This window comes from Photinus pyralis, unplaced genomic scaffold, assembly GCF_008802855.1.
Source record: "Photinus pyralis isolate 1611_PpyrPB1 unplaced genomic scaffold, Ppyr1.3 Ppyr1.4_LG1, whole genome shotgun sequence".
NCBI classification, from domain to species: Eukaryota; Metazoa; Arthropoda; class Insecta; order Coleoptera; family Lampyridae; genus Photinus; species Photinus pyralis.
The window spans coordinates 18,156,103-18,228,191 of record NW_022170249.1 but is presented as its reverse complement, the minus strand read 5'-3'; the positions used below and the strand labels follow the sequence as shown (position 1 = coordinate 18,228,191).

The 72,089-nt window shown below is 34.7% G+C and overlaps 5 protein-coding genes across 9 annotated transcripts in view; 1 reads left to right on the top strand and 4 right to left on the bottom strand.

Moving 5' to 3' along the window:
• Nucleotides 1-10,223, bottom strand: part of LOC116175772 (ankyrin repeat and BTB/POZ domain-containing protein 2) — a 14,568-nt gene extending 4,345 nt beyond the window's left edge. For 2 of the 3 annotated variants that reach the window (XM_031494072.1, XM_031494065.1), the window contains exons 1-5: nucleotides 9,629-10,223; nucleotides 4,550-5,063; nucleotides 4,300-4,503; nucleotides 4,026-4,252; nucleotides 3,573-3,977 (exon numbers count right to left, since the gene is read on the bottom strand). In XM_031494072.1, coding sequence (XP_031349932.1) covers nucleotides 3,573-3,977; nucleotides 4,026-4,252; nucleotides 4,300-4,503; nucleotides 4,550-5,063; nucleotides 9,629-9,795 — 1,517 coding nt within the window. In that variant the 5' untranslated portion in view covers nucleotides 9,796-10,223. The remainder of the gene's footprint in view (nucleotides 1-3,572; nucleotides 3,978-4,025; nucleotides 4,253-4,299; nucleotides 4,504-4,549; nucleotides 5,064-9,628) is intronic. The other variant, XM_031494080.1, reaches the window with a different exon arrangement.
• Nucleotides 10,224-14,094: 3,871 nt separating this feature from the next.
• On the bottom strand, nucleotides 14,095-25,747 carry LOC116175873 (neuropeptides capa receptor). The gene is made up of 5 exons (XM_031494225.1): nucleotides 25,076-25,747; nucleotides 15,221-15,311; nucleotides 14,953-15,172; nucleotides 14,681-14,909; nucleotides 14,095-14,630 (listed from the first exon to the last, which is right to left on the bottom strand). Exons 1-5 carry the CDS (start codon nucleotides 25,353-25,355, stop codon nucleotides 14,179-14,181), a joined length of 1,272 nt encoding a protein of 423 aa, XP_031350085.1. The 5' UTR covers nucleotides 25,356-25,747; the 3' UTR covers nucleotides 14,095-14,178.
• Nucleotides 25,748-28,172: 2,425 nt separating this feature from the next.
• LOC116175790 (gamma-aminobutyric acid type B receptor subunit 2-like) lies at nucleotides 28,173-40,596 on the bottom strand. 2 transcript variants are annotated; one of them, XM_031494091.1, is made up of 10 exons: nucleotides 40,192-40,596; nucleotides 37,085-37,222; nucleotides 36,563-36,838; nucleotides 36,259-36,324; nucleotides 36,034-36,213; nucleotides 35,661-35,879; nucleotides 35,481-35,541; nucleotides 35,050-35,426; nucleotides 34,720-34,998; nucleotides 28,173-29,760 (listed from the first exon to the last, which is right to left on the bottom strand). In XM_031494091.1, exons 1-10 carry the CDS (start codon nucleotides 40,576-40,578, stop codon nucleotides 28,885-28,887), a joined length of 2,859 nt encoding a protein of 952 aa, XP_031349951.1. In that variant the 5' UTR covers nucleotides 40,579-40,596; the 3' UTR covers nucleotides 28,173-28,884. The 2 variants fall into 2 exon arrangements, with proteins under 2 accessions (XP_031349951.1, XP_031349958.1); XM_031494098.1 differs by lacking the exons at nucleotides 36,034-36,213; nucleotides 36,259-36,324.
• A 5,924-nt stretch (nucleotides 40,597-46,520) lies between these two features.
• LOC116175906 (intraflagellar transport protein 43 homolog A-like) lies at nucleotides 46,521-47,784 on the bottom strand. The gene is made up of 5 exons (XM_031494279.1): nucleotides 47,624-47,784; nucleotides 47,414-47,574; nucleotides 47,344-47,364; nucleotides 47,174-47,296; nucleotides 46,521-47,121 (listed from the first exon to the last, which is right to left on the bottom strand). Exons 1-5 carry the CDS (start codon nucleotides 47,663-47,665, stop codon nucleotides 46,902-46,904), a joined length of 567 nt encoding a protein of 188 aa, XP_031350139.1. The 5' UTR covers nucleotides 47,666-47,784; the 3' UTR covers nucleotides 46,521-46,901.
• Nucleotides 47,785-50,467: 2,683 nt separating this feature from the next.
• Nucleotides 50,468-51,880, top strand: LOC116175912. 2 transcript variants are annotated; one of them, XM_031494291.1, is made up of 4 exons: nucleotides 50,468-50,722; nucleotides 51,278-51,399; nucleotides 51,455-51,566; nucleotides 51,619-51,842. In XM_031494291.1, exons 1-4 carry the CDS (start codon nucleotides 50,644-50,646, stop codon nucleotides 51,759-51,761), a joined length of 456 nt encoding a protein of 151 aa, XP_031350151.1. In that variant the 5' UTR covers nucleotides 50,468-50,643; the 3' UTR covers nucleotides 51,762-51,842. The 2 variants fall into 2 exon arrangements, with proteins under 2 accessions (XP_031350151.1, XP_031350158.1); XM_031494298.1 differs by lacking the exon at nucleotides 50,468-50,722 and adding an exon at nucleotides 50,769-51,193 and having other exon boundaries at nucleotides 51,619-51,880.
• The last annotated feature ends 20,209 nt before the right edge of the window (nucleotides 51,881-72,089 follow it).

The window sequence follows — 72,089 nt, the reverse complement described above, 5'->3', positions numbered from 1 at the left end:
TTTTCGGATAATCTGAATTTGTTATTAGAATTTCCATAGCACGCTAGATGTAGAAGCTACACGCTATTACTTTGTTTTTGCTTAAGCGTACTATGTTAGATTTTTACGGAATCAAAAATGTTTTGCATTCATTTCTCATCAAAACATCCACGGGTAACTAGGTCGTGCTGAAACAACATGGCTATGATGACGATGCATTTAAATGAATTTCTTTTTTGTCGTCTAACTCATTCCGTAAAAATGTGGCGCCCATAAAGAAAGTAGTAGCCTGCAGTTTCTATATATAGCGTGATATGGACATTCCGAAAACAGATTCAGATTCTCAGAAAAAAGTGCCCATAGAAGGTGCTAAAGGGAATCGTCCATTTGCGATCCAGGAAAATGAAAATGGGAATTTGAGATTTTCATTTTTTCTTTGCCCTCACTTAACCTACACGAATATGCACCACCATGTAAAGCTCTATTATTGAGTTTTCCGCATTAGTGTTGTTGTATGATGAGTCGTGTCCAGCATATTTTTTGTATTTTTGCGTGTAAAATTGCATGTAAAATTATAGGTTGCATATCTTTAAGAAAAATCATCGTAAATTATATTTGGTGGAATTATCAGGGAAAATTGGATCTGTATCTTCTTACAGATATCAACATCTGGGCAAATTTGAAGCCGTTGTATTACATGTATTTTTACACGAACCCATTAGATTTGGAGTTAATAGAAAAAATCAGTTTTTCCAAATTCAAGCAAGAAAATTTCCAAAACTCATAAGTCCATTGTGATTATTTATGAAAATAATTGAAAAATTTTGATTATTTGAGGGATTTTGGTTATGGTGCACTAAAAACTTTTGTAGAGACTTTAAAAAGCTGTCATATGATGTAATAATATACAGGGGGTTCCACATGAAACACACACGTTTTTGTTATTATCTGAACAATGCGATGTTGTTTTCGTTTTTTTTTAATTCAGTAGAAAAAAATACACAATTTTGGTAATTTAACCGATCTAATTTACGATGAAGAAGAGTACATCTAAGCATGTGAAAATGTCTATTGAATGCTCGTTGTAATACAATTGCTTTTTTACAAAAAATAAAAATCTAAAAATCCAATAGGGCCGCTTATCGGTGTATTTGTAATTTAGATGTTTAAATGACTAATTTGTTGGTATTTATTTCAAAATTTTATGCTGAATTGAAATTATCATTTCAAACCGAGTTAAACTTGACGCTTGAATTTGTGTACTTCTAGTTCAAAACTTGTGTTGAATCTTGAATATTGAAATTTCAAATGACGCTTAATTTGTATACATCAAAATTTGCGCTGAATTTCAAACTGCCTGAAAATTGACGCATTCATTTGTCTACTTTTACCTCAACATTTGTGCTTAAATGCTGAAACTTCAAGTGAAAATTGACGCTTTAGTTTTTCTACTTTACGCTCGTGTCCAACGTTGAAATTTCAAGCTGAGTGAAAAATGACGCTTTATTTGCATACTCTTAGTTCAAAATTGGCGCTAAATAAACTGAGTGAGAATTGACGCATTAGATTGTCTTCTTTTACCTCACAATTCGTGGTGACTTCTGAAATTCCAAATTGAGTGAAACTTGACCCTTTATTTTCTCCACCTTTCAGTGAAAATTTTGATACTTTAAATTGAGTAAAAGTGACGCTTTGATATTTCTACTTTTAACGCAAGGTTGTGCTCAAAATTTTGAAATTTCAAACTGAGTAAAACTTGACGTTATAAATTGTCTACTTTTATTTCATCTTTTATTTCAAAATTTGTGCTAGAGGTTGAAATTTTAAACTAAGTGAACATTGACGCATTAATTTGTCTAGTTTTAGTTCAAAATTTGTGCTGAATGGTGAAATTTCAAATTGAGCTGAACTTGAACCGTTATTTTCTCCATTTTCCGCTCCAAATTTGTGCCAAATACTGAAATTTTAAATGGATTCACAATTAACGCATTGCTTTGTTCACTTTTAGTTCAGAATTTGTACTGATTGTTGAAATTTCAAATTGATCAATGTTGAATTGATCAAATTGTCAAAATTGGCGCATTATTTCGTCTACTTTTAGTTCAAAATTTGTTCTGAATTCTGAAATCTTAAACGTAGTGAAAATTGAGGCATTATTTGGTCTATTTTAGCTCAAAATTTGTGCTAAATGTAGAATTTTGTCTACCTTTACTTCAAAAATTGTACTGAATAACACTTGACACATCAATTTCTTCACATTTCGCTGAAAATGTCTGCTGGATATCGAAATTTTAAACCGAGTAAAAATTGACGCTTTAATTTATCTACCTTTAATTTAACATTTGTGCTGAATATTGAATTTTAAAATTGGGCGAAACTTGTCGCATTATTTTCTACACTTTCCGCTCGAAATGCGTTCTAAATGTCGCAATTTCAAACTCAGTGAAACATTTGTGCTTAAAATTTGAAATTGCTACCCGAGTTAAACTTGACGCATTAAATTGGGTCCAAATTTGTGTTGAATGTTGAAATTTCAAATGGTGTTAAACTTGACGCACTGTCCCCTCAAAATTTATGATAAATTTTTAAATTGATTGACAATTGACGTATTAATTTGTTTACTTTTAATTCAGAATTTGTACTTTGTGCTAAATAATGAAATTTCAAACTAAGTGAACATTTGTAATTTGTGCCTAATGTTGAAATTTAAACTGAGGGAAAATTGGCGCATTATTTGGTCTACTTTTAGGTCAAAATTTGTTCAAATTTCAAATTGATTGCAATTTTACTTGTTGATTTGTCCACTTTTAGTTGAAAACGTGTGGTAAATGTTCAGAATTTAAGCTGAGAATGGGTTCATTGTTTGTTCTATTCTTTTAGTTCAAAATTGGCGCTAAATGTTGTAATGTGAAAACTTAGTGAAAATTGACGTATTCATTTGGCTACTTTGAGTTCAAAATTTATGTTGAATGTGAGTGAAACGCATAAGTAATTTCTCCACTTTTCCCCCAAAATTTGTGATAAATTTTGGAATTTCAAACTGAGTCAAAATTGACGGATAATTTTGTACTTTTGAACCAAAATTTGTGGCTAAATGTAGAAATTTCAAACTGACTGAAAATTGGCGCAATAATTTATCTACTTTTGACTGAAAATTTGTGCTAAATGTTGAAATTGGAGAGTGAGTGAGTTTACTTTTGGTTCAAAATTTGTGCTGAAAGATGAGATCTCAAACTGAGGGAAAATTGACGCTTTAATTTGCCCCCTTTTTGATCAAAATTTGTACTGAATGTTGAAATTTGCGTTACGTCGTTTGAAATTTCAAAATTTAAGCACAAACTGTACTTCAAATTAAAGCGTCAATTTTCACTCAGTTTAAAATAAACATTTAGCACAAATTTTGAGCGAAAAGTGGAGAAACGAAAGCGCCAAGTTGCACTCAATTGGAAATTTGAAATTGGCGCATTAATTTGTCTACTTTTGGATCAAAGTGTGTGCGAAATGTTGATATTTTAAATTGAGTAAAAATTGCCTCCACTTTTGGCGTGCAGTTTGTGCTTCAATTTCAAATTAATTGATCGAATTCAACTTACTCATGAATGAATCGTGCGAATTTCACGTCCACCATCCATCGATGGAATCTACCAACATGCAGCTGCAATCCAGCCCGAGACGATTTGCTTTGACGAAACGCTCCATCCCCAGACATGGCCAGCATAGCGGCGGCCCGTTGGCACGCTTTAATGCACGAATCGGCCAACGGCGGACACAGTATAATCCGAAAAGAAATCATAATATCGTGCTTTGTACATATACCAAGATTGGAAGATAAGCGTTGAGTTTCCCTGCTCAGCCGCACGAGGGCGCGTTGCAAAAGGTATGACAGTCGCGGTATGGTTTCGACACTTACTCTCGACATGTGATCACGACACCTTCCCGTTTGTAAAACGCGAAGAATGCAATGATTGGTCCAGGGCAAGTGCTGCAATTCGACAAGTCTAAAAATGACCCGACATTCATTTAATCGACGTAGGCGTAATACTGACCGATTGTGCGAATCGACCCATACGAATTCATCGGCGCTTGTAATATTGGTATTTATGGTCTCTAGGGATGAGTGGCGAATTAAACGACGAACTGCCGGTTCCGAGCTCTCCGATCCCGCGCTTACACTCGAATAGGTACTCGTTGACGTATGGGATCGCATAGTCAACTGTTGCAGTGCCATTTTAATATCCTCCAATCCCCCCTCTCCGCTCCAGGGCACCTGAAGCTAAATTTGCCAGTGGAAACAATAGGAAAGGGTTTAGAAGAGGGTACCTTTGCCGGGGTGGCGCGATGGCGCGATCTTGTGTGCTGCGAATTTCCTCGAGATCTTGTAGACCGTTGAATAACACCGGCGGTTAGGCGGTCATGGGTTGCCGAGTTGATCCCGCGAGGGGAACTGTTGCCTGTGTCCGACATGCTCGCATGGCCGGATGACCGATTTTCATCTGATGAGCTGTTGCAATGTTGTGCACGTTGCTATTTACAAATAAGTAGGTAGCTAGCGAAAGAGGATGTTACTCACCTGCAAACGCAGCTCGTCTATACTAACATGGTGGTGCGGCCTTAAGGTCACCATGCGGTGTTGGTCATCTGGTTCGTTGTATTTGGAAACACATTGAGAAGAATTTGGGAGTTTCAAGCTCCCGATGGCACTCGAAACTTTATTGGGGGCCGTATCCCTTTCTGGTACCATGCTCATCGACACATGATTGCAACTATACTTACTACCATATTCTCGATTGGCCATCAGATTATTTTTAGCGTTCGATATGTTGCTCTTATCAGGTTGTTCGTTAAATGTCGCTGTTTTAACATTATTGGCAATATAAAGTTGAGGAAAATGATCGACTTTACATTTTGGTGATACCATCCTCTCCGTAAATTGTGTGGATTCTGATGACGTACAGTTGTACGAAACTTTCCCCTGTAGGGCATTTGATGCTGGATTTCCATGTAACGACTTATTTTCTTTGTTATTTTCCACGCTGCCCTCTAAAGATGGATACACCTGCTCAGCTCTGGAGTTACTCGACAGTCTAAAACAAATGAAAGGTGTTGGTGGTTGTGGATTAACATTTTTGGCAGGCACCTTTGTCGTTTACGATAATTCTTGTTAAATACGTCAGCTTCGACTCCTAGAGGAAGATCGTCACAGCTATCATCGATGTTAGTCGAATTGAGCTCATTTATTAGTTGGTTTGCAAAAGGAAATGTGTCTTTGAAAACAATATTAATCAAATTACTACTGGGATAACCATTTAAGCTCATAAACTCGTCTAGCACTTCACTGACTACGTTACTCTCATTTTCTTTAATAGAATCGTTGATGTATACAACAGATTTATGTTTGTTGACGCACAAATCGTCACAAGGACCGTTCCCTTTATGCAAAGTTGCTCCGAAATATGTAAAATTTTTGTTTTCGAAAATGTCCTGGCCATAATTTGTTTTTGAAGTTAAAATAAAGTTGTCGGAAACAGTCTTTTCTACAGACATAGTCCTATCAATTAAATTTAGTTCCAAGCACAATACACAATCACAGTTTTCGGAGCACTTCATCTTAATTTCTTCATTGCAACATCCGTATCAATGCAATGAACGTTAAGAACTAATTATCGCGGTGCAAATAAAAGAAAGCCTAGCTGATACCGTAAATATAAGTGCACGAGCTACTTCTCATTATTGTTTAAAAATTTCCTTTTCAACCAACATGTCGCATTTGCAAAATTGTTGAATCCAGGACTAAGCAGTTTACTTATTTGAATCGAAAGGAGGGGCGGTAATGTTATACATTTGATTGATTAGATAATTACATTTCCAAGTGGATAACCCAAACATTAGTGTACCTACACACTAAACTTATAATATTCGCACACACTTTCTTCGGTAGGAAAAGAAAAGTAAGGTACTTTCTACCACTGTCACAATATTCTCACGCAAAGTGTATAAGTACAATAGGTACACGTTTCTATATTAGTAGATATTATACTTAATTAATGTTTAAAATTGGTTTAAAACTACGATGCGATTTAGATTATTCATCACTCAATAACGTTACCACGGATTGTAGAAATTGTAGGTATCATTATTATTATTAATAGCAACAAATACCTACTCCATTTAATTAAAAATGAAATTATTTCCCAAAAACGGTAATGGATATGCAAATTAATTCCACGCTACAGGAAGAACGGGCGAACGCCGTAGCTACTTGCGTGAAAAATGTGCTATTGAGTAGGTAATTTTTTTATGCTAATCTGGCAATACCTACAGTATGATTTTATAGGTAGACAACGAGCGACAAGGTCACTTCCGGTATTGACCAACATTTAATCAGTTAGTCCCTTGGCCGTTGTCTATCTATTACTGAAAGCAGAATTGGAAAATTCGAAACCTTTCGCGAGTTATCATGTGCATAGATGGACGGACGGACAGACGGAAAGGTCAAAATCATGCACGAGCGTTATTGTCTTTAATAAGGCATTCAGTACATAAAGGATTTTCCAAATCCATGCTTGTTCTGTCAGCAAATGACTGTAAATGCTCCTAAACACAGACAAAAAATGCGTCTTGAAATATCAATAAACAAACCAATAGTTTTCCAGCAAACTTCAGTGGTTTACCAGCAATAGTTTGGCATTTTACCCATACGTAGTTATAATAATGATTTTTATATACTTACGTAGCTGCTGATGACTGTTCATTAAGTGATTCATCACATGGTAAATGTGGTAAATGCCAAGTAAAGATCCTAATTAAATGTCGTTAATCTTATAGAAACAAAATGGCCGTCCAGTTAACGACCTATTGGCACTCGCACAAAACATCGATCACAAATACCCTGTATATAACTATCATTACAACCTGTATATTTAAATTTCACCATGTATATATCTTTCGCAGCTCCCTATGCATTAATTTTCGAATTTACTAACACGACACTATTTCACGAATCAGTCACTAGACGCTAATTACAGAAAACTATATTTCCGATTCTTGTAAAGCCCATCAATCCCCACTAGGTGCCGGCACAATTGCAAATTTACCGCTACCTAAATGGCAGACATCGGGAAAAAAAACACTCATCACATATACCCTGTATATAACTATCATTAGGTATACCCTGTATGTTTAAAATGACACAGTAGAAAATTCAAATTTACTGCAATAAGATGATTGACATAAATTCAAAAATTCAATTCCCCCGCGCATATTCAAATTTACCGCCACAAAATGGCGCAGCCAATCCCAGCGCAGCGCGTGTGGCGTCATAAAAAAAGGGGAGGAGATGGCTGTCCTCTCGCTACTGGTGTACATACTTTTGAAATACGTAGGTAAAATCTTGTTGAAAATAATCTAATTTTGAAGAAATTCATGAAGCTTTGTGAAAATATTACATTTTGCTTTGGTTACACTAAAATAGTAAGGGGACGACGGGTAAAGTTTTGCGTTTCAGAGATGGGAAAATTTAGAGCATACGGAAAAAATATACCCATCTTTTTGGAAGCTGAAAAAATTTCCCTTTCTTTGTACCTACGTGATTTCAGTCACGCAATGCACTTTTTTCTAAACCTCAGGGAGGAAGCACAAATTTACTGTGATGAAGTAATTTGTAGCTTGAAGTCTCGGTTGCGTTTTTGTTCAAAACACGGAGCTAGTATTTTCTATTTGGCCATTATGAGCTACAAAAAATTGCGCTTTCTATCAAAAATCAAATGGCAACGCAGTAGTTTCCTTCGCCCCAAAAAATCCACATAAAATTTTTTGAAATTTAAGTGTAATATACAGGACCCTAGCCAGAGGGGGCTGGCGGGTGGAAACTGTGGTTAATATTTTCCATACTTCCTTTACAAAATCCTAAATATCAATATATGCAATTCAACATGCTCATACAGTGCGTACATTTTAACTCTAAACATAAATCTCTTATGTTCCATTCTTAAATATACAAGTCAATGCCTGACAGTTATGCAACCCACCTTACACAGAAATTTGGCAGCAGTGTAAACAAAATAAGTAATGATAATAATAAGAAGAATAATGATTTTGTTTATTAAAGGGTAGGAAAAGCTTATCATCAGCTATCAATCCCCCCTCTTCAAGCTTATATTACAATAAGTGCGAGGATAAGTGGCATTCTAGATCAACAACTACAATAATGGAACGACAAAATTCGACTTATTAACTGTGAAACTGTATTTTAAGTGGTTTTATAGTATTCTTTCAGTTATTAGAATTATGCTCATATGCTGTGAACTGTCAAATTCAATACGGGCAATTACTCTAGCTAAATTACGAACAGTGATATAGTTCGATTTTCTTCTATGTACGCTAAGATATTTAACTTCATTTCTATAATTCATCAACATAAAATGTTGTAATGCTACTATAAACTGTGGCAAGTGACGGAATTTGATTCATGATAAATCCTGTGAATGTCATTATTGAAATACGTTTTCATTTTTTCGTCATTTGTATAGATTTTATTAAGAATATAATTAATAATCGTAATTTAATAAATAATTCAGATATTGAAGTTTATTGGAAAACATTAAAAAAAGATGAAAGTAGGTAAGATTGGTTGCATATCTTAAGGGATATTTGACTTGTATATTTCAGAATTGAACATAGGAGATTTGCATGTTCAGAGTTTTATACACTGTATTCCTGCTACTTCATTCTGGTTATGGGCCAGGCATGAAATGTTTTTTATTCATACATACCGTTATTGAACCTCATTCCTTACCAAATCCTTTAGAGGAGACGAAGCTTTTGGGATAAATCTTAATCCAAATTGTGAAAAAACAACTGTCTCAAATGTTAACCCCCTCCCTTTCATCAAATCTTCGCCAGTCCACCTACCTTAAAAGTCTTAATGAAGTAAACGATGGTAAATTTTCAGTGAGTGGATTAAATGTACGAATTATGGGTAATTATATTTTTAATTACTCTGGTTCCAAAAATCTCAAATGTAAGGTGGTGGTGAGGGTTGGGTATTAAAAATGAAATTCCCGGAAAAGTATTAAACGTACAAATTTACCCTGAAAAATTACAATTGGAACCTTGCACACAAGTAGGTAACCCTTTTCTTTAACGGGGGAGGGAAAAACCGTAAAAAATAAAATTTTACAATTGCAATTATTATCAGATATTAAAATTAAACACTAAAAAAATCTTGCTTAGTGAGCCTCGTTTGAAAAATGTTTGTACTTGTCTCCTCTACAATTACAATAAATTATGTACGAGATATTAAAAATAAGGTTCCTTGATTTGTTTGAAGAAGTCTTTCAGATTCATATTAAGCGCAGCTGTATTTAAAAGAATCCACAGGCCACGGTTGTAAACGTAAGAACGGAGTTTGAATATCGTTTGTATTGTTGTTTTAAATAAGGGCGTTATTTAAAGTAATAACCGGAAAATTACATACTGTTTCGCATCTTCCTATGAATTTTTTTTTAATCCGCAGCAGCCCTAAGTTCTTTCTCTCGAGGCTGACAATGTAATTTTTGTATAAATATTTCAATCACTGTTAGATGCAGAGGAATGTAAAAATGATTAATACGCCCATAAGATAGACATGAATAAAAACTAGTTTAATTACCTTCTCGGTTTTGGCCTTAATATTTCGTGATCAGCATCTGTGATACATAAGGGATTAAGTGGGCCGGAGAGGTGATCCACACCCGTCCAGGGTTGTTCGGGAGGTTCTGACGGTGGTCCCCCGAGCGGTTCCCAGCCAGAGGGTATTGAGCCATTTTGGTGGGCCATGTCACTCAGTAGGTTGTGCGTGCGACATTCCAATGATCGTTAATCCCTTGAGGCTCATTCTTCTCTTTTGGTTACCACATTCCATAATAATTTTCTTTAAAACTTCGTATAGTTAATCAATGAAATGTTGTAATCACCGCATTTTGGTGTTTTCAAATTCGATTTGGATTAATTTTACTTGCTCACTTAAACCAGAACAATACACATAATATACTGGCGCACGTGTCAACCATCAATAACACACCCCCACGCGCGCGGATTTCAACGGACCGTATGCCGATTAATGACAAAATCTCAATTAGAGAGTTTTCTTTTGCAAAAAAGCCATTTTGAAGAATATATCACCGTAAATGCAGAAGACAGTTGCGATTTGAAGTTCTCTTCGTACAGTGTAGAAAATCGGACATCGTGCGCCCATGACTTGCGACCTGAAACAGGTTTAGGAACTCGTAAGCTAGCTAGAATGTTTTCGTCTTGCACCTTTAAAAAAAACTTCTATTGTTAAGTACACCGACCGTCCAATGCTACCCTCTCAAATTAAAATCGATCCATAACTAATAGATCAATGGGTTCACTATTACGCTGGATGTTGCCAGAGGGGCGGTTAAGAGATAATTATTCAAATTTGCACTAATGATCATGTCAATTTTTACAGGGTAATATTTATTATATTCGTTTACAGAGAATCCTAACGGTATACTTCACATAAATATGGAGCAAGAGAAATGTCCTATGACACTTTAAATTCGTGCGTGCTATAGGATAAAGATAGGTAATTTTGCGATATCTATAGGCAGAGCTGGGCAGTATTCGATTTTGTAAATACGTTTTAGTATTCAAATCCTTTAAAGTATTCAAATACATTGTAATTAAATACTTTTATGGAAGCAGTGTTTGTATTTGTAACTCAAATACTTTCACAAATATTTAGTATTCGAATACTTCGCATAGTATCTTCCTTTTTTTTTTAACAAAAATCGACTACTCCAAAATTTCTCGGGAAAACATTTCTTATTAATTTTGGTGCGTAGAATCCAAAACAATTCGTACTTTTTCGATCAGACTTCTCAATTTATAGACTTCTTCAAAGGGCTGTAACTTTTGAACTAGTAGCCCAATCTTGTGTTTGAAATTATGGAATTCCCGGGTCGAAGACACAATTCGTACTTTTTCGATCAGACTTCTCAATCCAAAGTTATAGACTAGAAACCAATTTCGAAAAAAGATTCAAAGGGCTGTAACTTTTGAACTAGTAGCCCAATCTTGGAACTGTTTGAAATTATGGATTCTGCAGGCCACATTCTATAAGAAAATTTTTTTCCGGGTCGATCGGAGACAATTTTTTCTTCGGGCCTCAAATAAAGGCAGTGTACAACCTTCCTTTTTTACCAAAAATCGACTGCACCAAAATTTCTCGGGAAAACACTTTTTCTTATTAATTTTGGTGCGTAGAATCGAAAACAATTCGTACTTTTTCGATCAGACTTCTCAATCCAAATCTAATATTTTCCCTTGTATAATAAATAACTATTTTTATGAACATGCCTTTTTGAAATCGGAATTTCTTCTCTTTTAGCTGACTTCATTTCCATCATCTAAATGAACAGAAAAAGTTCCCTAAAGGAAGTCTCTTTAGTTTTTAAATATCTCCCCAAATAACTATTTTAAACCCTACAATTACAAACGTCAATGAATTATGTTATTTTTCACCATTATATAGGAACCTTTAGAGAGGGTGTACCTACATGTTGTTTTTTGATTTTATTTACTCGTAGACATAACTCCAGGACCGTTTAACCAACTCTATATACTCTATAACTGTTTCGTATTTATGCTAATGCGCGAGATCTCTGTGCTTAACATAAAATTTGATACAATCTGATGTATATTTTCCTTTGGGACTTGTATTTTTTTTTAAATATTATCGTCATGTGTTCTATTTGTTGTATCTTCATTTATTGGCACTTACCCGCGTAGGGGCGGGAAAGAATAACCCTACTGCAGAGGCACACTGCATGTCGTAAGAGGCGACTAATCAAAGGTGGTTTGCCCAACAACATACGCCTAAGAAGCAGACTAGTCTTAATGTTGACTATATTTACGAAGTCTAGATGTTGTGTTCGTTTTTAGGGCCCAAAATATCTATTATGCACTTTAAGCATTACCGATATTTAACCCTCGGGCCAGAGGCCCTCGCCGGGATCTGTCGCCCTTCGCTTAAATATCATAAATAACTAATTGTCTATGAGCTGCTTAAGCAGTTTTAATTCAGTCCCGCTTCTCGAGAATGTTAAAAACTGTTTTCAAGTTTGCCACTTTATTTGACGAATGGCCGTTTCCATTGTTCTCTTTATATTTTATTAAGCAAATGGTGGTTGACTTCAGTGTTTTTTTATAGGGGCGGTTGATATTAAAAAAGAGCCCATGGAACGCTAATGGGTGGATGTTCGTCATTGCGGTGCCGGTTAGGCTCAAGGATGCACATTAGAAAACGCTTGGGTTATACGCATTTGTGAAAAATTCAGTGTTCAGATTTGGATCTCTCAGCATATGCACGTAAAACTTTGTACGTGCGTAGTTACATTTAGAGGGGTTGGAAACCCCACTTGTAGAAACGGAATTTTAATCTCTACGGCACTGGTAAAAATTTTACTTTAATAATTCATTTTTTGTAATGAAATAATTCATACGTTTCGCGGCTTGCTCAGTAATGAAGAAACTTTTAATGACTCTTACCTTGCGGAAAGTTGGTTCTTTGTTTGATCGCTCTCAAATAAATATGTAAATTGCCTTGTTTGAATATGTTGATGAAAATATTATCATTCCAATTGCACTTTTCTTCACATTTTTGTGATGTAAAATATTGACGTAATTCATATAACAACTGCATACTACACACCTTTAATCTCGTGATCACGTTTCCAATCTTATTAATTATCTTTACTATTTGTAATTACTCCAACACCTGGTACATATTTCTATTTAAAATATCTACACACCTCTGAATCCTAAATAAAATTTAACCCGCTCAGAAGACAGGTATCAATGAACTTAAAATCACAATTAATGTGGAAAAAAATCACCAAAATCTGTGGTTTGGGCTCGCCTATCATTCAGCTGCACCACACGGAATAAACTCCCGTGGGTCGACCTCTTTAGGAATGTTAAATTGACTTGGAGCATAAAATTGTACACCAAGGAACATTAGTTCTTTTTGTTGAGGAATAGATTTGTTTCCTGACCGAACGTACAATGACTTATCGAGTTTATTATCAAATATAATGAGACCTGTTTTTTCCTGATTTAATCGTTTCTATCGTAACTAGCTACTCCAAACATAGCGCTTTCATGGTAACAATTTATTTAAACGCGATTAAGCTGCTGGAATAATGCAAAGAAAAAAAAATTTCGCGTAGACGCGTACGTATAAAGAAAGTAACGTATTCGCATTATATTTACGATGGAAAATAAATCGGCCGATACGACGAAGTTCCCTTTTTGTATAAATACGCCACTTATTGGTTTTGCTCCTAATGGCAACTCACAAGGAACTTAAAAAGCACACACGATAATAATTTCGGGGAAATTGGGCCACAGTTTTCCTTTGAAATTCGGTAATTTACTTCAACTTTCGCAATAAAATATCCCGTACGATTATGCGGCTCACAATTCTTTCGTATACTTCGATTATACGGCTTCGCCTCGAACCTTTAACTGAAAATAAAATTTTTCGCGATCAAAAAATACCGTGTTCGATTTACATACATTCCCCTTAAATGTTCAGCGAAGACTGCCCTTCTCCTACTCAATTTTCGCCGAAATCAAAATCTGAATCCGATCCGATCGAAAACTGTAATTTACCCATCCCTGCAAATTCGTTCCCAATTATACAAGAACAATAATAGATATTGATCACCATTATTTATTGAAAAAGATCACTGTACACTAATTACACAAGTGTGAAAAGGGGTTCCATTCCAAGGGGATAATACGGAAACTTTTTCCATATATCCCGATATGCTAAATTAACAATTTTGAATAATTAAGTACAACTAAACATCAAAATAACTAAGGCACTAATTAACAGGCATAAATATAACATATAAAATCACACCAAAATAAATAAAAAGATCAAAATTATTAATTTTTTTTTAGTTTCTTTCATTTGGATTACCATACACAATATACAGGGTAACCATTGATGAAGACAGAAAAATCATAAAGAAAACAAAGTGAGGGAAAAGGAAATATTCTTCATCAGATATGGTCAAACGCTTAATTTATTAAAAAAATTGAGACTTTATCTTTAAATTTTTTTATTACTTATATACAAATCATCTGACGGTACCTAATATTAGAACATTAACGTATGAGTGTTACTTGCTATACCACATCACCTTCTACTGGCATGGGCTTGCAAAAAGTTGTGTTCGAGATCATTTTGTTTATCGGACCAAAGTGTGCGATTTGAAAATTACATTCTTCGGTAACTTCATCAATTACCGTGTTGAGCGCTTTGCATTGTTGCTCGAAGTTGTCGGAGCGATTTCTATTTTTCGACGGACGTCTCGTTTCGCGTAACGTCGAGCTCCTGAGCAATACGTGGTTTCTTTTTAATCCGCACAAGATTTCCTTAAAAGCGGATCTGTATCGATTCGACATAAGGTTGTATAAAATGGGGTTTAATGTGCACGAAAAGTAGTAGAAAATACCCGTTATATAAAACATCCACGCGTTTAATTCGTAATAAAAGGATAAATTTCGACCGTAGAGAAACAGTAATCGCTGCGCGTGGAATGGGGCCCAGCATAAAAAGAAACCGATCACGACTGCAACTGTGGAATAAACAGTAGGTAGTTTATGATCAAGCCACAACTATACATACATAACATCCGTATTATAGATGCGTTAGATTGGTGCCTTCTGCAACTGCCACGATGAACGGATCCGTGTAGAGATTTTCCGATGATTCGTGTCTGATTTGAAATTTTTAAAGCCATCCGCGTGTATTGTACACCAATTATTCCCATTGGCACAAGAAAGAATAAAATAAAACTTATTTCTCCCAGGGGTAGATTTGTCGGTTGGGCCATTATGGCACAAAACGCCGATTCCTGAAATCAATAAAATTATTGGATAGAACATTCTCGTACGTACCTCCAGAATATTGTCACTGTCGGGTGGATAAGTTAGATAGTCAACAGTGGAGTAGATCGAGAATGGAATTGCGCTGATCAATGCGACGATCCATAGGCATCCAATAATCCAAAGCGCTCGTTGGAACCCGGACATCGTGTGCAAATATAATGGGTAGCATATCGCCAAGTACCTTTCCGTTGAAAATGCCACTATTGTTAGTACTGAAACGTACGTCGCCCTAGAAATTATTGTCAGCAGTGTAAACGATGACGAATTCTTCACTTACATTTCTGACATTAACGCTCTGATTTTGCAAAAGCTTTCCCCGAATATCCAAGGATATTGGTGCCAGTATAACGTCACGTCATTTGGAAGACCTGTAAATAAGTCATGTTTAGAGAAGCGATATACTTGAATTTTGAGGATTTTATAGGAAGGTATATGCATTGAAAAGCATTATCATGGACCAAAGATCATAAATTTAGTTAATTAGTAATATGATCAGATCAGAACTCTTAGGTACACGCCGAGGCTTAATTTTTACGCAATGCGTTACTTTTCATTCAATTTCTTTTTGTTTATATCAACAATAATCGAGCCCAATATTACGACCTAGATAGGAGTGTTCATGTTTAATTTTTCTATTTTGCCCCCGGAATTACATCAAGTGTTAATGAAAAATGTCTTCTATGGAGCCGCTTAAGGTAACGTTGACGAAAACGCTAAAACATTTTTGCAAAATGTCACACAAATTTATATCTAAATATTCAAATATTTACGAATTAAAACACGAAATAGGTGCAGTTTAAATATTACCTATATAGCATATAGATTTTCTGAAATTTGCTGTAAAGTTCAAATTTAAAACCATATATAGGGTATTTTTATTCAGCACCGAATTAAGGAACTTTTGAGAAATTTCGGACCTCTTAATTTTCGGCTCGCTCGGCACTTGTTTTATAATGATCACTTTTGCGCCGAACTGTAAAAACAGCCTACTAATTACTGAAAAACTTACAAAATCTTTTTAAAAATGACGAATTGTGCCTAAATAACTCATTTTAAATATCATTTCATGCGTAATACATAAAGGAGCACTAAAAATCACCATATAATCGAAATATGGAATAATATACAGGGGGTTCTATTTAAAAAAATGCAACTTATATAACAATTGCAATTTCGTTGAAAATATTTTTGGGTTGTAGCCTTAAGAGTCCTTCAACATGCAAAATTCTTCAAAACCCTCATTTTAAGCCTCTCCAATATCAAGAAGCAATAAAATCGACCCCACCGAAAAAGTACGGATCCAAAAAGTACATTATACGTAATCCACCATGACCATACCTTAGTTGTAAATTAATAACTTTGAACCGTCGAGATAGCCAATGGGAAAAATGAGTGAAAAAGTGCTGCCAATTCAGTGAAAAATATGGTCACATAGCCAATTCTATTATACAGCGTGCCCATTATGTATGAAATATAGTGTAAATCTTGGTAAATATCGACTGCATATAAAATTTTTCTACATGAAAGTTATTTAACATTATATTTCCCTTAATAAGGCAGCATTCAGTTGTTCTTATTTCTGACAATAAATGAGCAACGAAAAACAATTGAATTTTTTTAAATAGTAGTGCCCCTTTCATTCGGCTTATTTGATAGAGATTTTTTTTCTCTTTTCGGTCACGTAACATGTTACCCTTATACAGGAAAATTTAAAAAAAATTATCATAATTACATTAATCTAGATATCTTATATTAAAATAAAACAAATGAACGTATACGTTTCTTGAAAACAACACGAAATTAGCAATAATCGCTGCAGCAATTTCTTCTAGAAGACTCAGACATTCATTTCAAGCTTTCCGTGATAAGATAAGTTAGTTCACTGCCTTGCAGTAATCATATGTTTTGAACACTTAGTGCATAGGAAACCATTTTATTGGTATTTTGTCTTCAAGGTTTAATAAGAAACGTACAACTTCATTTGTTTTATTTTCATGTAGGATATATCTAGTTGATGTTATTGATGTACTTAATTATAATAATTTTTTTGAAAAATTTTCTTGAATAAGGATACTAACATGAAACATCATCGAAAAAAGAAAAAAAAATTCTATCAAATGAGCCTATAAATGAAAAGGTATACTGCCATTTAAAAAAATTGAATTGTTTTTCGTTACCTACTCATTTGTTTTCTGAAATAAAAACAACTGAATGCTGCCTTATTATGGGAAATAAAATGTTGAATTACTTTTAATTAGAAAAATTGTTTATACAGTTGTTTATTTACCGACATATACAGTGTGGCAAGTTAAGGGCGGGACATAGGAAAATACATTTTTGGCAATTCCTGCTCCCCATTTCATCATACACGAAAAATAAAAGCATCCTCGGATAATTAAAATATGATGACATAAAAATACGCAACTGTGAGGTCTTATGCAAGTCTAAAAAATTAAATTAAAAATCCTAAAAATTGGTCAAAACTGGTTGGCCATGGAGTGACGTGTCGCACTTGCTAGGTAGGTACCTACTACAACAAATCGTTCCTTTGATTCCTATCTCACTTCAACCACGAAAGGGTGAAATAATTACGCTATAAAAGATTGAACTGTCATCAAACTTAACTGAAAATAAACCACGAACTTCGCCGTGTTTTATTCCTAGTATAAAACGATTTTACAATAAAGACCTTTTCTTCTGTAGAGTAATTATTATTCAAGTTGGCGTGTTTATTAGAGATGACAGTTAAATCAAAGAATTAGGTGACAAATGCGGTACGTAAATCATGGCCAACCACCTTTTTGGATTTACTTATTTAACTTTTATACTTTTAAAAAGGTGCTTAGGCACGCTTTTTTGGTGACATCTAACGCCGATTTTAATTATCGATCCGAGGGTTTTTTAATTTTTTCTTTAGGTTAAAATGGGGAGCAGGAATTGCCGAAAATGTATTTTTCCATGTTATTTCCCTATGTCTCGCCGTCAACTTGCCACACTGGTGTACTATATTTCATACATAATGGGCACCCTGTGTTTATTTGTTTATTTATTGTTTCTCTCTTGTTCTGTATAAGGGAAAGGATTTACATTCATCCCAAAAAAAAATGGATTGGTTTGGGAAAGCGATAGCAAAAATACGTCTGGATTACTAATTTTTTATTTGGTGAATATTAAATAATGCCGTTTTCAATTTAAAAGTTGATAAAACCAGATAGCGAACGATCTCACCACTTGCACACGTGTTTACGCAATCGGTCGTATACGTCACTACACCTGCGTCCATTCGGTACCCAAATCAGTTCAAATTTCATTTTAAAAGTGTGCGGTAGTGCTGTATGGTTTCGGCCGTGTTTCGAATTATTATTAATAAAAATGTAGTAGAGCGATGTTGCTTACTAAACGTGGTGTAATGGGGATGGTAAGTGAACTATGTTCCTCCAATTTTTGAGTTACAAGCAAAACTTTCCAAACTTTTTACTTATAGTAGCCATTAGTCATTTTCACCGTTAGTCCGGTACAATTTGAATGAGATGGTATTGGAGTGAGAAGTTTATACTGTTTCCAAAAATTATTGCAACTGAAACATTGGTATATCACATCATCCAAAGTTAAAAACTAGAATTGTAGGATTGCTAATGGACAGTACTTTTACAAAAAACTATCGCAAAGCATAATTTTTTTAACGTTTTGCAAAAGTAAAGGTTTTGCTACCCCTTTCTGAATTTTGGTCATTGAAAACGATGTCTTTTTGATTTAACGACTACAAGGCAGGTAACGAACACATGAGTCAGTGACACATGTGCATCGGATGTTTGTTATCGGCAGATACGTCACCACACCTGCATTAATTTATTGGCAAAATCAGTTCAAATTTAACTTCAAAAGTGTACGTAGTCAGTGGTTTTGTGTGGTATTTTTTATTGTTAATAACTTCCAAATATTTGTTGCTCATTGTACGTGATGTAAATGTAAAAGTGAAAATTGAAAAACGTAGGTACCATTTCTGCTAAACGCTAATGCAGACTAAATTAATCTACTTTATTGTGGGACATTTAAAGATTTCATTGGTACATTTTCATTATCCTTCATATAACATAATTCCGTTTCTAGAAAAAAAAACGAAATGGTAATTTTCGATCGATGGGCACATTTTCCACTATGCTTGCATTTTGTCTAGTTACTTCCTTTTGATGCTGCGTGCACAGTGGAAAGGTACTCTAGAGCCCTTGAAACTCTTAGTGTATATTTTTTGAAAGTTTTCACTTTGCGTCACCTTTCTTAGTACATTTCTCTATAAATGCACCTTCTATCTGCGTGAATTCCATCCACACGTCTGACGGTCTAAGGTCAAAGCGTGCTGAGAACTGCGCTTCTCTTTATTTAATGGGTGCACGAAAAGAAAAATTTCTATGTTTATTTTGATTTTTTTTTTCTCAAAACGTTTGACTAATAGTTGTTCTTATTTGAAATTATTTCTTCTTTTCAGATGGTGGCGATGGAGACAGGATCAGCAAAAATCGACGAACCCAGCTGTGCGGTTCCACATCTTAGATTAATGGCCAGGCCAGACCAAATTAATACGGTTAGGGGTGAGTTTTTACTTTTAAATTAGGGCTCAAGTACCTTGATACCTTTAATAAACGATACTCCAAATGCAATAATGAGGAAGCAAAACTTACAAGTTTTTAAAATTTGAATGGGTAATTAGAAAGGGTAAATTTACGCTTTTTATTGAGCTTATTTCCCCAATTCAACATGTGCACATAGGTATAGCATTAATTAATACATGTGAAGGATATATACGATATTGAATTTTTGTATATAACACATCTGTCATCTATACAGGGTGGGCCATTAGTGTGTGGGTGGAAGATTGTTTATTAACGCACATATTTAAAATTCATTGGCGAGGCATGAAATATTTTCAACGAAATTGCAATTGTTATACAGGGCGATTTAAATCAAAGTTGCCTTTTTTAATAGAACCCCCTATATATTATTACATATTTCGATTTCTTGGTCAATTTTAGTGTGCCTTATGTATTACACATGATATTTAAAATGAGTAGTTTAGCCACAATTTGTAGATTTTTCAAAAAGTAGATGTCCAGTGAATATCACAGTTATCATTAAACTGAGAAGGCCGTGACTCGGCAGTATTACTATCCAAGAAAATGTAGTAATAACGGGCGATCAAAAATGAGTTGCTGTCGAGTCGCCTTTGGAAGTTCAAGTTTTACGTACGTTTTCCGATGTTAACAAAAATTCCTTCCAAAGGTGACTCGAGAGCAACTAATTTTTGATCGCATAGTATACGCCGAACGGCTAAAGTTAAACTTATTTTGTGTTAAAAGAAATCACCCCGTCAATTTTCAAAATTTCAATCAAAGGTAACTTGATTTTTTTAAACGGAACTAGCAAGTTTTTTTTATTGAATTAAATGTAGTTAAAATTAAAATAAAGAGAAAAATAACAATTATTTCAATAAATGTTCAAAAGCAAACATTTGTCGATGGGTTTAGAAAATCATTCTTTCACACAACGAAGCGCAGCTGGCGTTATGGATGCGAAAGCATTACGAATCAACATTTTTAAGTTTTGAAGTTAATAAGTAAAGTCAACGGAGTCCCAAAAGAAAGCAGGCCTCAAAAATTTTGAATAAAATCTTGAATAACATGAAAACCTTTGGTGGTGGGTATAGAAAAATGTATGTATCAAACGACGTAGAATTTCATGTAGATTGCGAAAATGCAATAAAATACAGGGTGTTCTATTTACAATAAGAGAGTTATCCCCATCCGGTAGAACGGAAAGTGAAACGATCATGGTAATATTTTCTTTTGATAGATGATAAAAAACTATGTTGGTATGCAAATTTTTGGCGTTTAACGTTTGAAATTTCTAAAATTTTCTTTTACATTCGAAATGGTGGGGGGGGGGGGCAGACATTCTGCCATTCATTGTATTCTAATGCAACCTTTTTGACTTAAAATTTATCTTTGTTCCAGATTCCACAAGAGCAGCCGTATAAAGGTAGGATCTTTCTTCTTATAAATTGACTATGGTGGTTTATTTATGAATTTACCACATGAATAACGCGATAAAAAATAATCAACTACTTATTGTCGTAATAAGTAAGTTGTGGTCATCATCAACTTCATCTTGGTTGTGTAAAATGAACTACTTTTGTTTTTTCGAAGTCTCTTGCGGTCTTATTCGGTTTACTTCGCATTAACCAGTAATGCTATGAATTCATAGCCATACCAGTTGTGTATGAAGTGAACAGAGTTTCTTTGCCTACTAGACTATGAAAAATCATTTAATTCATGGAACCTTAGGTACCTATAATTACCAATATTCGAAAATCGTCTGAGAACCATTTTCACCCGCATAACTAAAATTTTTTTTTGTAATAAGGTTCTCTATTAAAACCGTGAACGTTCAGCACCCTTTTTGGCGCATTTCAGCCACACTTGTTTTTTATCGTAGGGTGCGTAAACTGTGGCTATCTTCCCAACTTTATGTTGATGCCCTATGATTACAAAGGTTTTTCGAGATGTCTCTTGCGGTCTCATTCCGTTTATTTCACATTAACCAGTAATGCTATGAATTCATAGCCATACTAGTTGTATGAAGTGAGCGGATTTTTTCTGCGAACCAGACTACGAAAAATCATTGCAGTCGTGGAACCTGGAGTAGCTATCACTATGAGTTCGTAAAAAGTGTCCACCCGACACCTGGGTTGAATTAAAAAAATCCTTTTTTAGATTTGTCTTTAATATTTAAAAAATAAATTAAATAATATTACTTCACCAAATATAAACTATTTGCATTTTTAGATAATAAAAAATAATTTTTTATAAAAAGGCTCTCTCTCTAAAACATTTTCTTCCTAGCCGTTTGTAATGCTAATTTATCCAGAATTTCCTCAACATTTATGGGGTCTAATATACAGGGTGATTCGAGAGAAAATGTAAATATTTTAAAATCACATCTAGGAAGCTAAAATAAGCAAAATAAGCTGATATGTTCAAATCCGATTTTCATTTGTTTCAGAGATAATTGGTTTTTCCTTTTTAAAAAGTTAATGAAGTTAAATTTGACAACGCTGTCAGTGACAGTTTGTTGTCATAATTGATTGACTTTTGCAATACTTAAAATCATTCAAAGTCCGAATCTTCAGCATACCCCTGTGGTGGGTTAATACAATCCTCATCATTAATTCGCTATTATTAGAGCATTATGAAATAGCCAATAAAAACAAAGCTTTATCGTGCGTCGCCAACCAACAAAACCATACCTTTGTTTCCATTGGCTATTTCTTAATGATTTAGTGATAGGGAACTAACGATAATGATTGTATAAATCCAGCATCAATCTTTAGAGTCATCACAATATTTTCAATTTTAAGAGCGTTTAGTGATGATTTTCAGAAGCTTCTCTACGTATACAATCTTTTGGAAGCTCATAATCCTTAGATTCATAAATTTGGTAGATAATTGGAATCAATGGAATTTTTAGAATCTACAGAATGGTGTGGTTTCAACGCAAAAGAGTGTTGAGATATTGGATAAATCGGTAATTTTTAGAAAATAGAACAAAAAAATAAATAAATGAAGTGAAATTTTCCGTTTAACTGAATTATTAAGTGGTAGAGCAAAGCAACCAAGCTTTATAGGGTAGTCCATGGTACGTGCTCATTTACTATTTTTCAATTCGGAAAACCTCGGAAAAATTAGAAGTTAGTATTTGCGTAATTATAATTTATAATAATTTCTCCGATTTCCCATAACAAAAAATTACAAATGGGCACATAGAATAGACGTAGAATTTTACAATCTACAAAAGGGGTGAACATATTTCAATATAAAGAAATTACCATTGAAATATCTATAGTGCGTAAACCAATTCTACTCCCTGTATCCTATTAACAAATGTTACGAAATATTGTACCTACAGTGAATTAAAATGGTAAAGGCTACGGTTTTGTATGTTCCCACACATTCAATGCATCTTTAATTAAGTTTGTTTGAAAGGTAGAGAGCATACCCCCGAAATAACTCGACGTTAATAAATGCTAAATGATCTACCTATTTTTAGTGCATGGGGCAAATGTATTTCCATTACGTAAAGAATTGTGGAAAGTAAATTTAATTGAAATGTCTCTTTAATTAGAAATCAGGCACGTTTTAATACACGTCAACCTAAAATTATCGAATGTGGGACGTTCGTTCTAAGATATTCGAAAACTGATCCATAATGGATCATTTCTCAGAAATAGACCAAAAAGTCACAATACTAAAATCATGTTATAAAACTAAAAATCACAAAAGCAGTAAAAATCGCGGTATGAGATTTTAGCAATTAGATAGAAGTTTTTGTTCAACATTGAAAAGACACGGATTGTGTAATTTTAATGGTAGATACTGTATCATTTCAGGGTGTTTGTATTGACAAATGTAGTATTTTGTTTTTAATTACAATTGACATGACAAATAATTATTACAAGACCCAAGAATTTGATAAACTATTTCTGAAACTTAGAATAACATTCCACTGGGGAAATCGCTCTTTATGGCGACAAATTTGTACGCTTTTGATAACTCACCGGCGAATTTTTATTTTTTCGAGACCGCTCTCAAAGCCAAATCCTCTTCATTACCTCTTCTGTACTAATTCCCAATCAGTGTTTAGATAATTAAACCCGCCCTAAATGGTGGACTGTTACTAAAGGCAACCATTAATTAATTTTCATTGGTTAAGGCTCTCTTTTCAACCAATCCCAGTGGTTTTTCAAAACCTACGCAATTAAAAAAAGTACACTCCAGCATCTTTCACGCGTACTTGTTTCCTGGATGCAACGTCAGAAATGTAAAACTAGACCATCGTTAAACCGGATATAATTTGATCCAAAAACTGGCGTGGACCAGTTTAATTAAACCCATTGAGAAAAAAAACACACTCAAAAACAAATTAATCTTGACTCCAATCAAACAAATTAAATTAGCACGATCAATATTTGTCTGGGAAAACATTCTTTATTAATTTTTTGCGGGAAAATCGAGAAAATCAATTCCAAAAATAAAAGGTACAACACATACAACAAATTTTAATTGTGGGGGTTGTAACTTTTGTTGTATATCAATTGTTGATTATTGAGAATTGCCTATATTACCAAATATCTTTTTGTTTCGTGAATAGTTTCTGCTTAAATTGTCTATAAGAACCCCCTCCCCCCTCCATTGCCCTCTAGAAATAAAGCTCCTTTTAGGATTATAATTCACATAATACATGTACAGTAGCGTGTGTCCTATTTTGGTTGAGGCTGCAGTGTATCTCAGCTGGTTTAAAAGATAGAGACCTGCGGTTTTCGCGACACCGTGCCAGTTTTTTCTGAAATTTTTAATACCACGAACAGAATTAATGTAGCTACGTGTGTTTTTGAGATACAGGGTGAAAATTAATAGTTTGCCTACCCATGTAAGATGGGACAAATGTCTGTTTTTAGATATTTTTCCGTAGAATCCAGTGGCGTACCTAACATTCTTTTTCCTGATTACATTGATGTATCACAACCTACTTTTTTTAAAATTTTAGTCATGAAAATCAATAAAAACCTTATTTTTTACTATTTTAAATAGTAGGCAATGGATTCATGTGGATTTTGTTTTGTTTACTGTATCCATGGTAACTAAGGCATGAGATAATAGCATGCAAATTAAGTCAAGAAGTGAAACAGAGTGAGAGGTTTGGGGTTCAAGTAATATAAAGCCCAATCGTAATTCCTTTGTGCTGCTATTCAACATTTGAGTATATGATATTAATAGTTACGTTAAGCCAACACTAGGTATCTAATTTTATGGAGGCAACGTGACATCGAAAGATCTTTAATACCTGTATCTAGATCTTATTATGGCATAATTTACAGCACCATAAAGTTTATTTCTATATTACTTTCCGTACGACAGTATGTTTTAATTTGAGTCTTGCTGATAATATATTACAGGCAAGTACAGCATGTCGTAAAAGAGATGTTCTCGGTTCTCTTATTTATGTACAAAGTTGAATACCCAGTAGGTCTTTTGAGTGAAATGATCATTCTTAGGATAGTCACGTCTTGGAGCCTACTTACCAAAAATTAGTAGCGTTAAATCAGAGACCGCTAAATTGAATAAGTAGTAGTTGGTCGCAGTGTGAAGGGCCGGATGGCGAGTAATCACAACACACACGCTTATATTACCCACCAACCCAGTCACGAATATTATCACGTTAGCCAAAGTTAAAGGTATAGCCACTTCCAAAGGCAACTGCTTGTTTCCTCTTAGGTTTTTCAAGAAATCCGAAACAGATGTGTTACTGGCAAAGCTAAAATTATCATCGTTCTCTATGACTTCAGACACTAATGAGCCCATCTTGAAAGCAAATTTAAGACGAAGTGTTGCACTGTCATAACTCTTTGGCCGTAACGTAATTCACTTTGGTAATTTGGTAATACGCCACTTAGATCGCTCGTTCGCAACTAACGCTTTGTACCGACCCTCGCAATGAGCGAAGCTGCACTTGTATTCCATAAACTCGTGCCACATTTCTCAATTACAGCTTCTACTAATTATACACGACAAGATAATGTATCATCGGATAGGTACATAATACACAAAGAGATAAAGTGAGAATTTACTTATACCTCCTCGAGATACCTACATCAGTTGTAACGAACGCAATTTAAAGCACCTTTTATCACGTGCATTTCCATCAAAAAAATTTCAAGTGTACCTCTATAGATCATAATTGGAAACTGCATTTCCATTAATACATGGTCTTGTCATTAGCGTTTCGTACAATGTGCTGCAGGAGTTTTAATTACGTGCAACTTGTTAATTATGATTTCTGACTATGCACTATAAAATGATATTATTAGATTCTCTGTTTTGGTTCTATCCTTTCTACATAGTGGACCCTTCTGTAACGTTCCGAGTATCATCTAAAGCATAAATATTTCATCTTTCAAAGTACCTACAACAAACTAAATTTCTGGGTAAATATTTACGGAAATGCTATTCATTACGTCTTACCTTTATGTTTATTAGTATTCAAAGATTATACTGATTAGCAGATTGAAATTATCTCTTTAGACTTGAGCAACAAATAATAGTTATTTATGTATCAAGGGTATTAAGGCGATATTTATGCCGAGGGCGACAGCTTTGACCCGAGGGATTGTAAGTCGCCCGAGGATTAATGCCTGAGGTGCATACGAAATTTTATTTTTCATAATTCCAAATAATGCATTTGCAATATACAAATGTAATGAATGATTATTGTTTGACCAACATTAAAGTGCTTCATACGAATCAAGTAGCATCTTTTTTTAATACATATAATATAATTCCATCAATATATTTGACAGGCCGTTTGAGGGCATAATGAGATGGACGTCATGTGCTGCTCTCGTATATCTCGTATGACAGATATAGTTGGCATATAATAGGCAAATGCAAAATAAAATAAATTGAAGGAAATGTTTTACTGTGGATACTTGACATTACAGTTGATATGCATAGAAGTCACTTTTCAGGAAGAAATGCCTTCAAACAGTAACATTTCTTCATTTTCTTTCGGAAGATTTAATTGGATTAAATAAGCTTTTGGTCAACGTCTATAAAATTGTTGTTTAAGCTGTTCAATTTTTTGCCAATGTGATAACTTATTTTTATTTTTATGACCTGTGAGTTTCGAGTAAATCACACCAATTTTCTTATTTCTTATGGACGTCATATTGGATTTTTACGTCACTCGATGTGGGAAAAAAATCACAAAATCGGCGATACATTTTTTCATTTGGGAAGTTTACAATGTATTTTTATGGCAATAATCCAATGGCTGATTGTATTAAAACCAAATTCATTTGTTTATTGTTTCACATAGTCACCATCAACACTGCCATGGAATTATTGCCATATGAAATACATGGTAAACTTCAAAATAAAAATTCAAGGTTGATTTCCAAATGAAATAGTAAGTGTTTGGTATCACTGGTTTTGTAATTTTTTTTCTATTGAATTACATAAAATCCAATATGACGTCCATAAGAAATCAAAAAGTTGATGTCAATCGAAACCCACAGGTCATAAAGTTTGTATTTTACCACCATCAGAAAGTTGAAAAAAAATTACTAAAGGTTTGTTCAAACTATTTTTCGAAAATGAAATTTTTCGGTTTTTTTAGCTATATCTTCGCTAGTTGTGGACCTAACAAGAAACTATGAATAGGATAATTACTCGGTATAAAATTATGCATGACTGTGTCCATTTAAGCGACTTTGTATCTCACCGTTTACGAGATCTCCATAGTGAAAATGAAAAAAACTCGCCCTGTATAATTAGTGCTATCATTTGAATTGTTTTGTTGCCTCGAATAGATTTGTTTTTTTTTATTCGTCACAGACTACTTGATTAAAATACAAAAACCGTTAATATAACTAGTATCTTATTTTCAATCTTATGTTATGATGGCTCGTTGAAAAGAGAATTAAAAAATCTATCAAGTAATCTAAAAATCCAATATGGCGCCCATTTAACTTTAGGAAGTTGGTAAATGTTCCTCAAAAGTGGCCATCTTAAATTTTTTTTTTGACATCAATTCTAAATTAAGCGTATCAAAGACAGTCACTTTTATATAAAACTTATATAAAACTTTTTTTTATATCTCTTATACTTTCGATGATATAAGACATTCAAGGAAATGACCAATTTTAGTTTTTTTGAATTTACGACGAACCTATGCGACATTTTGAATTTCCATAAGGAAATTTATATAAGCATCCAAAACTGCAAAACATTGCTCATTTAACCAATTCTCTATCTTTAATAATAACAAAGTTACCCATGCAATCCCACGCGATCTGGGACACACTGTATATCTCGCCTCTCGAAGTGAAATAGCTTGCATTTAACTAAACAATTTCCAATGTCATTTACACTATAGTTGTACTGATCGTCACGTGTGGGGCACAATGTTGAATAGCAGCACAAAGGAATTACGATTGTTCTTTATATTACTTGAACCCCAAACCTATCACCCTGTTTCACCATGTTACCATGGATACAATAAACAAAACAAAATCTACATGAATCCATTGCCTACTATTTAATTAAAAACAGTAAAAGAATAAGGTTTTTATTGATTATCGTGGCTAAAATAAAAAAAATATTTAAGTTGTGATACATCAATGTAATCAAGAATAAGAATGCAAACAGTATATAAATTCCACCCATCTTTGGGCCAAGTCTCAGAAACGGACGTAAAAAAAAATACTTGTTGCCCACAACTTTGTCTTGGACTCTTGGGATTAAACACACCCTCCGTGTACACTATCTTATTTCATTAAATTCAATCTAATTCCGGATTCATAATTACAAAGGAACGGCGCTATAATAAACGTTTCAATTATTCTATTGCCTAGGGCCTTATACGCAGTTTCTCCATTCAATTTCAACCCCTGTTCGATCATTCCATTTTGCAATGCTAGTCGGCATTTCGTATTATCATTACTTTAATATTACATAAATACAACGTTAAACTAAATTGAAGTGGCCTGTAACAATATGTATTATTCTACACAATTTCCATGTAGATGTATTTTATCCTAAACGCTAATATTTCACTTTAATTGAGTTTCTATACACTTAAACTTATTATGCTTAATGGAAACTAATTGAATTATGTACCTACTATACACTAGGCACGTAACACTTCTAGGTTTACCTACATACTTATTTCACGACAGTTTGGGAGCATAATTCTGTATACACGTTTAATTAATATGTATGTTACACGCGCTAGAATACATAGAACAAGCGGAATGCCAAATTATAATTTGGTTTCCATACCTACAGGTGCACATTCTGATAATTTTTAGGATTTCCAAAAAAATCGTCTCTTTTAGTATCTTCCAACTTCGTAACTGGCAGCTGATCTAATAGGCGACATCTCGATGATTTCTGATCGAATACAACCTTCCGGAAACGATTTCGTTTCCCTTTTCTCATTCTTATCGACGCCGTCTCCAATCGTCTTCTCATGAACAAAATTAAACATCCACATGGACGGTATGCTACCGAAGAAACCTTTAAGCCGATCACAAATTTTTAGTTTTTGTTCATTCGGCGGTTCGTGTAATTCTTTTTCGGAAAGGAACTGATTCTTGAAACCATTGCTATGCGTGGAGGGCCAGGATGCCCTGAACTGGGACGATATCGGCACCGGCAGGAATACGATGCCCTTGCATACTTGATCCTTCCCAGTTGAATCCGCTGTGGACGATTTGAGCAGTTGCTCCAACCGAGCGATTTCCTTATCCAATGTTTCTAGTTCGGTTTTGTACACTTTGTTTTGTACCTCTATACGATACAGGACTTCACGATGATCCTCTATTAAAAATCGTCTCGTATTATATTCAATTTTTAAACCCATACTTTGCGCTATCGAATTCTCGCCATCGGATTCGCTGAGAACTGCGCGCAATTTTGGCGTAAACAAAAGTAGTAGCGTGATTGTGGTTGACGCGAGAATACTTAGCGAGGTCACTAAAAAGCTTACTGTTGTATAATCGGAAAGAAAATTCAACAGTAGGACGACGGTCGAGCTAGATACAACGCTGTAAACGCATATTCCTATGTATTTGGAATCGTTTAGAGATGGTATCTTGATGTGTCTTGTTTCCCATGCCATATACACGCCCATTATTAGTAAGAAACCTTTGTAACTGTAGATTACAACAAACCAACCTGTCGTGTTTTCGGATCGGCATACTTCTACCTGTAACATACGAAAATTTCAGTTGGTATTATTATTCCTGTAGAATTTATAGACCGAATTCAATTCAAGAAAAACCATATTTAATGGCAGCAAAAATACTAGAAACGACAATAATTAAAATTTTTAAATTATTTTCGGGGGCTACTTTACTTATGTTTTTTTAATTGAATTTGGTAGAATTGGTCCCCCAAATTCAATGAGTAATATCAAAGTTACCCTTGATTAGGAATTTTTTAAACACAAAATTAAATTTTTGAAAATTTTGTAGCGTGCCATGGAAACAATCCTCTTTACGCATCGAGTGGAACAGAAATCGTGATGACTGGATTACTACAAAAATGCTATAAATAACCTCAATTAAAATACTGGAGAAATTGCTTAAATTATGGCTACTATTTTGTTCAATGCACAACTGGCACTTACGATTCTGCGAATTACTCCATACACCGAAATTTAACAAAACATTTGGTGGTATTTCGCGACAAACAGTCTCAGATGGTCCATATTGGCTGGCACTTACATAAACCCGGTCTCGGATGTGGCCCGACCATCTAATTCCATGGCATACTATAAAATTTTGAAAAATAAACTTCTTTTGTTATATTGTGTAAAAAATTACAATCAAAAGTAACTTTGATATTAATCATTAAATGTACAAGTTCTATCAAATTCAATTAAAAAAAAAACATAATCGTGCCATTTAAAATATTTAAATCAACTATTAGCTCCCAAACATAATAATTTAAAACATTTGAATTATGGTCGTATTCTAGTATTTTTGCACTTTGTCATTAAATGTGGTTTTTGTTGCATTAAATTTGGACAAAAACTGTAGGCGCTTCAACTTGCGGCGTTTTTTTAATTACACCGCGGGATTAAACAATAATCCTACCTTAAAAACTCTCCAGGAAATATCCAAGTTTGCTTAAAAAACAAGTTGAATATTTTCAAAGAATGCGTAAAAACCTACATCTGGACGGTCCTTTGAAATACAGGGTGTTAGGTAAACGTTTCTGGGAATGTGAAATAGCTGGTAGGTTTCTGAAAATTTGTACTTAGGACTCCGAAGACTGAATCGATGTAAAATATTTTCAAAATGGCGGCCCTTCCTGAAATACCGGAAGTGGCTAGTAACTTCGCAGTAACTTCAAAAAAGCAAGGTTGCTACGCAAGGTGAGGGTTACTTATGTGGAATTATTCGGAAAAAATTAATAAAATTGCAACATTGACGAAAAATCATAATGTGAATGGGTTTCAATTTTGAGGTTAATAAATGATATCGAAACAACCAAAAATATTGTACTTGAAAAATCAGTTATTTATTTACATTATAAAAATGGGACACCCTGTACGTACATTCAAAAATGGTTTTTATAGATACGCAACCATCTACAGAGTGTACCTTTTCCAGCGATAAAACTCTTCACTACGTGATTGCATCAATGCAATTGAGTTTTTACGTCTACCTTGATCTTGCAGTTTGCATCAGTCACAGTCATTTGTAACTGTGGTATAATTTCAAATAACTTGCGTCTAATTTGGACAGTGTTGCCAGATTTAAAAATTTTGATTAGACTTTTTTATTCAGAAAATAATGCGGAATTACGTAGTGATATCGCTCGAAAAGATACACCCTGTATAGTTGACATTTTCACGAACGCTTTTTAAATATTTTTTACGAGGTATGAGCTAGGAAAGACCGACGCACTGTTGCAGGACCCTGTATATTGTTTAATTCATTACAACTTCTCTTCTTTTGTTAAGCTGAAATAATCATAAGTTTGTATTTTTAATTTGAAAAAATGTAAATTGATTTTGCAACCGTGCGCCCCTTGAAACTATGCGCCTCTAGGCCGGGGCTTTGTGGGCCTAGTGGTAAAACCAGCCCTGCGTATATGGGCACATACGAGTACAAAACGCGTAGGTTACGGAGAAGATAGTGACGTTTTGACATTTATGAAATTTAAAAAAATGCATATCAAATCATACAAAATGTAAAAATGACTTCTATAAGAAACAACAAACTTGATGATGGTTAGCCAGAGCCGAAACGTCAGACTTATAATTTTAGCATCTTATAAACTTATATAGGGAAAAAAGTGGCCATAATAATGTGTCATTTATTTTGAAATATCTTTTAAAATAACTTCGGTAAAACATAAAAACGATTTTCCAAAATTTCGTTTTCTTCAGGATATCTCCGAAAGTAGTCGGAATTTTTTCAGTTTTAAAACTACACTACTATGAAAAGAATTGAAATTTCACCTAAATATGCAATTAAAAGTAAGGGTTGCCATTTAAAATAACAAAGTTACTAGGTACTTCCGGAAGTCTCACCATTTTGAAAATATTTTACATTGATTCGGCGTTTAGAGTAACTCCCTAAGTATAAATTCTCAAAAACCTACCTATTTTACTTTCCCAGAAACGTTTAACTAAAGCTCCCAAAAAAACACCCTGTATAAGTAACGATTACTGTTACTAGTACGTAGTTTAGGCTGCCTTTCGTATTTGTGTGGGGTACTTTTAGTCACCTCCAATGTCTCTTTTAATATTTATAATATTTAAAGAAAGTTATAGGCAGATGAGATTTATCCCAAACTGCAATTTTGGGTGGGTATAGTCCATTTGTTATTACTGTTCCGATGTAATTAATCCCACTAAATGCAGCGTTAACTTTTTCTACTTCACGTAGTCGATTTAAACATAAACAATTCTCTCAAACAAACTGCAACGCGTTATTGTTGACGTGTAGAATAAACAAAGTAAGGTTAATCGATTCTAGATCGTATTGCTTACGTCAAATAATATTAATTAAACTGAATTTCGCTTGCATCCAGTTTTTGTTTACGCCTACTTGATGCCATGCCATGCAAGCGAAATTCACTTCAATCAACATTCTTTAACGTAAGCGATATGAGCTAGAATTGCTTAACGGGTGCGGTACCTTACTTTGTTCATTCATATTCTGCACGTCAACAATAACGCGTTGCAGTTTGTTTGAGAGAATTGTTTATATTAAATCGACAACGTGAAGTAAAAAAAGTTAACGCTGCCTTTCGTGGGGTAAATTACATATCGGAATAGTAATAACGGATGGACTATAGTAAAACGTTCCTCGTTTGCAGAGGTTGTAACTTTTGTAGTACATTGGTTGGGCACCTATTTGCAATAATTTGCTACGAGATTAAACATTTTTTGATAAATAACAAAATGAAGTGCCATTTATGTTTTGAGAATAACATCTTTTAATTAACTTCTCTATTTTCTATACATTTTTGTAATCTGTAAAACTTTTTCCAACATTTCTGCTCCAATATTATTTATTTCTTCCGAAATACGAATTTTAAGTTCTTGGATGGTATACTGAGGGCCGCCTTTCTTAAACCTTACCCTTTAAATATCTCCTCCAGAATCAACAAACTTAGAAGGGAATCCTAAGGGGGAAAGCAGTACTAATTACAATAAGTTTTTAACGTGGTTTCCCCGGTAGGCCTACTCCATGATCTGTTATGATGGAGTTTATGGGATGGATGGATGTTCATAAATTGTTTCTACACCTTATTACATACTGCTTTTAACCCACTACTATTATATCTATGTACAGGGTGGCCAACTAAGAATGCGAGGTACTGTATCTGAGAACCTATCCATCGTAGAGGCTTGCGGTAAAAAAAAGTTATTATTAAAACGGCCACGAGAAACACCTGCAACATATTTTTAAGTTTCCGAAATGGCCGCTAGGGGGCGTAACTGCAATCTGGAATCTAAAAAAGTGATATTTCTGTGAATTACGCTACATTAACCTAACAAAAAATGTCCAGTCTTTGAAGTCTACGATAATCTAAACCTTTTTTGTTTGACAATTTTTGCGGTATCTCTAAAAATGAAGTGGTGGAGGGTATTCAAAGGTTTCCGTAAAGGACACCCTGTATCTTCGAAACATCTGAGCCGATTTAAACAAACTTGGGTTAATTGAAAAGAGTTATTCCTCAGCTACAAATATTATAATATCTGAATTTTGTTAGTTTTACATATCATCGCTTGAGGGCTTTTTTCAACATTCCGACAGAAATGGTTAATTTTCTCAAACAAATTAAATGCATTGGTTCAATTTTTTTCTATGAAAAAGTGGCTAAATGATGCCTAAACAAGCTCGCGAAAACCGCATCTCGATATCTTGAGGTTATATATGTAATATATTGATATATATATATCGTGACGGTCAGCATTTCGAGCATTTACGGCGGCATTAAAAGCTTCCTTTTTTAAATTGATCCACCTTAGACCCACAAATTATATAATAAAAATAATTCCGGAAAAATTAGCTTAAAAAAATAAAAATTTGAGGGTATCAAATTTTCTTTGGTCTAATTTTTAGGTTAGGAACAAGATATCGAGATGCGGTTTTCGCGAGCTCGTTTAGGCACCATTTAGCTACTTTTTCATGGAAAAAAATCAAGCCAAGGCATTTAATTTTTTTGAGAAAATTAACCATTTCTGTCGGAATGTCGAAAAAAGCCCTCAAGCGGTAATATGTGAAACTGACAAAACTTCAAATATTATAATATTTGTAGCTGAAGAATAACTCTTTTCAATTAACCCGAGTTTGTTAAAATCGGCTCAGTCGTTTCGAAGATACAGGGTGTTCTTTACGGAAACCTTTGAATATCCCCCACCACTTCATTTTCGGAGATACAGCAATAACTGTCAAACAAAAAAGGTTCAGATTATTGTCAACTTCAAAGACCGCAAGCCTCTACGATGAACAGGTTCCCAGATACAGTACCTCGCATTCTTATTTCGCCACCCTGTACATTTGCTACGCCACCTAGTATTTTAAATTATTAGTTGCAGGGTAGACTGACGGACGGATCTCAAAAAAGAGCTAAAGCTGAATCTTTCACTACTACTCTTAAATAATTGTTTTCAAACCTGGTCTAAATAATTAAAACGTACCTGGGGTTGATAAGCTAATCCTTTATTTTCCAAATTTATTTCTATAGGAAGATCTTTTAGCGTTTTCTTTAAAGGATCTACCATAATCCACAGCAGAACTATTGCTCCATCGATGATCAGTAAGACACAAATTAAAGCAATAAGCTGCTTATCTTTCAACAGTTTATCCTTGATCAAGCTAGTTGCGCTGTACGTAAATATCCGATGCACTCGATACGTTTTTGCGAAAATTGATCCAAATGTCAGTGAGAATCCCGTTGAAAATAGATATACTCTAATCTACAAATTTATGTACGTTAAACTTTGTTCGGCTGATCAACCGAAACTTACCGTGCACAAGTGAGACTGATTTATGTCGAAAAAGGCGTTACCTTGATCGAAACCCAAAAAAACAACAGCAAGATAAACAAGAATACAACCGAACACTACAAAATTGTTCAGTCTAGGACTCGACAATTTAAACGCGTGTCTCTTTTTGAAGTGCAGGTTGAAATAAAGTAGAACCATCGACAAAATAATGCCGAAGGTAGCAAAACCAAATACAACAAAAAATGCCAATTTTGGTATCGTAACCAAACGAAATTTTAGTATCCTTTGGTCGATTGGAGTTTCGCCTCCGTGCCACTTGATGTTGGAACATTGCAGGCACTCAAAATCCAGAAAACCGTTTTCAGCGTAATATATGGCAACGGTGCTTAAATTTCCATCTGTAAAAGTAATAAACATGATAGATAGGCGTTTGAACATCACCGTCCACTTACTTTGTAATTGTTTCAATATCGAATTTCCGATTCGATCAGCTCCATCGAACTTCACTGGGCCCTTTTAGACAAAAAGTGTTAAAAACAGGAAATTTAGCTTTTTATTGACTAAAATAAAGTGTCATCATGATCATGCAAAGTGCCATGGATCTACAGACTATTCATGCTAAAGGAGTTTACCGAAATTCCAATGAACTTTAAAGATGCCATCGAAGTAACAAACTTTTTCACCATATCTGGATTATTATAATTAAATTTTGTTAGGTATCCGCTGTGTTTACAAAGCGTTGATTCCCGTAAAATTAGAGCCATTGTCCAAATGGCGTCATACGTCTGAGGTGCATGTTTCGAAACATTTATTTTGGAGATGTTCAGTTGCTCTTCAAATTCAATGTTGGACTGGAAAGAAACTCCTCCTTAAAGTCGTATACAAAGTAACGCTTGTTTGAAGGTTGTTTTCATTTTGGAAACCGGACTCATATTTAGACATAGTTAAATAGGAGGGTACTTAACAATACATGGGAGATTTATGGTACTTTTCGTTAAAACTTACAATTCCAGAAATTGCGGTTTCATTGTGTGACAAGTAATTATAATCCGAAACCAAAACAACCCCTTCAACCGCCTTACGTAGTGCTTCGGTATTACATTCCTTAGAGTTCTCCCACCAAATTCCATTTTGATCTTGCAGTATCCAAACGTAATCCTTTCCGTACATTTTTAGGTTGTACACCTTCAACAACATCGGTTTTCATTGCGAAAGTGACACAGAATTTACCTCGCAGAATATTTTTGGTGCCATCTTTTCGGAAAACCCCCCGATTATAATTCTAGTATCTCGTTCCTAAAAAGCGTAACACTTTTAGTTGTTATTGTCGATTTCCTGATAAATTAAAGAAACAATTTTTGACTTTATCCCACTACGGGAAAAGCATCTACATACTTTTTTGTAGAGAATTAAATTTGGCTATTCAAACATGTCAATTCGTTACTCGGAAAGTAAAGTACTCGGGGCCTCGCACTTCAAATTTTCCTCGCAAGTCATTTCCTGACTGTTATTACCTCACTATTTTTACGCTTACCTTTAAAACGCGCAATTGCTCCTTGTAATTTTCCATAGAAAAGGTAATCATCGCCACGCAATACACGTCAGAGGCTTCAAGTTCCCGCACAAATCTATTTGAGGACAGCTGAAAGGGTTGCTGACTTAGATTAAACGTTGCAACCATTTTCCAACCAAAGTGTTTTATGAAAGATATTCTGGCTGCGTTGTGGGACGAGTCGGGTGCCACCGTCCGAAAAAACAGGGGAAATCTGTTTCTGTCGCTGAGAATCGGAGATGTGGATCCATACGATACCTGTATGGGAGTACATCAATTTTGTTATTTGTCTCTAGGGGTTGTCCCAAGAATACGAATGAGGTTGCATGGGTTACTTTGGTATAATTGAAGATTAGGTTAATTGGAAAATGTTTTTCAATAAAACTACCAAACAGCTACCCATCTAACCCGTCCCGTTCGATTTGGTGACATTGGAGTTGCTCCAAACAATACATATATCAAGCTATTCTATTAAACTTTAAGGGTGTAGATCAATATGCACACCTGTAATATATTCCAATAGGACATTATATTCGCTAGACTCTCGGTAACATTAGAACATCCACTTCCCAGAACCATCAAGACTACCTTGTTGGAATAAATTGCATGAAAAAAATTGTCCACCCCCACGCCAGGATCGCACTAAAATTGAGCACAAATTTGTGAACAACTTATTAACAAATATATATTTTTTTAATTTATTTAACAATAATTCGGGACTTTGCCTTTCACATTGTCAGTGGTCAACAGTTCTGGTTTGTTTTATAACACCTAGGACTTAAACAAACAAAAAATACTACAAACAAGAAACAAATATCTGAAACTTCCTGTTTATATTTTAAAGACATGACATTATTTTATTCCCTCACTTCGGAATATTGAGGATAAAGAGGATACATTTTCAGTAAGCAATTGCATCAAGTGTAGTTATAATGATGTCTGTGACCATGGGGCCGATTAAACTAAGTAATAGCGTATCTTTAATCTAGACAGCCGTGTCCAATTGTATAGTGGTTAATGTCTTTGTTACTACCAATCCCAAATAATTTAAAAATCCTACGCAAAGCTACATATTCTGCAATTTCCAAGCCCGTGTTTTTTTTGTAGCGTATTGCTCATAACTGTAATATTATATTTCCATTAAAAAGGATGTAATTTGACTTCAAGGAGTCACAGGTGATTGGAGAAGTGGTATTACACACGCATCTATTGACTGCAACAATCCAGTTCTACGAATGTCAATATTTGTCTGGGAACTCATTCTTTAACTCGAAAAAATTTCTAACAATTTCTCCCTTTCTTTTTTCTTTCTTTATTACCTTCCTTTTTTTTTCAAAAATCGACTGCACCAAAATTTCTCGGGAAAACACTTTTTCTTATTAATTTTGGTGCGTAGAATCCAAAACAATTCGTACCTTTTCGATCAGACTTCTCAATCAAAAGTTATAGATTAGAAAGAAACCAATGAAATTGAAAAATGCTACCTGGAACAATTCGTAAAATGAGAAAAAGGGCTGTGATTTGTAAACTTTAATGTTCCCTAATATGCCATGAATTGTTTTATACTTATAAATATTGAGTCAGCAAAGATTAAAATTCAAGAACAGTTGATTAATTCTTGAAGTAATAAGGCATCACAGAAATGTCGTTTTAATTGATTTTCCCCCATCTCACTTCAAGCGAAAATTTTCCGTGGTACATTATACAGGGTCGTAATTAAACATGGAACGGAAGCTCTCACCCCAAACCGTTTGAGATATACACATAAAAATTAAAACGCTTCCATTTGAAATTTTTTCACATATTTTGCGGTTAAAAAGATTTTTTTTATACAGGGTGTTTGAGTGTAACCGTCATCGTGAATGTTCTTAAATGGCCACATAGGTAATGTCATTTCTTACTACCTTAATCAAGGATGATGTTAAATTAGAAAATCGCTCATATAAAACTACCTAGCTTTTAATCACTGAACAAATCATCTGATTGGTTAGAATTTGAAACAATCGCCGTGCTGATTGGTCGCATATTAAGGGAGTGTGTTAATCGTTGAAAATTTTGATTCATTTACATGTGGTAAAAAACAATTTACTGAACTTCATTCAAATCGAATCTAGTTTTGACTAAAGGATCATCATCAGGAATTGCGTTAATGATACAAAAAATTGAAGTATAGTGAAAGATGATTGGTAAAATAATTAATGTGAAATTTACGAAGGTATATTTGAAAGATGTTAGCTCTTATGTGTAGTATGGAATGTAATGATCGAATGACTGCAGTGCATGCCAATAATGCAACTGTTTACCCCCAACGTAATCATCTCTTAGGGATTTCGCCCCCAACAAATTAGCCTCGGGAAAATTTACCCGTGGAAGCTTTACTGTATCGTAACCGAAAAACAAACTCTATACTAATATGAAACCACGTGTAACGGTAGCTCTAAATTTTAGATTCAATGTTTTTTATTTTTAGAGGTGTTACATTTTGAGATTTCAAAGGGTTTTTAAGTATGAGGAATGAGAATATGATCTGAATGGGAATCAGAAACTCGGCATGAAATCACGCTTACATCGTAAAAAGCTAAGTCTGTTAAATTTCCGTAGGAAAGAACAACCTTTTTCTTTCGTACCTTCATGAATATAACGATTACTATTGGCGCGATTAAAAAACATAATTCCAAATGAATTCCATGAATTCCAAAATAATTCCATGGATTCCAAAATAATTCCATGAATTCCAAAAAAATTCTATGAATTCCATGAATTCTAATAGAATTCCATGAATTTCAAAAGACTTCCATGAATTCCAAAAGAGTTCAACAAATTCCATAAGAGTTCCATGAATTCCAAGAGGTCCTACACCAGAATTTCAGTGGTTTTCCCCTCGTTTTCAAGTCAAGTAATGCCGAAAAGAATCAAGCTGCTTGTGTTATGAGAACTTTTCACAGCATTTTCGACAACTATAAGGAAAAATCGAAAAGTTTCCCGAGAGATCAAGCTCGTTTCCAGCTTTTCTATTTTCGACGTTTTTCAAAAGGATCTTAATTTTGGGTATACACTATACAGTGATATTTATTAGGAAGTAGACATATGGATTTACGTGTATTGTTTTTCCCTATGTCTACTTTTAAATGAAGAAAACTCTTCTGAAGGGCGCCTAATTTTATGCATCTAAAATAACTTCTTAAAACAACTAAAGATCTGGATGTCATATTAATTAATTTTAATAAAAAAATAAGAATACTGAAGCCAAAGCAACAACGTTCAAATTAATTAATTTGACAGCTAGTGCTTTATTTGTTTTAAGAAGTTAGTTAGGTTGCACAAAATAAGACGCCCTTCAGGACAAATTTTGTCATTTAAAAGTAGACGTAGGCAAAAACAGTACACGTAAATCCCTATGTCTACGTCTTAAATAAATATCACTGTTGATAATTTTGGCAATAAAATCATTTCCTTTTCGTACGGTTGGAGAAAAAATGTTTTAATCGAAGATCCAACTAATAAAAAACTTGCTGATTGCGCACAATTTAAAGGGTGCAAGGTTTATTGATTAGGTACAAGTACCTATTGTTTTTGCATAAAATACTCGAAGTTTAAAAATTGTAACATACCTTAGTGTCGTTTGCCATTAGTTTTAAGGAATATCCGGGTAAAATTTGAAATTCATTGACATGCTCGATTGCCAAATTGGCGGCGGCCAGTTCACTTAATCCCTCCTCTCGTACTCCCCATTTTGTACTTAATTCGAATAGCCCCAGAATGTAAATGTCGTCATTGGAACTACTTCCATTTTGCATCAGGTTCGGTATTTTAAAATAATTTCGGTAATTTTTGAACATTTTCGCATCTTTCAAATTTGTCACCGAAATGTTGGTTCCGTTAGGAAAATATTCACCGTACGCCGCACTTTTACGTTTATACGATAAATACGTGGTAATGCAACCGATAAGTATGATCAACGCACAAACGTGGCCCTGCAAGGGGTTAAAGTTTGCCATTTTCAGATAAAGGGCTGGGATAACGCGACAATACGGTAAAATTAAGAGAATGAAAGTTGAAAAGAACTGTAGTTCTTTCTAGTCCGCAAAAGTTAAGTGGTTTTGTAAGTACCTACCTACCACTTCAAGACGCGCATGAATTGTCGACATTTTTTCTTTGCCAACATAAATGACAAGTCAGCTTTTTGTTCTCCATTTGCCTTGGGCACAAGATTTGCTTTTATTAGTCAGGGGTGGGAATACGAACACAGTATCAATATGTTTTCTTGCTATTAGATGATATTAATTTATTCATTGTTGAACAAATGAAGACGAGCTTTAAAGTAAAATGGCGGTTTGTTCTTAAATTTTGCTGCAGGATCCAAGATATATCCGTCCACTGCGTTGCCCAAGTCGCCCAATCTTTGACAGAACTTATAAGTCCTCAGGAATTCGTTCATAATGAAATACAGACCAAATGCAATTAAAAAAATTTTATTTGTGGGGGTCATTCAGCATTTGAAGGGAAATATGGACTCGTTTATTAATTATTCGTACAGAATTCCCGTTCAAAAGTCTCTACACATAAATAGGAGTTTCGATTCCGTTTATTAATTGCACTCTATTGTGATACTGAGATTATCGCCCTTAATGAACGCACTTTATTTTAATGGCCATTTATACCACTCCAACATTCGTATTAACGTCCCTTGTGCCGAGTCTTTAGTAACTATTGTGCAGTTAATATCTCACAATACAAGTGTGTGGCAAATATAAAGTCTGAAAATCATAGAAAATGTACCTATAACGTTCAATTAAAGCTCCAACCCTCTTGTATTAAATTGAAACTGTATCAATTTTTCGTCCATTTGCTAGTGTAGGATTTGTTTCTTGTTGATGATAGGTGAGAGGGGCTTTTAATAAAAATCGTTAGGTAGAAATTCGTCCCAATGAGCATTGCGGTTTTAACACCGGAAACAAGAAATAAGCCGAAATGTCATCTTGTCTTTTTAGCGGATTTTTGCAAAAAAATTTTTTTGTAAAAAGTAGCTTTTAATCTCACTTTGGCTGGCTGGCTGGCTGGCTGGCTGGCTGGCTGGCTGGCTGGCAGTAAATGCGCGCCCGTAGAAAAACGCTTGTAAAAAGACAAGGAGTGTACATGTAACTATCGGGGCCGTGTAATTAAGAACGTTAGGGATGGGGCTACAAGATTTGGAGTCGACGACATCTGGACGCCATCCCCGAGCGTATTATACTAACCTGGAGATTTTTCAGTTTTTATCTATCTTCTTCTACAGTTTTTCTCCGATTGTTTTCAAATTGGTGTCGTCGGGAAGATCTTGTCAACGCGCACAACTCCTGCGTGGCGGAATTTTGTTTTTTTTTTTCCTAGGGGCGAAATAAACCACCTTTTGCGCGGCGCGCTTCGAGGGGTAGTCGACTTTGGGCGCCCAAAAGTTTCTTACAGCGCGAATCGCGGTCTCTCTTTCTCGTGTCACTAATAGAAGGTCGAGCTATGTGAAGTACTCAAAAGTTGAATACGATTTTATGCCGGGATTTTAGCGAAATCTACCAACATGTGAATTACGAATGAACGGGACGTCGGAACTGTGTATCGACAAAGGGAATGTGGTAACCCCCGACGAGATCTTACTGATGGTGGAGTCGAAACTTCAAATCCGAATTGTTGCGGGTGATCAGAAGTGGGTGTCGACAAAGGGAATATGGTAACCCCCAAAGGATTTTAATGATGGTGGAGTCAAAACTTCAAACGCGAATTGCGAGTGCACGGTAAGTGAGAAAATGGTACCGACAAAGTGAACGTGGTAGCTTTCGGCAAGATCTTATTGATGGTGGAGTCTATATTGGCTAATAAAACACTGATCTGCCACACAAAAATGCGCTGAAGTCCCTTCGATCTCACACGAGGACTTTGATCATTTTTTATTTATGCAGAGTGATGAGTGACCCACTGAAAACAGTCAATGCCGCTTTAAAAAGGGATTTGCAAGAAATCTTCGTCAATTTTTGGTTTTGAGGGGGACATCATTTACATAACTTCACCAGTGAGAATGGGGCGAACCCCAAAAATGTTAATTAGTAAGGGGTGGTAAACGTTAGACAGTGCGATACGCATGTTAATTCTGTTTTGAGCACTGATTTCATGTTTCAAGTCCGATCAGTAGTTCCAAAGAAAACTCGATTTAAATTGATTTGTAAAGCCGTTTTAAATGTTTATCAAGTAGGCGTTGAAATAATTGATAGTTTATGTCAGAAAATAGAATCTGACACAAGTGCATATAGTCCATAGAATAGAGGATTTTAACTTGCAAAATGAGAAGTAGTACCAATTTCTTTGCCATGTTATTGGCAGTCACCTGGTGGTTAAGAATCTATGTTTTCTACCTCCCACACCCCTTCTGCTTCCCCAGTACCACCCCCAATACGCCTGAAATTTCGTTGGTTTCTTAGTTTTATAATCATATCTTTTTAATTGTTCACTTTGGAAAATTATATTGTTATCAGAAATTGTAGACCATAAAATTCTACACAACTTTCATATACACTACTTTTCTGTGAAATGGTTATTAAAAAAGTTATAGAGAGCTTCAAAGTTGCTTATATTTTTAAGAATTCTGAAATTTCTACGTTATAATTATAATTATAATGAAGAGTTTTATGAGAAAATATCTTGAACTTATCGTGATATAAATCCTCCTACCCTGCACCTTTACCAATTTGGATGCAAAATAATTCAACTTTCAATCCTTGCTAGTAGGGATATTTGAATCACTGTGAGATTGTAACCCTTTCTAATATACGTTTTTATTTCAATTGAAAGTGCAACGCTTATTACTTATATTTTCTAATCCTCTCGATCCAGTTTAACCCTTTCCACCCCCTACCGAAATGAATGGTTTATTCTTCTGTTGTTGATTGCTCGTTCGCCCTCATACAGGGTGGGTGACTTGCTTAACGCATCATAGGGATTTCAATGTAAAATTCATAACATGCGATTATTGGCTCCCCAAATTATTTTATAGCAAAAATGTATTAAAGTTTTTTGTAGAAAAAAATTTTTTACGCCAATCAACCGTATTAGCTTTCATTTTTTTTTTCATAATAAAGAAGGAAAATTGGAAAAATAAAACCCGCATCTTTTTCAATAATCTGCGATGCCATGGAATTTTTTAAAACAAAAAGATATCCAGTTATCAATTAGCAGCAATTCGAAATGGATTTTATGATGGACTTGGTTACTGTCTTGCAGTTAATGGTGACTTATTCGAACGTTTATTGTAAATTGTTATATTAGGAAACCGTTTTTAGTAATTTTGTCTTTCTTTATGTTGAATTCGCTGTTCTAAATATAATACTTTTTGATAGAATTTGATTTGTTTTATAGCAGACATTCCATGGCATGACGGATATTGGCGTATAGTTTTTGTATTATAAAATTCCATGGCACCACAGATTAGTGAAAAAGATGCGGGTTTTATTTTTCCAATTTTCCGTCTTTATTTTGCAATAAATTGAAAACTAATACGGTTGATTGATGTAAAAAAATTTTTCCTACAAAAAAACCTTAATACATTTCTGCTCTAAAATAATTTAGGTAGCCAATAATCGCATGTTATGAATTTTACATTGAAATCCCTATGATGCGTTACGCAAGTCACCACCCTGTATAATTTCCGAATACAAATTTCAAATAAACAAGTTGGAAAGTACTCAATGAGTCGAAATACTTAGGCAACTTAAGGTTTGAAAGGCTTGAAAATGAAAACTGTAAATTTACCCATTTATTTTGAATGATAACTTGTTATAACGGGCGGTTAAAAAATAAAAATGAGTTGCTGTCTAGTCGCCTTTGGAAGTTCAAGTTAAGGACGATTTACCATGTAAACAAAAATTCCAAATGTGACTCGACAGTAACTCATTATTGATCGCATAGTATCTATATGGTTGGAAAGAGAAAAAAAACTATATCACAGCATTGAATAAAAATTGTTATTCAATGATCACACTGAGTAAAAATCCAATAGGCATGGCGTCCATTCATGTGCGGACCGAGACCTCAGGGGGCCCTATACTTAATGAATTTCGAGCTCGATATCGGGTTATCGAAAAACATCTTCATTTCTATTTTTATAAGCTCTTCAGAAAGTTATTATTAAAATTACAGGTACCTAAGGCAAACGCACTTTAGTATGAATACAATGAAAAACATTGAAATACAGTAGTCTTGATAATGCGATGTACCGAATTGGGGTAGTATTTTAGATAAATTTTTTGAAAGAAATATCCCTTATGTGATGGTTTTGCACCTCCGTCCGTCCGTCCGTCTGTTCCTCGAGAACGAAAAGAAACAGAGCAAACCTTCTCCAATCAACTCCTACGAGTTCAAGGATCATTGCTTTTGATTATGAGCCGTATTAAAAGTTGCGTTTCCGAATGCGTTCTAAGTGTCAAAAAATTCACCTACTGAAAACGTATACGATGCTTCGTATCTTATTTTTCTTTTGGACCTCGGATTGCACGGAACCTCGGATTACCGCGAATTTACTGTAATTATTAAATATAGCATAAAAAGGAACCCTAACGTAGATGACATGACATGTATGTACCTACCTACCTACAATAAGGCTCTTAGGTTTCACCTGGTGACATAGTTTAATTTTCGGTTCGTTGCTCCCTGTCTCCTGCTTCTCCTTACACTTGTCGTTGGAGAGAAAAGGGGGGCCCTGGGCTGCAACCCATAGAACCACTGCCTAAATCCGCCCCTGCTTCTATTTAAAATTACTCGTAGATGTAAAATAAGGAATTTGATGTCAATGAAGTTATGAAATTTATCCCATCGAATCTTGCAACTTTTATTTGAAACTTTTTTCGATGAAGTTCTTTTGCTACTAAAATATTTGAAAAATCGCGATTTTCACTTTTTTCCAATTATCTACGAAACGATTTTTTTTTTCAAAATATGGCATCGGAATAAGTATCCATCAGCATCAAAACTACACAACTTTGCCAATAATTTAACCGAATCTGTAAAATAGCAAAGGTATAATTTAAGACGCCCTCTGTATAGGTACGTACAGTAGCGGTCAAAAGTTTATCCCAATTATAGTTTGTCGGCAATCACTTTTTATATCAGATCATTGAATAAGTAATCATAGTTAGATATTCAATGATCAGCGATGTTAATAAATAATTTTAAAAAAATAAAGCATCCCCACAACAAATAGTGGCTGACTGACTCGAATTGTTTTTCATAGCCTTCTAAATAACATAAGTATTAATATTTTATTGTCAACAGTAGTAAAATGCTAGTGTGAAAAAATCAAATTGTGATAAACTTTTCGGCCGCTACACGTAATAAACCTTTGAGGACTCATGAAGACTTTTATAAAAGTGTTCAAAAACTCTAAAAGCCTTTAGAAAACTTTTATAAACCCTCACGCCCTTACAAGCTTTCAGGTAGCAAAATGTTCATAGGTATAATTTCGTTTTCCCAGTTTTATTTCTAAACTTCGCCATCATTATGGTTGGGTTCTGAAATACGATTTTAGATTCCCTCGCTTCGCTTTAATTGTTTTCATTTGATGTTTCTTTTGTTGGTAATTTATCTCGTCAGTTACGCATATTATCGAATCAATAGTGTCTTATTGTCCCTTCTCTCTCTCTACCTATTAGGCACATTTCAAAACATATCTACTTATTCAATAGCAGGAAGGTCTGGAATTGAGTATTCAATTGTACTAAACAGGGGTTTGTAAGGATTAAGCCGTCATGAATATTGTATATTCCCTGCAACAAGTATAGGTTCATTTCAACAATGAACAATTGTTCTGTGGAGGGCGTTTTTTCTGGGGATGAATGTATGTGGCGAAAATTACCTGATGGTGAAATTTTTTTGGGGTCAACAGGAATGCATTTGCATATAACTCATAAAGATCACCAGCTCCTAGACTGTCGAGATTATTTATTGATGCGTTTAGATACAGTACAAAATGAAATCCATTAAAAGTCAATAGAATAACATAGTTTTATAAGGTAATAAAAAAAGTTGTTATATATATACCAATAGTTAATGCTTAAACTAATTGACAGTATACCAAAGAGTATGTTGTGCACTCTGATCTTTTACTGTACATCACAAAAAATACACTTTAGTGTTCAGGTAAACATACAATCTACTGAACACACATAAATCATAAATGAAAGATAATTTTAACACAATTATTTACCATCCTAAGAGGTGCGTTTACTTAATTCAAAAGCTCTACAATTTCATACAGGTTTAAATAATCAACAGTGGAAATTTAAAGTGTTAATAAAGTTGTTTAAGAAGCAAAAGTGCATGTAGAAACAAAATCGTGCAACAAGTTGTCTAAAGTCCACTCCTCATCTTTTTCTTTTACATCCTCTTCCAAGCACAGCGATCCTGTTAGTAGAGACAAATTTATGTCATTACTTTTACTCAGGTAGAAAAACTCGTTGGGAGCGTTTTCTTGGGTCAGCTCGTTGGCCAGTTCCTTGTATGTTGAAGGATTAATGAGAATTCTAGAAAACGTTGAATTATTCACCAACATCGTGCTTGGTACATGTTACACACGTGGGTGGTTTGATTTCGGTCGGTCGCAAGATATCTTCTTGTATTTCGTCTATATCAGGTATGATTGGAATGTCAACATCGTTATTGAAATCGATTACATTATTTTCGTTGCGGAATCTTTCACTTAAAGAATAATATTAAAAGAAAATTGTGTGTGAAACATTAATTACTCGTCTTGTAAGGGTATGCTCCTAAAATGAAGACAATATTAACCCGATGTGTATCACGTATGGCTTGTACCTCGCCGCGGTGTTTTCCTCTGCCCACCCGCTTGACCTTTGAGGATGAGTGCTTGTAACTGGCGATCCTATGCTCATACTTTCAAGAGCCCTGCTAATCAATTCATCGCTCGACTCGGGGCTGTTTGGTTTTGCAGCTCTGCGGCCTTGTTTTACTGCAGACTACAAATACGAAAAGTCACAAAAATTGTTATTCTTTAGTTTGATGTACCCGTTTTTCAACTAAATATTTTATATCTTCTTCCAAATTCATACTCGTTTAATTTGAGGGACACGAAAGAAACGGCACAAAACACAAACTAAGCTTGGTTTTAAATGTGAATTGTGTACATTGAGGTGCAAGAAGTGGTTGCTATGGAATGCAGTGGCGTAACTACAATGCATCAAAGGTAGGTACGCAATGAGGACGAGCCCCGACTTAAAATAGGCTCCGGAAAAAAATGTTCAAAAATTTAATTCGTTTATACAACATTCTGAAAAAAATTGAAAAAAACGAAGGGCCATGCACATGCTTACTTTTACAGTTTATAGTTACAGTCCGAAGAAAATTCTGAATCATTGTTCACGGAGGGTAAATAAATAACGAAGTCTCTTACATAAAGTACATGAAATACTTTGTTAATTAGCGAGACCTTCTCCAATCCAGAAGGTATCTGGAGGTCCTGGATATAGTAACCTTAGACTGAAGTTGTATTTCGAGATGAGTAATTTTAACACTCCACCTCTGTACGAATTAACAGACATTTAAAAAAGGGCAGATTCATACACAAAGAATTGAAGTCGCTAATCAGTAATCAAACTAAACGAGTTTAAACATCGAAGGAACTGGCCAATATTAAACAAATCAAAATAAGGATAACATTTAAAATGAAACAATTAAATAACAAACAAATTCAGGGATTACGCACCCCTAGTTACAAATAGTCACAATAAAACGAAGAGTTACAAATAAAATTAAGAACATTATTACCTTTTGTTATGGCACACAAATCTTGACAGTTAAAGTTCGAACAAAATCAATTGGATTCTGACTGAACGCAGTGACGCAAAATGTTACAGTGGATCTGTGAACCATTGAATTACAAAATGCTAAATCAGCAAAGCTAAATCAAGACACTATTTCTACATATACAGATTAACATCGTTTAAAAATTGTTGATATAAGGAAAGGGCCCCCAAATATTTTTGAAAACGGGCCTCTAAAATGAAGTTACGCCACTGATGGAATGAAACCATGGTCATACTCCCATAATTACTGGCGCGATATACACCTGACACGCAATTAGTGCCGATTTCATGCAATGTTCTAGCACAGATAAACGGAGCTCCGTTTATCTGTGGTTCTAGTAAATATTGTTTATTCTTAAATATTATTTATTATGGATTGTTTATTTTTAATTAAAATACAGGGATACCAGCGAGTTGGGGTAAAGTGAAAAAGTCTCTAGGTAGTGTGGAGCGCGTCCGTTAAATCAAATCTTGGATGGAGTTAATTCCATATGAAATGCACAAATATGGGTTGTACCTACCCTTAGAGAAGGTTTCTTCCAAAGTGGGGAGGGGGAGGTCATTTTTTACCCCAATTCAATCCCTAGTCGAAATTGAGAATATATAATCTAAACCTCTCGCCAGGAAAGATTGCCGGTCACAGAAGACCTGATCCCGGTCTACAATCTGTGTTTTTCTAAAGATGTGAGCGACTTCCGGAATATAGGAGCGTGCCAATGTTGAACGAAAAGTCTTTTCGTTCGACATTGGCACGTTCCTATTCCGGAAATCGCTCGCCACTTAAAAAAAACATTGACTGTAAATTGACACAAGGTGTGCTGTGACCGGCAATCTTTCCTGGCGAGAGTTATATCAGGTTTTAAAAAAAAATGTATTATAATTAGATCAAAAACGTTAATCTAGATATCCTACATCAAAATAAAACAAATGAATGTGTAGGTACTTTTGTTACCATTTTATTGCTAATTTCATTTTGTCTTCAAGGTTTAATAAGAAACGTAAACGTTCATTTGTTTTTTTATGTAGTATATCTAGATTAATGTTGTTGATTGGACTATACGTTTTTTTGAAAAATGTTCTTGTATGTTACATCATCGAAACGAGAAAAAAAATCTCTATCAAATGAACCTAATGAAAAGGTGCACTGCCATTTAAAAAAATTCAATTGTTATTCGTTGCTCATTTGTTTTCTGAAATTAAAACAACTGAATGCTGCCTTATTATGGGAAATAAAATGTTAAACAACTTTCATATAGCAAAATGTTGTATACATTTGATATTTATTGAGATATTTACTTTATTATTCCATACATAATGGGCACCCTGTACTTGGTACCCTTAAAAACCGCAAAGGAGTCCGATGTATAGATAGACGTAGCCAAAAAGTAGCGAGCTTATTGATGCAATCAAACAATAATTATGTATTATGCAACGAGCTCATCCTTCTTTATGGTAAGTGGGTACTTACCGTACCTGGTACAAGAAGCTTTACAAAATTGACGTAACTACCTACTCAACCGCCAAATGGCAAAATTTCGTAGTCAAATATTTGTGGACCCTTCTCCTCTTTAATTTTTGTTTTTTTAATTTTCCGTTGCAATATGCGCTAGTTTTTTTCAAAATTGCTACAAGTTACGGATGAGTAAAAGGGCCATATGTCTCCACCTCATAAAAGTTAGATAACGTCATTATTGGCGGCAAAGCTACGCGGGAACGTATAACAATAAAGCCCTACAGAGCGAATAATACAAAAACAATATCCACCTCATCTTCGTGCAGGTCTCAAGCCCAACAAATTACATTAGGGGCACATCATCTTTATGAGAATACCTACATTATTGTTGATCATCGATAATAACATTAAAAATCCACCTCTTTTGGACTTTTGCAATATTTTACCAGGAACCGTCTTGGTGATTTATTATTAACATGAATTTGCAATTTAATGTTGCAAAATAAGTAAGTCTTCAAATACTAATAGTTTGACTTTTTGTTGAGGTCACGAAAAAGTCCCCCTCACCGTTATACACCGGTCGCAAATGAAATCAAGTTTGGCCCCTCTTTTTACCACACTATGTCGCTATATTTCACGACCGCCCACTAAAGAAAGTAATCCCAAGAAGCATTTGCCAGAAAAGTGCAAGAAAGTAATACTTGACCATATGCAGACGGTCTGTGGTCTGCAAATTTACCATCGGCAGATGGGTTTGGATTACGGTGACAATGGCTGCTACGTTAAAGAAAGCTAATGGATTGTGTTTAATCTTCTATTATTGTTTAAGTTTGTGCATTATTAATTTGGGTAAGTGCCAGTTTAATTTATCCCGAATTACCCAAAAGTGTCAACATTAACGGAAATAGAAAGTCTATTTTAGAAAGTTTTAATTGATTGAGTAAAGTTGCTAAGAGACCACCTAGAAGAAATTCTGTACTTAACCATTGTGGCCCACAATTACATAAGTTCATTGATGTTTTGTGAAGGTGCAGAGGTGCTCCACCAGAAGATGGGCGTGTAAATTGTAACAAATATTTAAAAAGTTGGGCCTTGAATATGGTTATTTATTACGTTTCTTTAGGTGTGCATTCCACCGATCGAGGTTGAAATGGAAAGTACCTACGATTTTAATGTTGTTTATTATGTTTTTGTAATTAACACAAAATTTAGGAAACGAAAATCGGATACCATTTTTGGGCCCTTAAACTGCATTCGATCCAATTAACTGCGGTAAAGTGCCATATATGACTATTGCTTTAAACGTGTTAACCTTTTGCGGTAGGTACTTTTCTTTGCCTTGACCTTCACCAAACCGTTAAATTCCTTAAAAATTCAAATTGTTTTCGACCTTGTCGTTTGCAGGGTCAATAGCGGCACAGAATGCGGATAGTAATGTAAAAAAGAAAGATGAAGAATTTACGTGTCCCGAGGGACTGGGGAATGGTAATTATGCCGATCCTCAAACATGCAGACGATTTTATCAGGTAAAATGTAAATACGAATTGCGATGATCGTGAACGAAATAGAAACGTTTTTTAGTGCGTGGATGGTTACCCTTACCTTAACAGATGTCCTTCGGGCCTACGTTTCGACGATATCTCCAAATTTTGTACGTTCCCAAATGAGGCGCGATGCGGACCAATAATACCAAGTAATACCCTTAATGTTTATCACTTTTTATAACTTACTTTTGATATTATAAGCACCAGCACCGTCCACCGAACCGCCAATTGACTTAGCAGTAAAGTGCAATCCGGAGGAATGCCTCTTGCCTGAATGTTTCTGTTCCAAAGATGGTACCAATATACCTGGAGACTTCACACCATCGGAGGCAAGTATGCGCTAACAAACTGGCACGAAACACTGCAGTATCTGTTCGACTATTTTCAGTCAACCCCCTAGATAATTGAAATAGGTAGGGTTTTTTTTATTACTGCACATTGATCAAAATGTAATAAAATTGATTTATTAATGCACATGAGAGGGTAGTTGGTATTTTTGATTTTTTTTTCTGTAAAAGTATGTCCCCCAAGATAAAGCGTTTTTATCCTGCGTTCATTTTAGAAGACTGAAGAAAATGATATATCAGGTTTCGGTTACTCACACTAAAATCTCTCCCTTGATTAGCGAAAGCAACAATATTCAAATGAATTAATATGCCATCCACGTCTTTATTGGTTTTAAGAAGTTATTTTGGTTGCATAAAATTAGGCGCCCTTTAGAAGCGATTTTGTCATTTAAAAATAGACTTGGGGAAAAACAATACATGAAAACGCTACATGTCCCTCTGTATATGTACGAGGTTCAAACATATTTGGATTTGGTTTCATGAGTTAGTTCAACCTGTTCTATCTCTGGGATGTAGGTCTTTTAATTAGTCGTAATTACTAATGAGCTACAACGTTGGGAGGAAATGGACCATTAATATTGTTGATTTTTTCTGAGGCACAAGTGAGCCGCAAATGATCTGGGCGACACGGGAATTATGCGTTTATTTAAACGTAAACATGAAAGTAATTTTATATAAACAAACTAAAAAGAGAAAAAACAACCTAATTCCTACTAATCACTAATTCAAATATCCCTAAATCTAAATAACCCTATCTTAAAAATGTAATGATTATCCCCACATATACAAATTTCAATAATTAAAAGTTATATGACAATATAAACGCGCTTATATAGATGCTTTGCCGACTATGTGTCTCATTGGTAGGGTGTTGGATTACATAACCGGAAGGTCGGGTGTTCGAACCTTGGCAGGTAAGAATTTTTCATCTGTGGCAGAGATGGGAATATCTTTAGATCAATTTCGAGCATTCTGCCGCTTACTCCGAATTAGGTTTTCCTAATTAATTCGTAAGGTAAATACCGGAGTAGTATAGAACAACTTAAGACCTTCTGCATGGGCACCTCTAAAAAGCATTATACGGGTCACTCTGGGCACAAGCCTGTTGAGGGCCCAGAACAAGAGAGGAAAAATAAATAAATAAATCACTTTTAGTTCACATGCAATTATGCAAAACGTAGATAATGAAAGATAATAGGTATCTTTATTAATGATGCAGCTTGGTGACTTGAGCTGGTTATCCTTGTCGCTATTTTAGATCAAGTTGCAGTCTGATAATGGTGGCGTGGGACTTAATTTCAGTTTCATTCGTACTCTGCTTCCCAAATTCGCTTAATATTGTTCTAAAATTTAGTGTTGGCCGGTGAAAACAATCGCAGGCTGGTTAATAAAAATAAACACAGATTTTCAAAAGGCTGTAGGTACAATTTCCTCGATGGAGCTGATGAATATACATAATACACTGTCAACCTTTCAGTTACACTGTCATATTCGAATTCTACCCTACTGTACAAGGTAAAAAGAAATTAACTTTTTTTTTTAAATAAAACGGTAGGCCATTACTACGCCATTATATAAGATTTACATATATGGTATCTCGCAAAAAACAAAAAAACAAGATATACATGCGCAATTTTTATTTTGCATGGCCTGCTTAAAAATTTTTTACAAAAAATAAAATCCACACATATTATTATACCGGGTGAATACTTTCAAACCGAACATAGGGAATTAACATGGGAAAACAGTTTTTCGCAGATTGTTGCTCCCCAAATTAACTTTGAGAGTTCATAATGCCACCATTTGAAAGAAGATTTTTTTCCGCGTTTTATGATATGCAAATTATTAACGTCTAGTTGCACGTTTAATTATTATTTTGCGAAATTAGGACAATTAGGTAGGTAGTCAAAATGTGTACTTGGTTTAAAAAATCACTATAGTCATGAAAACAAGTTATGATAACTGTCAATAACTTTAATTTGTACTTACTACAAAACTTACGATGTATTCCATTGCGGAAAAAGTGTTTATTGTTGACGGCGGTAATAATTACCGCAGAGTGCGAGATTTATTTTCCGTGGAATTTAATCAAACTTCTATTCCGTCAATATCGACAATACGAGAGATAGTTTTTCAATTTGACAATTCCGGATGCTTACCTAAATCTACGGGTCATGGCTACATGATTTTCGGAGTTCATTTTATTTTGGGAATTTTTGATAAAATAATGAGAAAATACGAATAAAATTTAACTAATTCGCATTTAGTTAGATGAGAAAAAAATCTTCTTTCCAGTGGTGCCATTATGAGCCCTCTAAGTTAATTTGGGGAGCAACAATCTGCGAAAAACTGTTTTCCCATGTTAATTCCCTATGCTCGGTTTGAAAGTATGCACCCGGTGTATTATACTTATATATTATTGGTGAGAAATTTGTCACATTCAACGAATACATTTTCATTGGGAGATGGGAAGAGGGAGAGTGAAATTCCCCCGTTCAAGAAACTCTAGTGGTGTAATTTCAGTAAATCTAGTCGATGGCTAGATTGCTGATTACATACATTATTCAATTTTTAGTTAAAAAAATTTCAAAATCAATCAAAACTTTTCATTGGGTGGTTGGGGAAGGGAGGCTGAACCCCGCGTACATAGAACTTTGAGGATATAATTTGAGTAAATCTTGTCGATGACTTTGGAGAGTACCTCCATGGCGAACAGAAACAATAAAAAAAACGAGGATGGTCTGCGCTATTTTTATTTTGAATACATACTTAAAAATAAGCTATTGTTTAATTTGTTATAAAGAAGTGGGAGTAAAATTCGCTCCCAAACTTTTTTCTATTTTCTTTGTGACAAAGTCGCCCCGATAAATTCGCTTCTAAAAATCTCCCTCTCACCTCTGAATAATCGTTTGCAAGAGAGAGCCCCCCCTAGATGAATTTGACCCCTGTATTCTAAAGCGTCTATTCTACAGTTTTCATTTATTTTGTAACAAATTGGTTTTTGGAAATCATCCTTTTGAATTAATATTTCCTTCCGACTGTACCGCTAAGGAGACTCACTTCGCTAAATTCCCTCGGAAAATTTTCCTACAAGAAAATGAAACTTGATCTTCTTTAAATGCAACCACTGTACAGGGTATCTATAAAAGAACTCCGGGGTTTTAAGACAAAATATTTTAATACAGTAAAAAACGTACATACATGTTTTATACATGATTAGAAAGCTTACATTTTCAAGATTTTTTAACAACTTAGTAAAGTTCAATGTGAGCTCCGTTAGTTAGTTAGTCCAGACGACACTGACTGCCTACCGCAGCCGTTACGTCATTTCACGGTCAACGCTCCGCAGCGCTGCCAACTGTTGAGAGAAACATTCCCAATTCGTATGAGTAAAACTCTTTGAGCTGCTTGTTTCAAAGGAATTGATCAAATTTTGCTATCTTTTATAGTTTAAAAAATATTAATTTTTTAAACCCCGGAGTTCTTTTATAGACTCCCTGTATTTTAACGTCAATTTTTTTGGATTCTTTTTCGTGATTACAGTGATGTACTACCACTATATTTTTTTATAATTTTTCAAAATTTCGAAATGGTGTGTTGCTACCGTCAGCAATTTTTATTGATTGGTATCGGCGGATGCCTTAGTTACAATGGATACAATAAATAACACAAAAGTAAAATAAAGTTTTGATTGATTTTCAGTCAAATTTCAGAAACTTTTTGTTTTCACCCTGTATCTCAGAAAGAAACGTTGCTAGATTGGTTCTGTTTGTGGTATTATACGTTTCACAAAAAAAAATGGCAAAGGGGCACGAAAACCGCGAGATTCTTTAAAAACATCTGAGATACACTGCAGGACGTCTCAACCAAAATCGGACACAGGGTACAATTAAATTTTATAATTTACATACATCGTGACGGGCCGCAGGGGCGGACTGGGTACTTACGGGGCCAGGTGGAATTGCATAGGTTACGGGCCATTAAAGTATTAGTGTAGTAATGAAGGTGGCGGGGGGGTAGCTCTGCGGTGCACCACAAAAACATTTTTTTTGCTTCATTTTAGTACTCCTTTTTCGGAAATCAATTACAATATACAGTTTTTTTTTAAATTGCAGCTGAATAATTAAAACTTTTGATTGAGACGTCCGATCGAAAAAGTACGATTTGTTTTGGATTCTACGCACCAAAATTAATAAGAAAAAGTGTTTTCCCGAGAAATTTTGGTGCAGTCGATTTTTGGTAAAAAAGGAAGGTTATACACTGCCTTTTTTTGAGCCCGAAAAAAAAATTGTCTCAGATCGACCCGGAAAAAAAATTTTCTTATAGAATGTGGCCTGTAGAATCCATAATTTCAAACAGTTCCAAGATTGGGCTTCTAGTTCAAAAGTTACAGCCCTTTGAATTTTCTTTCGAAATTGGTTTCTAGTCCCATAACTTTTGATTGAGAAGTCCGATCGAAAAAGTACGAATTGTTTTAGATTCTACGCACCAAAATTAATAAGAAAAAGTGTTTTCCCGAGAAATTTTGGTGCAGTCGATTTTTGGTAAAAAAGGAAGGTTATACACTGCCTTTTTTTGAGCCCCGAAAAGAAAATTGTCTCAGATCGACCCGGAAAAAAAATTTTCTTATAGAATGTGGCCTGTAGAATCCATAATTTCAAACAGTTCCAAGATTGGGCTACTAGTTCAAAAGTTACAGCCCTTTGAATTTTCTTTCGAAATTGGTTTCTAGTCTATAACTTTTGATTGAGAAGTCTGATCGAAAAAGTACGAATTGTTTTGGATTCTACGCACCAAAATTAATAAGAAAAAGTGTTTTCCCGAGAAATTTTGGTGCAGTCGATTTTTGGTAAAAAAGGAAGGTTATACACTGCCTTTTTTTGAGCCCCGAAAAAAAATTGTCTCAGATCGACCCGGAAAAAAATTTTCTTATAGAATGTGGCCTGTAGAATCCATAATTTCAAACAGTTCCAAGATTGGGCTACTAGTTCAAAAGTTACAGCCCTTTGAATTTTCTTTCGAAATTGGTTTCTAGTCAGGGGCGGGCCAGGTGGAATTGCATAGGTTACGGGCCATTAAAGTATTAGTGTAGTAATGAAGGTGGCGGGGGGTAGCTCTGCGGTGCACCACAAAAACATTTTTTGCTTCATTTTAAAGTACTCCTTTTTCGGAAATCAATTACAATACAGGTTTTTTTTAAAATTGCAGCTGATAATTAAAAGTAACAAAATATACAATCCAAACGAGGCGCGTCGCCTATCATTGTATTTCATCACTTTCATGCTACGACAAAAAATGATAAATTCATTGTAAAACACTTCAATTAAAACAGAATTTTTTAATTTTTTAACAACCTAACATCAACCCCAATTAGAGAAACGTGTTAATAACTTATTAATAGTGCAAGAAACTAAATACAGCACATACTTATAAATTTCCAACGGGCCATTATGACGTACAGGCCAGGTGGCAATCGCCACCCGCCCCCCCGGGCCAGTCCGCCCCTGCCAATCAGTTAGGAAAAAGCAAGTTTTCGTTTTGCTTGAAAGTAAATTGAATTAATGAAGTTTCTAACTGAGTGAAAAAATTACTCCTTTTTGCCATAAAAAGCTTCTCGTACCAAAAAACTTTTATTTAATACTTTTTTCTTTAATCTGAGCCATTTGGGCGCCTTTAGAAGGCTAACTCACCCTGTATATTTATATATTTATGAGTCTCTATTCAAGCACGAACAGGATATTGCGTTGATTATAATTCTTTAAGTAAATATACGTTTTGGGGATGCACATTTTTGAACTGAATACTAAAATCTTCTAGAAGAACAGGCTAAAATTTGCATACTGTGGTAAGATTGTTGCAGTTACTTACACTTGCCCTTAAATCCTAAGTATGCAACCGAGTTTAACAAATACATACCTACTCACCGTATAGGCGAAGCGTAAACGACATAATGAAATATCAAATGGGGCGCCTAACAAATAACGCTAGAAACTACCTCCAATATAGATCCAGGGATTTCAATAAATATTAGGACAAATTCATCTCAAAACACAATATCGAATAAAAAAGGGAAAAAAACGTTGCAATAATACTCGAAACACAACTGCTTCCGCTTTAATAGTATACCCGAGAAATTGCTAGGAAAGCCAATATATCTGAAACTTTAATATTACTTAGGAAATCCGAAATCCCTTTGTCGAGTTTTCAACAGCGCTACATGTTCAAGCCGTAAGGTTTAATTGGTAAGAGCATAACCATTTTTTTTTATTTTAATTTAATCTGCACCCAAGTGTGTTAATTATCTGCGGCTTATATTTTTACGTTCCGAATTTACATGCAAATGATGAAGTTTAAAAGGAAGCCATATTATTCTAATTTTCTCGGTTTTTCTTAATCTCCCTCTGGGTTATGATGAATTTCGTGTCCACTTACATTATTCCGCATAATAAAAAAAGTTAAAGATTATTTTGTAACCGACCTTTAATTACCCGAGACAACTTCGTTTAAGTTTATCACGGAAACATTAGCGCCCAAAAAAAAAGCTCTTAGGAAATGTTTCGGTGGTGAAACCTCAAAAAGAAGTCATAAAATTCAACAGGAATTTCTCACTTACGAACAACCAACATAGTCTTAGTATCGTATCCGGTAGAGAAACCTTCTTCCGTTGTAACTTCGCAGGAAAAGTTTCCGGATAAATTGAATTCAACATTTCGGAGAACAACTTGGGTGCTGTTTGAATGGTTAACCTGTAAAGGAGAAAACTGTCTTAAAGTTTTTTTTTTGCGGATAAGAATAACAAATATCACTTACATCTACCGTTATTCCGCCGATGGGGAAGATTTTCGTGTTCGGGTATTCGTTTGGGGTGTAGCGGTAGAACTCGTGAAGGCCTCGGTACCATTTCACTGTATATAAGGGCGCTCCTTCTAAATCGTAATTGCACATTAACGTGCAATAGTGGTATCGTTGTACGACTGCCGGCTCCAGTGTTAGTATTACGCTTTTTAGACACCACACGTCTGCAACAAAAACATATTTGAATTTTAGCCAAGTTCTTACATGGAAAATGTGACTGTGTAAATTGCTTTCGAAAGTGTACGTGTTATAGCATGTAACTTTGTTACCCCATGTTTACTTAACTTGAACTACGCACGAGCCACAATTTTGAATAAAGTTATAATCTAACTTTAGTTTCTGTTGGTGCATTTACACACCCAGATCCTCTGAGGATTAAGATTCTAAAAGTAAAATTGGTAAACTACACCCTTAATCGTTTTTCAACAAAAGAAGAAAGTTGCCTTTTGATTCGTGGAGTGTGTGAATGAGAAATGGATTTGTTTTGGCACTGTACCACGTTTTTTTGCTGTAATCATGGTCAGAATCAGAACCCCAAACAATGCTTTAGGAGCGGAGCGATGATGAGTCCTTCCGTATCCTGTATATAGAACAACACTCCTGGCTGATTTAAAAATGATGCAATGATTTGGGGCATCTTGCTGAAAGTGTTTCTTTTTCCAACGGGTTGGAGCATATTTAATTCTCTTTTCAAAAATATAACACACCAGTGTGATATGCAAAAAAGACACAAGTGATTCAAAAAAAACCTTGTCATTTTTTTAAATCTTTTTTGATTCTTTTTGGAACAATATGAATGTTTAAGGGTTTTTTCAAAAAGGAGCTTAATATGCTATCTTTTTAAATATAAATATGCAGGGTGTTCCATTTAAAAAATGAAGTTTGATCGGATAATTTTTACCTGCTCCAACCAATATTAGGCCAGTACATGTCAAAGAATCGATTAGCAACATCAGCAGATTGGCCTTTTAGTCCATGGGCCAATCCTTTTTACAGTGTTTATACAGGTTTATTAGGATGCCAAAAAAACCATTATTGCCATCTCAAAGCGGTACCTAAGAGAAATGGCGGTCAATCAAAGATGGCGGATGTTGAGTTTTATAAAATCAACTATATCTCTGGAATTATTGATCCAATTTAATTATTCTTTTTTGGTAATGAAAGCTCTTTATGTTGTTATAAAAATTACAAATGGTTTAGGCTGGATAAAGATTATAAATTCTTTCTGAAGAAATTGAAAAAATTTTAAAAATTTTAGGAAACACTAGATTAATAATTCAAAATCGACATTGTGGTTTAACAATATTACAGACAAAAAAAGGAGAAAAAATGGAACAATTCATAGCAGAAAATAATTCAATAATATCAAATAAACCTAATAATCCACACACATACATAGGAAACGGATTAACAAATATTAACTTAACTTTAATTAGTAATAATTTAATGGATAAAATATTTAATTGGAAAATAAATGAAAATTTACACAGTTAGCGATCATAATGCCATTACATTTGATATAAATTTCGGAAAACAAGATAAAAGTATTGTAGAAAATAATAAAAATTACTGAAAGTACTGAAAATAAATTAACAATATCACACGAAAAAACGGAAATGATACTTTTTAAAGGAAATTTGGACATTAAAACAGCTCCTATAATGAAAATTTACAATAAACAAATAAAAATAACGTAAAATATTTAGGAATAACAATTCAGGAAAAATTAAAACTTAATATGCATATTGACAAAATTTCGAGTCAAATAAAACAATTGTTTCAAAAATGCATTTGGACTTGTAGGATAATTGGGGCCTACATAAGAAAACGTTAATAACTATTTATAAGGGAGCATTGGAGCCAGCATTGTTATATGGAGCTGTGATATGGGGAAATAGGATAACTAAAATACAAGAAATAAAAATCACAAGTATTCAATCTTATATTTTAAGAAGAATTTTTAATATATATGATAAAACTGCAACAAATTCTATAACAATTATATCTGGAACAATGCCTATTACATTGAAGATAAAATTAAAAATTCAAAATTTTAATTTAAGAAAGGCTCAAAACATTACTTTAGGAGAAAACATAATAAATTATAACACATACAAAAAATAAAACAAAAATTAACTTTGGACATCCGGCAAAAGCACATAAAAATTTAGAAAATTTGGAAGAGGAAGAAGGAAAATTAAGTTGATATTAAAAAACAAATTGAACAATATTATTTAAATAAATGGCAAGAGGAATGGGATCAATCGGACGAGGGGAGGGAAACATATCAATATACCAAATATAATAAATAGATTGAAATGGAAATTTTGCAACATAAATATAGGGGTGTTATAAATTATAACTAATAGAGGATTATTCAATTCTTATTCTTATAAAATTAAAAAAAGTGAAACCAACATGTGTACGTGCGAAAATGGAATAGAAAGTGCTGAACATTAGAAGAATTCAAAATTGAGAGAGAAGACTTTAAAAATTTATTGGAATCGAAAGGAATCATTATTTGGCCTGTTAACAAAAATCAATGTTTACAAGAAAAAAATGTCAGAAGCATTTTCGGAAATTTTTGCAGCAAAATTCAAAAAAGAAAATTAAGCAACAATTTAAATAAAACTATTAAATAAATATACAGGGACCTCCAAGTGGTTAGGGACGGGCAACGAAGTCTAGGTAACCCTTTTTAGGGCAATAAAAATCCTAGATACGGCCAACTCCTGTAAAATAAAAATAAAAAGTTATAAAAAAATTAAGAAAAGACTTATATATAATAGGGGATATGCTGGAAGGCCTTTAAAACTAACAAAAAAAAATGTGCTATAAATGTTGTTATAAGTACTTTTTCGATAAAATCAACTGTTAATAAGTAATCTAAAAAATGGTTTTTTTTAATTTTCTTCCGAATTTTCTTTACTACCTGTATTAATACACAATAAATGGTAAAATATGCGCATATATATGCAGAATATTAGTGAAAAATATGCAAACAGTTTTGATGTATATGCACACATATGCAAAATTATATATGTTGTATAATTTCTAATAAAAAAGGAATTACGATAAACACTAGCAATAAGATGTTTCTCTAAGTTTTCTGCAGGAAATGATTGCCTCCTGTCGCTAAGAATTAATTTATAAACACTAATCAGAGAAACTTCTCTCTACATCAACAAAAGTAATAGGTGCATTAGAAAACGACAAACTATTGGGAGCAATTTCCAAACCTTCCACAACATCACCCATCAGCACCGTAGAGAAAGAGAAAGATAAAATAGTTTGGAAATGATGAAATTAAACATCAATTAAATCAATAAAAATCTTCCTTCTGACTATTGATGTATGTTTCATGATCGCGTCCGTTATAAAAATCCGCAAAAATGTATTAAAAATTCAAATTAAAATCGATTAAATCTAACAAAAATTTAAATACATCTTAAAATATGCAAAATATGCAAGTCTATTATGTAAATGCAAAGCATATCAAAATATGCAAGATACGCAAAAATAAATTCGGTTTAATCGCAAATGTTGCAAATCGAAAATACTCAAAATCTTATAAAAATAAACGATATTCATTTTGCATATAAGTATACACAGCTTTAGCTGAACAACAAATTAAATTAAAATTAAAATTAAATAAGTGCTTCCAACCTTCAAGAAGATGCTGAAAATATGCAAAAATATATATATCATATGTGGAGAGATTTCACCTTTTAGTGAATTGCACTCTCCAAAATACAGGCAATCTTAGGCAGTGTTATGCAACGTTGCATTACAAGAATTTTCACCGTCTTACTAAACTAGGAGATACATCGGATAAACTGTTATACACTGTGAAACAGAAGTAAGTAAGTAAGAAATTGCAGGCTTCTTCTGATAGTGAATGTTCAAACTCATAACAACCAATCCAGAAGCGTTTGAAAAGAAAAAAATCAGGCCTACGAATTCAATATAAATATAAGAAGGAAAGTCGATCTATGAAACCATTACTTCAGGTTCTTCACCTTAACACTATAAGAAACTTCGTGAAATTACTATAGAAAAACGAAATACAAAAATCATTGTAGTTACATCTACACATATATTGTAGCTGAAGAGGCATGTTAAGACCAGATCAAATACCAAATGATGTTGAAATTGGTATGTGCGGATTATGATTCTATAACTTCACTTCTCTACTTTAATTGTATCTAGATTTGGACGACACTGGGTTCGTTGTAATTACAGATGTAAATTTGGCTCTTTAATGGTGGAAAAACTCCCTTTAACGAGTACTCGGAAAACCTTAAAGAAAGCCTTTACATAAGCGACGCCTGCTCGATAAACAGCACGTCGCCTAACTTCTTCGTAAAACCTGAAACACGCTTCCGCTTAACTTGAAACAAGAACTTTACAACTGAAAAGACTGACTGTCTTGCAATAAATACGATCAAATACGGTTTTGAGCTGTAACGTAAGCAAAGAGTTTGTTAATATTGATGGAACGGTGTATATTATGTGAAAATAAAAAATACATTGGAAAATTGTACTTCAAAATCAAAGAGATGCCATTCGGCAGATGCTGATACGTGCAAAAATCTAATGCTGGTATCACAAACTGAAACATTTTCCAGCTAATAGTCTAACAGTTTGTCTAAAAATTTTCCAATTATGTATCTGCACCATAAATTCAGCCGTGATGAAAATTATGTCGTTTGCACAGCCAGAAAAGCTTCATTCGACAAATAGAAAATAACGTAGGTATAAGTGTACTCTCGGTCGCCATTATCTGAAGGAGACAAAACAACAAATCAGAAATTGGAAGCAATCAGCTAAAGCCATCGGAATCCACCGTCGTAACTCTGCCACGATGTTTGCGACATTTCCTTTTCGCATGAAAGATCAACGTATTATATGCATTATGCTCTCTCCGACACGTATTATAAGTAATGCATAAAGTATAGACCTGTCAAATATCGTTCTCCCATTGATATCAGTATGTCAAAGTAGTTTTTTTCGGTTATGCTCATTCTCGTGTAAATCCTTTCTTCTAAAATTTATTAATAAATGTCAGGAGATGTGTGAGACATATTTCAAATTATATAGCGCGGCGTAAGTAATGTGCCAAAAAAATCGATATAGATAGAGTCACGTATTAGCTCTAAACGAATTTGCATAAAAGGATGCGTTATTTCGAAAGCATAAATATTGAATGATGTTTTTTTCCGTGCAAGATGGTGACAGTATCAATTTATAATATTTACGGCAATTATTAAAGCTGCAACAGGAGCACTATAAACGGGAATATATACAAGTGAATAATTTGCTGTTCCATAAAGTTACACACAGTTACAATCCCATTCGGATACGATTTAATCTAGCATATTAATTTTATGGTGAAATTCGAGCAAGCATTCAATGATACTAAATCAATACTAGACGTTACGTTGAGTACATAAATCAACCATTGTCCTCTCATCTATAATAACAAAAGAACCGAGCCATACAGGGATCAAAATTGATACAGAGCTTCTCCTAACGAAATTGGCTGAATTTTTTGTTCGCATCTTCTGCAATACGAAATTAGTCTCTCAAGTTCCCGTGTTTCATTTTAGGAGTATAAGCGATTGAAAAGAGACGTATCGAATGTAATTTCGAAACACTCCCAAACTCAACTAAAATGCTTTTCAAATTTGTCCTGGAACCAATAACTCCTCGACGTGATGCTATCGATATTCAGATTTCGGTTATTAATCACTACTGCCATCATGTATTTTGTTTCTCTTGATATTTTTCATATTCGTTTAATCAAATGGGTTACCTACTTACAAAACATTCAATTTTATTTAGTGTGGGTACTCATAACTTTCTGTTGAACGGTATATAGACCAGTATATAATTACGTTTTTTACACGTAGACTTTCAAGGTAGAACAATAGACAGTCAGTCTTGTCAGTTACAAAGTTCTTGTTTAAAGTCGCGTCGCTTATGTGAAGCCTTTCTTTAAGGTTTTCCCAGGTGTTTTTCCACCATTAAAGAGCCAATTTTACATCTGTAATCGTGATACAAGTTCAATTAAAGTAGAGAAGTGAAGTTACAGACACATAAGTTTCTTATCAGTGTTAAGGTGAGGAACCTGAAGTAATGGTTTTCGTTGTATAACACTGCCTAAGATTGCCTGTATTTTGGAGAGTGCAATTCACTAAAAGGTCTCCACATATGATACATATATTTTTGCACATTTTCACCATCTTCTTGATGTTTGGAAGCACTTATTTTATTTTAATTTTAATTCAATTTGTTGGTCAGCTAAATCTGTGAATACTTATATGCAAAATGAATATTGCATAACTTTCTAGACACTTGTTAATTAATAATTAAGCAGTAAGAATCTTTAACTGGAATTTTAAAATAGAAATAACGAATTCGTGCGAGCTTTCGTAGACGAAACTTCTTAAGACGTCATTTAGGCTAGATCCTAATTATTAATAATATGCGCAACTTGTCCTTTTCTCGTGTAAACAGGTTTTTTTAACAAAACAGAGTTGCTAGGTATGGACTAAAAATTTATGACGTGGAGCATATACAGAATTCGGTTGTGCAATAACCAATAAAGGCAATAATTAACTTGTGAGGAAAGGCTCGGGAGGCAGTTAACCTTTCATTGTACAGTAAGGAAGTAAATTTGTAAAAAAAGAGTGCAATTTAGTCGATTCCAGTTAGAAAAGGTGCAAGATTGTTGACACCAATTGAGTAGAAATGTACACGGTTTCGAATATTTTGGTAATTATATTCAGTACGAACCACAATTGGAATACAAGCTAAGTTTTTTCAATTAAGATTAATTAATTGAATTAGAGATATAATATTTGCAAGTAGCCATAATCCTATATGAATCTGTGTGTGGTCTGATATGAATAAATGAAACAAATTGTATTACTGTACATGGTAATTACAAAGAAATATTTTTTTTAAGGTTTGTAGTCCTCCAGGGAGAATATTAAATTAATTGGTCACCCAGTATACTCCCATTCATTGCGAAATGTGTACAGGTTACACATATGCTAATATTAGTCATGAAAATAAAGGGCTACACGAACGAAGATCATATTGAAAGTGAAACCCAAAAACTAAAACTACAAAATGAGGCGATAACTTTCAACATTTTCGCCTTTAAGTATAATCCAGCTTTATTAAATATTTACATATAAACTTCATTATTCTAACGCACGCCGCCATCCCTATCCTAAGTACTTGTGTAAATTTCCAAAATTAACATAAAACGTCGCATTGGTAAGCATACATGCTCATTAAATCTGGCACTAACAAGTTTTAACTTATTCCTTAAGTAGGCTACACGTAGACCGTTTACCGATTTTCTGATTAGGGTTACTTTCCGACCCTAAATTGCTCAGCTAAGGATAACGATCTTTTTTAGCGACAAATACTACGTTAGTGGTCCAACAACTTGAACTACAACGAACTTCTCGAGTTAACTTCGATTCTGTAATTAACACATTCACTGCATAATTCCTACACACAAATCCTTGAAGCATACACTTCCGCACCGCGCCTCATTTTCAATGCTCGAACTAATTGCGCTTTAGAACTATATAACGAAGTTCTTTAATAAAGTTGAAAAGCTCCGCTTCCGGTAGCAGAGGTGCATCACGACGATTTTCGCACTCTATTTGGTGTATCTCGACGAAAAATGGTCGTTTCCAAAAATGTGCGAGCGAATCGGGTGATTTACATAAGGGGTCTGATTGAATGATGGCAGAAAGCGGTAAATTTGGGATAGGTCCAATAAAAGTCGCTGCATTTCGGAAATAAACGCCGATAGTTCTGGGGGGTTTATTTCCTTTGTGGAAACAGACAGCACTTTAACAACCCGAATTGCTCACTACCTTATAAGGATCCAATTTGGACATTGAATATAGAATTAAATACAGAAACTTGGAAATTGTTCTTTTGATAAGAGACAAACTAATAGGGGCTAGCGGACGACATTCTTTACCCAACGTGTCCAGAAGACCGGATCAGCGAGTGTTGGAAAGCGGAAATTTCGTTCCTGGTGTATTTATTGACCGCGGACATCGTATACTAGTGCCATTGATATATTCGTAGTAGTGCTAAATGTGGATACTGTGTACCGCTTGAAAATGTTTAACAAATAGTCCAGGAATCTTACTAATACTGTTGTTCTTTATCTAATGACCCGAAAACTGGATCCTCCAATCCCCACTTCCTTCTCATTGAAAAATTATAGGGTGGCGAAATTTAGAGGGCCGATTTTCCGTAAATTATTTGACTATTGGAATTGTAAGAATAAATTTGCTGGAATTGTCCTTTTTGCGTCTTTAATTTCTATAAAGCATTGTTTTCATAATAGGTTCCGGAAATGAGATGTCGAAATAGCTACAGCCAAAATATAATTGGCATTATCTACTCCAAACCACGTATAAGCGTGAGGGTAGTGTGAGAAATGCGGAATCGGCATATTTGAGAAGTAGGTGGAATTGATTTAGTACGTTCGGACTTATTTAATTGGTAGTGCAAAACAAACAACCAAGTAAAGATTGTTACAGGTCCATTTTTAGTTTAGTTTTTCGTTATTTATTTTGATTTTTTAGGTTAGGAATTTGTTTATTTTGTTTTGAATTTCATCTCATAGGCGTACCCATTTTCTTAAATTTCTTCTTTTGATTTCTTCGCTTCTTTCGATTCTTGCCCTCTTCTTACGATTGCATTTACCTTTTCACGTTTTAAACGCTTCTTCTTTCGTTACTGTTTTCACTATTCTAATTTTCGAAGCTTATATGTACTCTTTTATTCAATGTTACGCCTCTGGTTCGTTTCAGGGTATTTCGTCTAAACTACGCTATTCTTTCCCGCTCTTTTCAAATATCTATTCTTCTTTTCCCGCGAACTTTTTATGTTCCTTAATTATTGGTATTACTGTTCGTTTTTTCCAAAATCTTCTACGTTTCGTTTTCCGTTTTCGATAATTGTTATTTTCTGTAGTGTGCTGTGAGGTGCGAAATTGTTATAGCCGCATTAATCCAACAATTTTTGGGATTTTACCCTCTTGAAAGTCACCCTACTCAACAAAAAGGATTTAGTATCCGTCCTTTTAAACCCTATTTTGGGGATCAAGAGTAGTGCAGAGGCGCACTTGTGTTTCCGAGTACAACCAATATAAATATTTTAACTCTTGCTCGCCGGATTTCAACCCCTTTTGTAAGTATTCGTGTTGTTCAGTGTCGTTTCTATTTCTTCGTTGCATTTTAGGGTCCGAGCATTTTTTTCAGTTTCGTCGAACCACCCCATACCACCGAGAGCAGCTGGAGCCGTATTGCTAGATTCTCCCCTTTCCTTCGTCACATTAAAGATTGCCGTATTCATTGATAAAAAACCATTTTGTAGGCGTTCATTAATCAGCAACAAACAAGAAGGAGTCATTCAGGGAGATTTTTGCATTAATTCGGTACTGAGATGCGGAGGTATTACCCGTAAAAATTTAATTTCAACCACGGGTGACCGATATAACACATTAACCAGGAACGGGAGTATGATTCAAGTTTCATTTCATTTCATTTCATTTTTTGTAAAAAACAATGTACAATTGTATTACAACGTCAGACTAACAAACATTTAATAGACAATAACATTTTCACATACAGAGAGGTACTCGCCCTCATTGTAAATAACATTGGCCGCTAGGAAACGTCGTATTTTAGTTTTGAACTGCTTCAGTGATCGGCTACTTTTTATTGTTTGGGGTAATAAGTTATAGTATAGTATACTGCGGTATGTCGGTGATTTTTTAAAAAAAGAGTGTTTCGGTTTGGGCAAATAAATTTTATTTTTGTTCCGCGTAGTTTGTTACGGAAGCCTTAATCTCACTGGTAAAAAATATAGCTTATTTTCGTGAAAGCGCACAATATATATAATAATATAACCATTTCAGTTACCACGACACACATTCACAAGGGTTTGTAAAACGTTACTTGAAATCCATATTCGAATTTTGTCCCGGTGACAAGTAAAGTGTTTAATTTCAAGAAACGAATCCAGGTTTCGGGGAAACATTTTTTGTTGAGTGTACACACTATAAATAAAGCCGTGCTACGTTGCACGGACCGGTCACAGAACCCGCGGGTAGTTACGGACGCGGCTGCAAACGAAGCGAGCCCGCTATTGGCCAGCACCAGGCATTTAGTATGAAGCGCCGTTTGTGATATAATTATTAAGTCTGAATTTATTTAAAAAATGGTCATTTATATATATTCAAACGTATTATAAATATATATACGAAAATACTTTTATATATATATATTCGAAATTAAGCTGAAATATATATATATTCAATTTCGTATTCAATTTACATATATTCAAAGAACAGAAATAAATATATTCAAGAAAAGAGGACGGTTAAAATCGAACTTGCGCGAAAATGCACGATCTGTTCGCGTTACATTCCCGGGAATCGTGTATTGCCTACGGTAGGCTTTATCAAAATCCTCATTTCCTAACATTTTCGCGCAAGTTCGATTTTAACCGTCCTCTTTTCTTGAATATATTTATTTCTGTTCTTTGAATATATGTAAATTGAATACGAAATTGAATATATATATTTCAGCTTAATTTCGAATATACAGAGTGGCCCAACGAGAAGTATACAGAGGGCTTTTAGGGTATTAAATTTAGAAATTTCGAAAAATCCTCGAACACGTCAATTTTGTATTCGAGGGGGACAACTTTTGGAATACAATTCACGAACCCAAGTCTTCACCCCTCTACGTAGGGAGCTTTACCCCTAAAATTTTAAATGGAATCCTATGGCAAATGGCACATTATTTGAAAGCCAATTTAATTGTGATTACTAATCTCCTTTGCTTTTTAAATTTTATTGATTCGTTTCGTTTCCAAGTCGCGGGGGCATTACACAATCCGAAAGGCATTACTGTGAATTGCCAAAGTCCAGAGCCTATAGAAAACGCGGTCTTCTCTCGGTCTGTCGATTCCATTCCCACTTGCCAATAACCACTCTTTAGGTCGAGTGTGGAAAACCATTGGGCTCCAGATAGAGTGTCCAAGGTGTCGTCTATTCTTGGCAGTGGATAGCTATCTTTCTTGGTGACCGAATTTAATAGACGGTAGTCAACGCAAAATCTTGTGGAGCCATCCTTCTTCTTTACAAGCACTATCGGTGATGACCAAGGACTATTCGATGGCTCGATGACACCTTGTTTTCTCATGTCTCTGATAATCTCCTCAGCTTCGTCTCGTTTAGCCAAGGGGAGTCGCCTTGGCTGTTGTCTAATCGGTTGGGAATTGCCAGTATTTATTTTATGGGTGACTATGCTTGTCTTGCCCTTGTCCTGGTCGTTTACCGCGAACACATCTCGGAATTCCACAAGCATATTTTTCACCTTTTGTCGTTGTCTATTGTCCAAATCTGGAGTGTTCTTAATGACCATATCTATCAGCTCTCTTGGATACTTTCCTTTAGATAGATTTTCCGATTTCACAGAGCGAATAGCCGAGATGGGCACACACTGTCCAACTGCAGTTCGTTTGCTTAGCTTAACAGGACTATCTTTCAAATTCATAATTCGAATCGGAACGCCATTTTGAACTTTTACCAGAGCCCTAGCCACTAGAAATTCCTTTTGGTTTAGTGCTTCGACTATCCGTAGGCTTCCCTGGCGACAATATCCATCTAAAGTGGTCATTATAATTTTTTCACTAAGTCCGGGTATAATGACGTCATGAGTGGTTAACAGGCGGATGACATCTTCTTTGTCTTCATGGAAAGGGAATTCTTCATCGCCGACCTTTAACACGCCCTTTTTCACGTCTAACACAGCTCCGAGTTTCTTAAGAAGATCCATCCCCAAGATCAATTGATCAGAAATATCAGCAATTAGCACCTGGTGATTGATGGTGGTCTTTCCGATGGTGACAGACATTTGTATTTCTCCGTGCGTTTTTATTCTTTCACCAGTTGCTGTTTTTAACTGCACGGTCGAAGACGAGATCCGAGAATGATTCTTCAATAACTCTGGTCTTGCAAGAGTTCTTGTTGCACCTGTGTCTACCAGCAAGGATCTGTCTTCTCCATTAACTCGGCCGTCGATGTACAGACTCAGAACTTTTCCAGACGACGTAATGTTTACAGTGAAGATCGGGGCTTTGTTTCTGCAGGTCGACGATAGCCCCTTTCTGTCGACCTTTCTTAGTTTTCCGACTGCTGTAATGGTTTTTGGCAGTTGCGGCGAACGTGTCCAATCTCGCCGCAATTCCAACATCGTGGTTCACGTTTCTTTGCCAGTGACTGTATTGCTTTACTGACCTTTTCTTCCACTACTTTACTGACCTTTTCTTCCACTACTTTACTGACCTTTTCTTCAAAACTTTCAGAGTCACCTTCCTCTTCGATGGTTCTTACCCGGCTCTCACTGCGAGGTTCCACCATACGTACTCGCGCACTTCCATGACTAGCTTTCTTGGCGGCTTCGAATTCTAATGCATGGGCCAAAGCTTTCTCAATTTTGTCGTGCCTAGCCAGTCTCAAAGCCTGCTGGGCATCTCCATCACGAACGGCATCGATAAATGTTTGTACAGCCAGTTGATCAAGAAAGCTTCTCCGGTGCCGTAGGGTATGCCAATCGAATCAGTCTAGCGATGTCCGCTTCAAGTTCCTGCAAACTTTCTCCAGGTTTCTGCATTCGGTTCTTGACTTGGGCATAGTAAACTTGCTGAAGGTGTTTATCGCCATATCGCATTTCGAGTCGCGCTACTATTTGTTGGAAGTTCTGTTGATCCTCGGGGATGGTCCGCAACACATCCAGAGCATCTCCTCTCAGAGCAAGAATCAGGGCTGTAGTTTTGTCTTGAAGAGTCCATTTATTTGCCGCAGCCGCTGCTTCAAACTGTCGAACGTACGAGGTCCAAGGAATCTTACCATCAAAAGTAGGTGGCTTTACTCGGGCTTGCTGAACGTCGCCTTCTACTCTTGTATTTGTTCCTGGGTCGACCTTCTTGTAATGAGTAGGCTGTGGCACCTCAAGAAGACGGTCCATCAGTAATTCATCTGGGGCACTACTAGTACGCTCTTCCGTAGTCAGTCGCAAGAATTGCTCGCGCAGCTCTTCATACTTGTGCTCAATCTCAACGAATGTTGCTTTAAATGTTTTGGAAACTTCCGTAATTCTATCTTCAACTTTTTCTTCAATTGATTTAGAGACTTCTTCGATAATCTTTCTAGAATTTTCCTCCATCTTCTCGAATTTCTCTTGAATATTTCTAGAATTTTCTTCCATTTTCTCGAACTCTCTTCTAGAATTTTCTTCCAACTTCTCGAACTTCTCTTGAATATTTCTAGAATTTTCTTAATTAATCTTTCTAGAATTTTCTTCCATTTTCTCGAACTTCTCTTGAATTTTCTTCCAACTTCTCTTGAATATTTCT

Bases quoted from the DNA above. Each gene is read 5' to 3' on its own strand.
- LOC116175873 (XM_031494225.1), bottom strand. From the start codon at position 25,355: ATGGGCTCATTAGTGTCTGAAGTCATAGAGAACGATGATAATTTTAGC. The intron at 15,173-15,220 runs GTAAGTGAAGAA...AATAATTTCTAG, and splicing joins AGAGCGTTAATGTCAGAAAT to GGCGACGTACGTTTCAGTAC. The intron at 14,910-14,952 runs GTACGTACGAGA...TATTGATTTCAG, and splicing joins ACAGTGACAATATTCTGGAG to GAATCGGCGTTTTGTGCCAT.
- LOC116175912 (XM_031494291.1), top strand. From the start codon at position 50,644: ATGGCTGCTACGTTAAAGAAAGCTAATGGATTGTGTTTAATCTTCTAT. The intron at 51,400-51,454 runs GTAAAATGTAAA...AACGTTTTTTAG, and splicing joins CATGCAGACGATTTTATCAG to TGCGTGGATGGTTACCCTTA. The intron at 51,567-51,618 runs GTAATACCCTTA...TGATATTATAAG, and splicing joins ATGCGGACCAATAATACCAA to CACCAGCACCGTCCACCGAA.
- LOC116175790 (XM_031494091.1), bottom strand. From the start codon at position 40,578: ATGGCAAACTTTAACCCCTTGCAGGGCCACGTTTGTGCGTTGATCATA. The intron at 37,223-40,191 runs GTATGTTACAAT...GCTCAATTTTAG, and splicing joins TAATGGCAAACGACACTAAG to TGCGATCCTGGCGTGGGGGT. The intron at 29,761-34,719 runs GTACGTTTTAAT...CGTATGTTACAG, and splicing joins GATTAGCTTATCAACCCCAG to GTAGAAGTATGCCGATCCGA.
- LOC116175906 (XM_031494279.1), bottom strand. From the start codon at position 47,665: ATGAATTTGGAAGAAGATATAAAATATTTAGTTGAAAAACGG. The intron at 47,297-47,343 runs GTAATTAATGTT...TTATTCTTTAAG, and splicing joins AGCATACCCTTACAAGACGA to TGAAAGATTCCGCAACGAAA. The intron at 47,122-47,173 runs GTGTGTAACATG...AACGTTTTCTAG, and splicing joins ACCGAAATCAAACCACCCAC to AATTCTCATTAATCCTTCAA.